This window comes from Simochromis diagramma, unplaced genomic scaffold (assembly GCF_900408965.1).
Source record: "Simochromis diagramma unplaced genomic scaffold, fSimDia1.1 OVJJ01000491.1, whole genome shotgun sequence".
NCBI classification, from domain to species: Eukaryota; Metazoa; Chordata; class Actinopteri; order Cichliformes; family Cichlidae; genus Simochromis; species Simochromis diagramma.
Window position 1 is genome coordinate 204,690 of NW_024387113.1, and position 63,398 is coordinate 268,087.

At 43.0% G+C, this 63,398-nt stretch overlaps 3 protein-coding genes and 2 long non-coding RNA genes across 9 annotated transcripts; 3 read left to right on the forward strand and 2 right to left on the reverse strand.

The window, feature by feature from the left end:
• Nucleotides 1-358: 358 nt before the first annotated feature.
• Nucleotides 359-10,785, forward strand: LOC120743253. Of its 5 annotated transcripts, none has more exons than XR_005698123.1 (4): nt 359-1,611; nt 2,027-2,526; nt 3,083-3,138; nt 10,452-10,785. It is a non-coding gene; the product is annotated as an uncharacterized LOC120743253 (long non-coding RNA). The 5 variants fall into 5 exon arrangements; XR_005698124.1 differs by having other exon boundaries at nt 2,449-2,526; XR_005698126.1 differs by having other exon boundaries at nt 359-828; nt 1,280-2,526.
• Nucleotides 10,786-10,793: 8 nt separating this feature from the next.
• On the forward strand, nt 10,794-20,371 carry LOC120743261 (GTPase IMAP family member 8-like). The gene is made up of 4 exons (XM_040046845.1): nt 10,794-11,612; nt 15,827-16,030; nt 18,318-18,926; nt 19,125-20,371. Exons 1-4 carry the CDS (start codon nt 10,805-10,807, stop codon nt 20,369-20,371), a joined length of 2,868 nt encoding a protein of 955 aa, XP_039902779.1. The 5' UTR covers nt 10,794-10,804.
• On the forward strand, nt 15,871-21,855 carry LOC120743262 (golgin subfamily A member 6-like protein 6; the record flags this gene model as incomplete). The annotated part of the gene is made up of 2 exons (XM_040046847.1): nt 15,871-15,968; nt 20,567-21,855. A coding segment is annotated over exon 2 (1,176 nt), but the record flags the coding sequence as incomplete, so codon positions are not given.
• An 8,190-nt stretch (nt 21,856-30,045) lies between these two features.
• Nucleotides 30,046-30,702, reverse strand: LOC120743257. Its single transcript, XR_005698130.1, has 2 exons — nt 30,477-30,702; nt 30,046-30,152 (listed from the first exon to the last, which is right to left on the reverse strand). It is a non-coding gene; the product is annotated as an uncharacterized LOC120743257 (long non-coding RNA).
• A 943-nt stretch (nt 30,703-31,645) lies between these two features.
• Nucleotides 31,646-48,004, reverse strand: LOC120743245 (protein mono-ADP-ribosyltransferase PARP14-like). The gene is made up of 9 exons (XM_040046819.1): nt 44,793-48,004; nt 44,148-44,223; nt 37,433-37,535; nt 37,122-37,240; nt 33,906-34,141; nt 33,556-33,824; nt 33,104-33,243; nt 32,526-32,700; nt 31,646-31,960 (listed from the first exon to the last, which is right to left on the reverse strand). Exons 1-9 carry the CDS (start codon nt 47,963-47,965, stop codon nt 31,680-31,682), a joined length of 4,572 nt encoding a protein of 1,523 aa, XP_039902753.1. The 5' UTR covers nt 47,966-48,004; the 3' UTR covers nt 31,646-31,679.
• Nucleotides 48,005-63,398: the final 15,394 nt, after the last annotated feature.

The following is a 63,398-nucleotide window of genomic DNA, read 5'->3' on the forward strand; positions in this document are numbered from 1 at the left end:
CAAGCGTGACTTGGAAAGCGTTATTCATGCCTTTATTACCTCACGTTTAGATTATTGTAATTCTCTTTTAACAGGGGTTGGGCAGGGCACTTTGTCACGCTTGCAATTAGTGCAAAATGCTGCGGCACGATTTTTAACTGGTAGAAGAAAATTTGATCACATCACTCCGATTTTGGCCTCTTTACACTGGCTTCCAATTGAATTCAGGATCCGTTTTAAAGTCCTTTTATTGGCTTTTAAATCTCTAAATGGTCTGGCACCTGTTTATTTGTCTGATTTGTTGAAGCCCCACGTCCCCACTCGTTCCCTTCGGTCAGCTGAGCAGTTGCTGCTTTCGGTTTTGTCTGACCTGGTGTTTGGCTGAAGTGAAAATGCAAAAAGCACTGAAAACTGTACCAACCAGGTACAGGTTGGTACAGTTTTGATACAAAACAGGTCAGGCAGGTCTCTCTTTACAGAACTAAACATGCATAACAGACGCCGTGTGAGCTTTTAGGATTGAGAAACATTTAGTGATCTCATATGGGCGATACATTTGTGGCGACAAACAAATTGTGCTTGCTGTAACTCTGGCCTAGTGAGTTACAATGAGTAAATGAAAGAAGAACAGTTTCTTCCAGGTGTTTTTATTTCTTGCTTTCTTCTTTCCAAGATATTTAATTCTTGTAGACTTTAAACCCTGTAATATGTCTGGGGTGGCTGTAGCTCAGGTGGTAGAGCAAGTCACCTACTCAACCGAAATGTTGGTGTTTTGATTCCAGGCTGCTTCAGTCTTCTTGCCAAACATCCTTGGGTAAAATGTCTTGATGCTCAGGCTCAGTCATCCAGGTAAGTAAATCCCAAAAAGTTGATTCTGTTCATCTGGATGTTTTCAGTGGGAGAAACATTTCGTCACTCAGTGACTTCTTCAGTCTCAGCTGACTGCAGGTTTCCTCGACCTTATAAACTGTACATTTGCATAATAACCAACCAAACTAGCACCATTGAATTAACAATGGAACCATTACTGATCAAAGCCCATTGACTCCAAACACCACATCTCAGTAGCTTTTACTCCCCAAAACTCACTAATTTCTTTGTTTCAGTATATTGATTGTTGCAAAACATTTTTTGATGACTTCTTCATGTTTTTTACAAAGAGGACTTTAACCATTAGGGGAAAAAACATTATCAGAGCACAGATATGGTGGGATTTAACATCTTGATGTCTGAGTCCATGTTTCTTAACTGAAAAACAAGCTAGTGTTACCTGACACATTTTTTTCCAAACCACACCCAGGCCACATATTTCACAGGCAGAACAGGAGTTTTATTTACTTTCACTTTAGCCATCTTGGTGTGAGGACACAACTGACTTCAGCAGGTAAGTAATACCTAGATACCTAAATGCCTTCACCGAAAGAAAACAAGGGAAACTACTGATGTAAATACAATTTTCAATGTGAGGGAATAAGTGGTGATTTTTGTTTTGTTTGATCTCAGCTGACACTTCAGATTACTTCTAGCATTTTTGTGAAATTCTTATATGATTATATACTTTTATAGAGAACATGTCATTCCACCTCCAGAACCAGATGCTTCATGACATTCAGTCACTACTGGTTACAACAGGTAACCTTCTGTGTAATCATAAATTATATACTTGTGAGTTTTCAGTTATTTTGTTTGTATTTATTGTCCTGGTCCTGGGTCTGTGACCCAGTGAGTTGCACTGTTTATTATTTATTTCCCTCATGTTATTGCTGTCTGTATTTCTAGGTCCTAGTTTTGATCCCTTTGCTCCTCATGTTATTCTGTGCTCCCTCTGTTCTGTGTCTACTCATCCCTGCCTGTGTGTTCCAGTGTAGTCAGGTCTCTGTGTAAAGCTTGTGTCTCTGAGTCTGTGTGTGTTGAGTTTCCTGTTTTATTGTGAAGGTCTGTGTCTCATGTATTCTGTTTTACTTCCTTGTCTCGTCTTGCCCAATTAGTTCCAGCTGTGTTGCCACCTGTTCCTCATTCCTTCGTGTTTCTGCTTGTGTATTTGTAGTGCAGTCATCTCGTTCTCATCGCTGGTCCGTCTGCGATGTCTCCTGGAGTCTCCCTGTGTTTCCTCTGTTTAGGTTCCCCTTAGTTTCTGTGTATGCCATTCTCTGCTCCTGCTGTATCCTGCGCACCTTAAATAAAGCTCACTTGCATCATAGGCCATGCTTCCATTTTGGGTCCTCGATCATAACTCCACACGTCTGCCGCCGTTACATTTGTATATATGTTTTCTTAAATAGTTTGAATTTTGAATACGTTTTGTAAAATATGTTCAGCAATTGGTAAATATGCAATGGAAATGTGTTTCAAACACAGAAAACAGCTGTAAACACTTTGATCTTTGTAGCACTCACAGTTTGTATTAAAACTTTACATTTGGAGAAATATTACCATGTGAAACACTTTTATCTTATTTTATTAATCCAGGCACAGCTCTACTTTAATTCATACCATTTGAACTGTCAAGTTAATCTTGGTGTAAGGAGACATTGGAGACATCAGCAGGTGAGTGAACTAGAATGAAAGTAAATTCTTCCAAATTAGATGTAAATGAAGCTTGTCGATAATGTATTTAGAAAGTAAATCACTGATCTCACCCACAACTGAAAATTACTTATTGGTAACTGTCAAATTAATTATTATATCAAAATTTTCGATGAAATAATAGTACAAAGTAATACTAAGGGGCAATGCGTAGGTGATTTTTTTTAAACACCAAATCACAGTTATCAGCCATATGAACATTTTCAAGCAACTTAAAGAAGTCCAGACGCTTTTCTTTCCAAGCTCCTTAGACTATGATGACCTGGATGACTGAGAACCTCTTAACTCTGAACTTTTAATATTATGTTAATATCAATGATGATTATGCATAAATTACATGCTTCTGCTTCTTCCATACTTATCACTTAATTTAAATACTAATAATTAAAAATGGCATCATAGTTAAGGTTAAAGATTCTTTTTGGTTAGAAGGATTCATTTTCTACAGTCGCCTTGCTTTTGGAGTGTGTATTTGTCAGTGTTGTGTTTATAGCATCAAACACTTTCCCCTCTACAGGTCAACCAGTCTATGGTGTTTTCAGCAGAGTGACATCATGGCCTTTTCAAAATCTGGTGAGTCCAGTTATCTTCACTGAGATAACACACTGCACTGACACTTTGCAAATATTTCACAAGCACTTAGACAAAAAGAGTTTAAATATCAACATCTTTACGGGCTTGTGCATGCGTAACCACACAAGCTGGGTACAGCTTCAGGGTCAACGAAATGTCTGGGGCCTTGTGACTGAGGGAATTATCTAGAACAGTGGTTCTTAACCTGAGTTCGATCGAACCCTAGGGGTTTGGTGAGTCGTCTCAGGGGTTCGGCAGAGCCTCCGCCGTGACATGCACGGCTCATTTTGTGCACCAGTAAAACAAAATCTATGTCTTGAATTTGGAAAAAAAAATCATATTTTATTTTTCACTAAAGAGGGGTTCAGTGAATGCGCATAGGAAACTGGTGGGGTTCGGTACCTCCAACAAGGTTAAGAACCACTGATCTAGAACCTCCAGACTAGGACGCACTAACCAACCCACAACGTCATTTCCCAATGACACGCAAGGTTAGCAAGGTTGGGCATACTGCAATGGGAAAAACTCCCGCAACAAGTTCTGATTTTATATAAACCCATTGAACTGGTCTCAGAGCCATCTTTATTCCACGCAGTACAACATTAAAACCACATGCAGTCTGCTGAGAAAGGCAAAACACTAGAAAGAATTAATCTGAGCACCTCCAGCGTCTCTCAATATGCGCACTGGTTTCAGGTCAGTGTTTCTATTACTTAGTGAGACCAAACCATCAAAGATGAACGGTTCAATATAAGGTCCCGGCACCTTACCGCCACAACCAAGCAACTCAGGATTGGATGCTACTTTCACAAAGGCAATACCTTTAGTTTGCTGAGAATTTAATGCTTCAGGTCCAAACAGTTCCCAATGACATGTCCCGGTTTATAACAACACGAAATTCATGACTCTTTTGAACCTAAAGTTTTAGCCATGCCTGCCTGCTGCACGGCACTGAGCCATGACTTCTCATTAACTGTGAAAAAGGACTTATGGGTGAGCACATACTCATCAGTGAGAACAGCTGCAGTTGCTAAAGTGTTTACTTTCTGCTCATTCAAGTGTAAAACTAAACTCTCTGGAAGGCCCTTTTTAAAGTCTTCCAGTGGCATCAATTCACGCAGTGATTAATAATCATTGGCTTTTAACGCAGAGTACTACTTGTCAAAAAGGATCCCTTTTTCCCTGGTAAACTCCCCATATGTTTGGGAGGGAAGTTTCCTCTGTTGCCGAAATTTCTGCCTGTATGCTTCAGGGACCAATTCATAGGCCTGAAAAACAGCCGATTTTACACTGGAATAATTCAAATGTCCTGTAAAGGAAGTGTGGCCACCACCTTCTGGGCTTTGCCAGTCAGTTTACACTGCAATAAAAGGGGCCATATATCACTCGGCCACTGCAAAGTCGGGGTAGAACCTGGAAGAACAGCAGAGACAGATGAGGCTTGTGGCTGAGACTCCAGCTTACGCAGCCTCATTCCTTTATCTGCTTCTGTCTCCAAGCAATGGATCTCGAGCTCTAGCTGAGCTCGCCTGACCTGGGCCTTCTCCTCAGCTTCCAAATGGAGCCGTACCAGTCGCACCTTTAACCGGCCCCCAATCCATGCTTCTGAACTTCCAGAGGAGAGGTGATCATAGCCAGGGAGCGTGTGCGGTGTCTTCGCCCGCTCATCTCCCACACCATCCATACTAGAACCATCTTTATGGTCGCCCTCAAACAAGGAAGTTCGTCTTAGCTCACCAGAGCCTTCAGGCAGGTAAGAGGCTTGGATCAAACCAGCCTCCACCAACTTGTCTACTACTAGTTATTTCAGCTTACTCTTACAGAGTGTTTTAAGGACACGAAGCTTAAGGTGACCTGCAATCCGCAGCAATTCACACTTGTGGCAGCTATCAAGGAGCTCAACAGATGGAGCAGCTAAGAACCAATCCAAACAAAATGCAGCCAACATGGTGCTCAACCAGGGAGGAGGGCAGAGGGGAAATAAAGGTAGCAAAACACAGGTTCTCACTTTTTCACAAATGGAATTCTCCTGATGGGGGAAAAGGAGCCCCGGACGAGCCCTTACTTATGTTACGACCCCCCTCTGCTAGGGAACAGGGAGGAGTAACATACATAACCCCTCACACAGGAAACTAAATGAAGAAAATATTTTATTGCAGAGGCACCGTAGGGGTCTGGTGCAGTGTGTCGAGCAGCAGCCAGGAACAAGGCCCTAGCGGACTAATCCCCTGCTACCAAGACAAGAAATTGGGACATGGAATGTTCCTCTCTGGTGAGAAGGAGCCTGAGTTAGTGTGTAAGGTTGAAAAGGCACCGAATAGATATAATTGGCCTCAACACACAGCTTGGGCTCTGGAACCAGTCTCCTGGAGAATGGATGGACTCTGTCTCCAGCTGGAGATGCCCTTGGTGGGAGGTAGCAGGCCGAGGTGCGTATTCTAGTATCCCCTCGACTTGCTGCCTATATGTTGGGGGTTTTTCCCATGGACTAGAGGGTTTGTTCCCTGCGCCTTCGGGTCGGGGAATGGGTCCTGACTGTCATCTGCACATATGCGCTGAATGATGAGTACCCAGCCTTCTTGGAGTCCTTGGGTAAGGTGCTCCACCTGGGGACTCTGTTGTCCTACTGGGAGACTTCAATGGTCATGTGGGCAACGACAATGAGACCTGGAGGGGCGTGATTGGGTAGAGCGGCCTCCCAGATCAAAACCCGAGTGGTGTGTTTGTTTGTTTTTTCTTTCTTTCTTCTTTTAAAAACCTTTATTTAAATGGTAAATGGCCTGTATTTGTATAGTGCTTTACTTAGCCCCTATGCACCCCAAAGTGTTTTACACTACATTCAGTCATCCACAAACTTAACCAGGAAGATCCATTGAGATTAAAAACCTCTTATTCAAGGACGACCTGGCCAAGACAGGCAGCAGGAAGAGTCTCACAGTTACAAAAGTTACTCAATTAAACACAGGCAGCAACAACAGACATGCAGGCCTACAGGCCTTTAAGCTGGCTGTAGTTAAACCTTTACTCAAAAAGCATCTCTAGACCCAGCAGTCTTAGCTAATTATAGGCCAATCTCCAACCTTCCTTTCATATCAAAAATCCTTGAAAGAGTAGTTGTCAAACAGCTAACAGATCATCTGCAGAGGCTTATTTGAAGAGTTTCAGTCAGGTTTCAGAGCTCATCACAGCACAGAAACAGCTTTAGTGAAGGTTACAAATGATCTTCTTATGGCCTCTGACAGTGGACTCATCTCTGTGCTTGTCCTGCTAGACCTCAGTGCAGCGTTCGATACTGTCGACCATAATATCCTATTAGAGCGATTAGAACATGCTGTAGGTATTACAGGTACTGTGCTGCAGTGGTTTGTATCATATCTATCTAATAGACTCCAGTTTGTTCATGTAAATGGAGAGTCCTCTTCACACACTGAGGTTAATTATGGAGTTCCACAGGGTTCAGTGCTAGGACCAATTCTGTTTACATTATACATGCTTCCCTTAGGCAGTATCATTAGAAGACATAGCATACATTTTCACTGCTATGCAGATGACACCCAGCTCTATCTGTCCATGAAGCCAGGTAACACACACCAATGAGTTAAACTGCAGGAATGTCTTAAAGACATAAAGACCTGGATGGCCGCTAACTTTCTGCTTCTTAATTCAGATAAAACTGAGGTTATTGTACTCGGCCCTGAAAAGCCTAGAAATATGGTATCTAAGCAGATTCTTACTCTGGATGGCATTACCTTGGCCTCCAGTAACACTGTGAGGAACCTTGGAGTCATTTTTGACCAGGACATGTCCTTCAATGCACATATTAAACAAATATGTAAGACTGCGTTCTTCCATTTGTGCAACATCTCTAAAATTAGAAATATCCTGTCTCAGAGTGACGCTGAAAAACTAGTTCATGCATTTATTACTTCCAGGCTGGACGACTGTAATTCATTATTATCAGGAAGTCCTAAAAACTCGCTGAAAAGCCTTCAGCTAATCCAAAATGCTGCAGCAAGAGTGCTGACAGGGACTAGAAAGAGAGAGCATATTTCTCCTGTTTTGGCTTCCCTTCATTGGCTTCCTGTTAAATCCAGAATTGAATTCAAAATCCTGCTCCTCACATACAAGGTCTTAAATAATCAGGCCCCATCTTATCTCAATGACCTTGTAGTACCATATCACCCTATTAGAGCACTTCGCTCTTGCTCTGCAGGCCTACTTGTTGTTCCTAGAGTATTTAAAAGTAGAATGGGAGGCAGAGCCTTCAGTTTTCAGGCCCCTCTTCTGTGGAACCAGCTTCCAGTTTGGATTCGGGAGACAGACACTATCTCTACTTTTAAGATTAGGCTTAAAACTTTCCTTTTTGCTAAAGCATATAGTTAGGGCTGGACCAGGTGACCCTGAATCCTCCCTTAGTTATGCTGCAATAGACATAGGCTGCCGGGGGATTCCCATGATGCATTGAGTTTTTCCTTTCCAGTCACCTTTCTCACTCACTATGTATTAACAGACCTCTCTGCACTGAATCATATCTGTTATTAACCTCTGTCTCTCTTCCACAGCATGTCTTTTATCCTGTCTTCCTTCTCTCACCCCAACCGGTCGCAGCAGATGGCCCCGCCCCTCCCTGAGCCTGGTTCTGCTGGAGGTTTCTTCCTGTTAAAAGGGAGTTTTTCCTTCCCACTGTTGCCAAAGTGCTTGCTCATAGGGGGTCATATGATTGTTGGGTTTTTTTCTCTGTATCTATGAAGCGCCTTGAGGTGACTTATGTTGTGATTTGGCGCTATATAAATAAAATTGAATTGAGTTGAATTGAAAAATTCTCAACGAGAAGCCCCGGGTCAGGAGAGCCCGAGTGCTCTGGAAGGACTTTCTCTGCCGGACACACGATGGACGGGTGGCATAACTGGAGGGTTGTGTGCCTGGCGGGACTGTCGATCGAGGACGCTAAAGATATCTATCTATTTGGAACCATGATAACAAGGTTCTTGCTGATCGGAGCTGGCTTGGCCCTGGCTTATCGAAGAATTAAGACAGCGGAACCGGCTGTGCAAACCCCCCCAAGGCTGCCCGCTGGGATTGAAAAGTTGGGACAAGGTGCAACTTCTCAGAATGGGCTCCCTGAGTGCAGCATGGTTAAGATCTTGGAGAAGCTTACGGCTGCCATGAACACTCAGAATAAGACCTCTGAGCGAAAGTTGGATCACATCGTGGAACAGCTCACTGCAGTCGTGAGGTCTCAGAATCTGCTCTCTGAGCACAAGAATGACAACACCACGGAGTGTTTGATAACATCATGGAGAAGCTCGCGGCTCTCCAACGGGAGATTGAGAGACCAGTGTCGGTGTCGGAGTGTTAAAGTACAACTTTGAAATTCTCATGAGTTGTTTGTATAAAAGAAAAAAATACCATCTAATTGCGGCTATCCCTTCGGCGCCAGCTGTGGGCTCAAGGCTGGAGCCGTACAACAACACCCTGATAACGACTGTGTTTAGACTGTTCTTCCCATTCCGTGCAAGGCCACCTGGGTTGGCTGGTAGACTGTTTACTTAGCCTGATAGTGCGAAGGACACTGTCTCAGCTGAACTATGGACATGCACACACATACACTTACACTGATAAGCACTCACTCTCCCCCCTCCCCTTCCAACGCCTTTGATGCTTGACTCCTCTTGGGGAACACGAGGCGGGTCGGGGAACACGAGGCGGGTCGGGGAACACGAGGCAGGTCTGGGCCCGCGCTGGAGAGACGGCGCAGTGGCAGGATGGCTGCTGTGTTGCCTAGGATTACTCCTCACCCCCTACTGTTGCTGGTCACGTGCTCCATATTGTTGTACTGTGGACATTTATGTGCTTTTCTGTGCGGAGGAGTTTTTTTTGTTTCCTGTTCTCATGCTGTCCTCCTATAGCACAGCATGAGCAGAGGTCTCTTTTTTTTCCTCTTGTACTTTCCCATTGTAGTGTACATTTCAGTGTTTTTCTGTAATGCAACCGTTCTTTGACTTGTATCCCCATGTGATGTCTGTGTTGTGTGTGTATGGTCGGGGGGCGGGTTCATTCCACTGCAGGGCAACCTGCCACTGCATGTGGCGAATAAAAGCTTTAGTTTAAGCTAAAGTAATGAGTACTGGACAGGAGAAAATGTTTTCTGCAAGAAGTCAATGGCTTGGACAAGAGTTGAACCACAGCTGTAAATAACTGTGTCATCAGCATAGAAGTGCAATGTTGCATCTAGCACATTTAGACCAAGATTGTTTATGTAAATGATAAATAGAAGGGGACCTAATACAGAGCCCTGTGACACTCCGTTTATTTCTCGGACTTATGGGCAAATCCCATTTTGTCCATAACGAGTACCATGTTCGAACATAGGGGTTTCCATAAGTGCACATGGCACCAGGATGCCCTAGGTCACGGGTCGATGATGGATTTTGTAAATGTATCACTGGACCTGTAGCCATATGTTCTGGACACTCTGGTAAAGAGTTGGGCTGAGATATCAGCTGATCACCACCTGGTGGTGAGTCGAATCACACGGACAGACCAAGCACACCTAAAACTACAGTGAAGGTGCGCTGCGAATGCCTGGCAGAGGCTCCAGTCCACGACATCTTCAACTCACAGCTGTGGCATGTGGAACGTTGGAGGCAATAAGTCAGACTCCTGGTGGGAAATGGCCTCCAGTTTGCCTGTAACAGGCCGTGGCCTAGTGTGAGCAGTGGGGATGAGAATCAACATTTCCAAATTTCCACCATGTTACTCAGTCGGAAAAGTTTGAAGAGCCCACTCTGGGTCATGGATGAGATCCTGTCCCAAGTGGAGGATTTTACGTATTTTTAGGTGTTGTTCACAAGTGACGGGAGAAGGAAGCAGGATATTGAGAGACGGATTGGTGCTGCAGCTGAAGTGATACAGATGCTGTACCAGTCCATCGTGTTGCAGAGACAACAGAGACAAATGTAAAAGGAAACTACCCACACCTAACTGTAACTGGGGACAACATTTAGTAAATACGGTCCATAGTTTCACACACACACACACACACACTGCGACAACATGGTGAGAGATGGATGGATCAGTCGACAGTGAGATAATATTCAAATTTAATGGCAGTTGTTAGGTGTCACTTGAGTCTGTAACATTAAGTTTTCTGTCTGTGCTGATCCACCTGTAACCAACTAAAAGATATAGTCAGAAATATTTTAAAGAACATTTTTCTGGTCTATTTAGTTATTGAAAACTATGTAATGAAATGTGGTAAATGGGAGTGTGATGGAAATACGTGTGTTCTCATTATGAATTTTTTTTTTCAGCACATGAACTCAGAATAATGCTGTTTGGAAAAAATGATGACAAGAAATCCGCCCTGGAAAACATCATCACTGGAAAGAAAAGATCCATTGTGTCTAAAGTCCTCGGAGGAAGGCAATGTCACGCTGCCTCTGGAGAGTGGAACGGGAAACCGTTAACAGTAGTCAAAACTCCCGACATCTTCAGTCTGTCTGTTGATAAATTGTTAGAAGTGATGAAGAGCTGTGTGAGTCTCTGTCCTCCTGGACCAAATGTTCTGCTGCTGTTAGTGAAACCTTCTGATTTCTCTGAAGAGGACAGAAAAGCTCTGAACTTGGTCCTCAGTGTGTTTGGTCAAGGTGCATTTAAGCACTCCATGGTTATCCTGACACATAATGAGAGAAAGAGTAACTCAGTGGAAAGACTCATCAAACACTGTGATCACAGGCAGGAATATATCAGTTTTGACAAAAAAGACATTCCCATATCTTACTCAAAGTTTATGGAAAAAATGAATCAAATAGTGAGTAAAAACTGGGGGGAATATCTCATGTTAAAAGAAGAGGCTAAACCCACAAGAGTGAAGTCCAGTGTGAACCTGGTTCTGTGTGGGAGGAGAGGAGCAGTGAAGACGTCAGCAGCCAAGGCCATTTTAGGTCAGACTGAGCTTCATTCAGTCTCCAACTCATCAGAGTGTGTTAAACATCAGGGAGAGGTGTGTGGACGTTGGGTTTCCCTGGTGGAGCTGCCTGCCTTGTATGGAAAACCTCAGGAGGCAGTGATGGAGGAATCATTCAAGTGTATCTCCCTCTGTCAGGCAATCCATGCCTTCATCCTGGTCCTACCTGTGGCTCCCCTCACGGATGAAGACAAGGGAGAGTTAGAGACCATCCAGAACACATTCAGCTCTCGAGTCAATGACTTCACCATGATTCTGTTCACTGTGGACTCAGATCCTACAGATACAGCTTTTGTTAACTTTGTAAGACAAGACAAGGACATTCAGAAGCTCAGTCAATGTTATGGACAAAGGCATGTTATTGTTAACATCAAGGATAAAGAGCAGATCCCCACGTTGTTGGACACTGTGGAGCAGATGAGATGTACAAACAAACCATGCTGCTACACAGCTGTAACATTTGCTCGAGCCCAGATTGATCTGATAACTAAAAATATGGTCACTCGTAAGTAATTGAATGTTTTTTTTTTTTTTAATCATCAATCATGTTCGACATTATATTCTTACATCTACAGTGGGGCAAAAAAGTATTTAGTCAGCCACCGATTGTGCAAGTTCCCCCACCTAAAATGATGACAGAGGTCAGTAATTTGCACCAGAGGTACACTTCAACTGTGAGAGACAGAATGTGAAAAAAAATCCATGAATCCACATGGTAGGATTTGTAAAGAATTTATTCGTAAATCAGGGTGGAAAATAAGTATTTGGTCAATAACAAAAATACAACTCAATACTTTGTAACATAACCTTTGTTGGCAATAACAGAGGTCAAACGTTTACTATAGGTCTTTACCAGGTTTGCACACACAGTAGCTGGTATTTTGGCCCATTCCTCCATGCAGATCTTCTCGAGAGCAGTGATGTTTTGGGGCTGTCGCCGAGCAACACGGACTTTCAACTCCCGCCACAGATTTTCTATGGGGTTGAGGTCTGGAGACTGGCTAGGCCACTCCAGGACTTTCAAATGCTTCTTACGGAGCCACTCCTTTGTTGCCCGGGCGGTGTGTTTTGGATCATTGTCATGTTGGAAGACCCAGCCTCATTTCATCTTCAAAGTTCTCACTGATGGAAGGAGGTTTTGGCTCAAAATCTCACGATACATGGCCCCATTCATTCTGTCCTTAACACGGATCAGTCGTCCTGTCCCCTTGGCAGAAAAACAGCCCCATAGCATGATGTTTCCACCCCCATGCTTCACAGTAGGTATGGTGTTCTTGGGATGCAACTCAGTATTCTTCTTCCTCCAAACACGACGAGTTGAGTTTATACCAAAAAGTTCTACTTTGGTTTCATCTGACCACATGACATTCTCCCAATCCTCTGCTGTATCATCCATGTGATCTCTGGCAAACTTCAGACGGACCTGGACATGCACTGGCTTCAGCAGCGGAACACGTCTGGCACTGCGGGATTTGATTCCCTGCCATTTTTGTCACGGTCCTTCCTGTTTTACTTTGAAGGTCCGTGTCTTATGTGAATGTGTCCTGCTTTGCTTGTCTCGTCAGTCCTGATTTCTCCCAGCTGTGCCCTCCTTCTGTGTCTCATTCCCCTCATTACTCCCCAGTGTATTTAAACCCTGTGTTTCTCTGAGTCAGTGTCGCGTCGTCCCTCATGCTGTGTGGATCTCCCTGTGTCTCTCTGTGGGTTTAGTTTGTGGGTTTCCAGTTTAGTTTTCTTTGTTTGTCTTTCTCCTGCCAGCGAATAAAGCTGAGTTCTTTGTGTTTAAACTTCGTGCCTGAGTGCCTGCCTTTTGGGTCCAACTCCTGCCTGCTGCACAGCGATTCATGACAGTACGACGCGACCAGACATGGACCCAGCGGCATTCAACCCACCAGAAGAACTGCGTCTGGACATAATCTACTCCGTGGAAAGACTCCTGCATCTGTGGCTCGAACATGAGGGGAAGGAATTTTGCCGTGCTGTGGAAACCAGACTAGAGCGTTTAATCTCTGGTCTTCCTTGGCTACTCAGTGCGCTCCACCCACTCGAACAGGATTTAATGAGCTCCACCTTCATCCCCCAGCTGCTACTGCCCACCTGCCTGAAGGGCCGGATGTGGAGCTGCTCGGCCCGTCAGAGCCATCATCAAAACAGAAACGACGATCACGGCGCCAGCGCCCCACCCCACAGCCGGACGTTCGGACTTGTACATCGCCGGCTGTGGTGAGTAAGGACTCTATTTCTGTGTCGAACCGTGGGACTATTCGTTCTGGGGTTGTTTTGTGCTACGGATGGTAATGTGAACAGTTTATCAGCTGCCCAGCCACCTGAAGCTCTCTTAGCTGCCCAGCTACAAGCTGCGTCTCCTGTGTCCCTGCTAGCACAGCCATTAACTCCACCACAAGCTCCATTTTCACCTCTACCATCGCTTCAGTCATCAGTTCGGTCTGCCACGCAGTCGCCCTTAGTTCCATCATCCACACTACCACCTGTTTCCCTTCCACCACCACCATCACTACACCCAGCCATTCAGGCTGCTACTCAGTCAGACATTCAACCCATAGCCCTGCCGTTAATACACTCTGTAGCTGAGCCACTAGCCGCCCGACCCGCAGCCACTTCAGCCACTCCTCCACCCGTTACACCTCCACTACAACCGTCACGGCAGCCTCCAGTGTCCCCAGTGCAGCCTCCAGTGTCCCCAGTGCAGCCTCCAGTGCAGCCTCCAGTGTCCCCTCCAGTGTCCCCTGCAGTGTCCCCTCCAGTGTCCCCTCCAGTGTCCCCTCCAGTGTCCCCAGTGCAGCCTCCAGTGTCCCCTCCAGTGTCCCCTCCAGTGTCCCCAGTGCAGCCTCCATTGTCCCCAGTGCAGCCTCCAGTGTCCCCTCCAGTGTCCCCTCCAGTGTCACCTCCAGTGTCCCCAGTGCAGCCTCCAGTGTCCCCTCCAGTGTCCCCTCCAGTGTCCCCTCCAGTGTCCCCAGTGCAGCCTCCAGTGTCCCCTCCAGTGTCCCCTCCAGTGTCCCCAGTGTCCCCTCCAGTGTCCCCTCCAGTGTCCCCTCCAGTGTCCCCTCCAGTGTCCCCAATGTCCCCTCCAGTGTCCCCTCCAGTGTCCCCTCCAGTGTCCCCTCCAGTGTCCCCAGTGCAGCCTCCAGTGTCCCCTCCAGTGCAGCCTCCAGTGTCCCCAGTGTCCCCTCCAGTGTCCCCTCCAGTGTCCCCAGTGCAGCCTCCAGTGTCCCCTCCAGTGCAGCCTCCAGTGTCCCCAGTGCAGCCTCCAGTGTCCCCTCCAGTGCAGCCTCCAGTGTCCCCAGTGCAGCCTCCAGTGTCCCCTCCAGTGTCCCCTCCAGTGTCCCCTCCAGTGTCCCCAGTGTCCCCTCCAGTGTCCCCTCCAGTGCAGCCTCCAGTGTCCCCTCCAGTGCAGCCTCCAGTGTCCCCAGTGCAGCCTCCAGTGTCCCCTCCAGTGTCCCCTCCAGTGTCCCCAGTGTCCCCTCCAGTGTCCCCTCCAGTGTCCCCAGTGCAGCCTCCAGTGTCCCCTCCAGTGTCCCCTCCAGTGTCCCCAGTGTCCCCTCCAGTGTCCCCTCCAGTGTCCCCTCCAGTGCAGCCTCCAGTGTCCCCAGTGCAGCCTCCAGTGTCCCCTCCAGTGTCCCCTCCAGTGTCCCCTCCAGTGTCCCCAGTGCACCCTCCAGTGTCCCCTCCAGTGTCCCCTCCAGTGTCCCCTCCAGTGCAGCCTCCAGTGTCCCCAGTGCAGCCTCCAGTGTCCCCTCCAGTGTCCCCTCCAGTGCAGCCTCCAGTGTCCCCAGTGGGGACTAGTTTGTGTGTTTCTAGAGGTGTTTCTAGTTTGTGGGTTTAGTTTGTGGGTTTCCAGTTTAGTTTGCTTTGTTTGTCTTTCTCCTGCCAGCGAATAAAGCTGAGTTCTTTGTGTTTAAACTTCGTGCCTGAGTGCCTGCCTTTTGGGTCCAACTCCTGCCTGCTGCACAGCGATTCATGACAGTTTTAGTGTGTTACTGATGGTGACCTTTGTTACTTTGGTCCCAGCTCTCTGCAGGTCATTCACCAGGTCCCCCCGTGTGGTTCTGGGATCTTTGCTCACCGTTCTCATGATCATTTTGACCCCACGGGATGAGATCTTGCGTGGAGCCCCAGATCGTGGGAGATTATCAGTGGTCTTGTATGTCTTCCATTTTCTGATGATTGCTCCCACAGTTGATTTTTTCACACCAAGCTGCTTGCCTATTGTAGATTCACTCTTCCCAGTCTGGTGCAGGTCTACAATACTTTTCCTGGTGTCCTTTGAAAGCTCTTTGGTCTTGGCCATGGCGGAGTTTGGAGTCTGACTGTTTGAGGCTGTGGACAGGTGTCTTTTATACAGATGATGAGTTCAAACAGGTGCCATTCATACAGGTAACGAGTGGGGGACAGAAAAGCGTCTTACAGAAGACGTTACAGGTCTGTGAGAGCCAGAGATTTTCCATGTTTGAGGTGACCAAATACTTATTTTCCACCCTGATTCACGAATAAATTCTTTACAAATCCTACCATGTGAATTCATGGATTTTTTTTTCACATTCTGTCTCTCACAGTTGAAGTGTACCTCTGGTGCAAATTACTGACCTCTGTCATCATTTTAAGTGGGGGAACTTGCACAATCGGTGGCTGACTAAATACTTTTTTGCCCCACTGTACTTTATAAACTGTTCACATTTAAAGAAAATCATGTGTTTACAGGTGATGAAGAGAAGCAGAACACGGAGCCTCTCAGGATTGTGCTGATAGGAAAGACCGGCAGTGGAAAGAGCTCATCAGGAAACACCATCCTAGGAAGGAGAGAGTTTAAAGCCATGCCAAGTCAAACATCAGTCACCAAACAGTGTCAGAAAGACACTTTTCCCAGACGTCGCAGGAACAGCTTTGGATTTCTGCCCCCCCACAGTGAGTTTTTAAAGAAAAGATTATGTTTAATGCAAATTTTAACTGGGCAATTTAAGGTGGAAGACATTAGCCTGTTTGGAATAATGAAAACGCCTTAGTGCACGTATCCTGCTTTCTCTCTTTACATTTAAAGCTAATATAATGTATAGAAAAGTGAAGAAAACTATTTTATGTAAACTTTTGTCGGTCATATCTGGGAGAGGTTACAGCATATCAAATGTCTCCTTAACTTCATGTTAACAGATCAAACATTCAGGATATCAGTGCTTGTTTATGTAGCTCTATGCCACAGACATGAAGTTGCTGCAATTTATTGAAACTGTGATGTATCCTGTGGTAATGATGATCAAAAGAGAGTGTAGAACGAAAATTGTGCTGAACAAGGGGGAAAAAAAAGTCTTCAGATTCTGATACTGTGGATTTAAAACTGAGCTTTTAACAGAGGTTAATTTTATTTTTCAACTCTCAAACTTTATGTAGTATTCTCACATGTGAATATATATTTATGGCTCAGTAATGATCCATAAATACCAGGAAAAAATAACATGGTCGAATGCCTTCTCCAAGTCCACAAAACACATGTAGACTGGTTGGGCAAACTCCCATGCACCCTCAAGTATCCTCGAGAGGATAAAGAGCTGGTCTAGTGTTCCGCGACCAGGACGAAAACCGCATTGTTCCTCCTGTATCCGAGGTTCGACTAGCGGACGAACTCTCCTCTCCAGCACCCTGGCATAGACTTTCCCAGGGAGGCTGAGGAGTGTGATCCCCCTGTAGTTGGAACACATCCTCCGGTCTCCCTTCTTAAAGATGTGGACCACCACCCCGGTCTGCCAGTCCATGGGCACTGCCCCTGATCTCCACGCAACATTGTAGAGACGTGTCAACCAGGACAGCCCTACAACGTCCAGAGCCTTCAGGAACTCGGGGCAGACCTCATCAACACCAGGGGCTCTGCCACCAAGGAGTTAACTGCCTCAGTGACCTCGCCCCCGGTAATTGGCGGGTCATTCCCCTCATCCCCAGACTCTGCTTCCTCCTCGGAAGACGTGTCAGTGGGATTAAGGAGGTCCTCGAAGTATTCCTTCCACCGCCTGACAATTTTCTCAGTCGACGTCAGCACCGCTTTCCCCTCCTGAGACGCCTGACGGTTTGCCAGAATCTCTTCGAGGCAGTCCGAAAGTCTTTTTCCATGGCCTCTCCGAACTCCTCCCACACCCGAGTTTTTGCTTCAGCCACTGCCCGAGCCACATTCCGCTTGGCCTGTCGGTACCTGTCTGCTGCCTCCGGAGTCCCACAGGCTAACCAAGCCCGATAGGACTCCTCCTTCAGCCTGGTAGCTCCCTTCACCTCTGGTGTCCCCCATTTGGTTCGGGGATTACCACCACGGCAGGCACCAACCACCTTGCGGCCGCAGCTCAATGCAGCAGCTTCGGCAATGGAGATGCTGAACATGGTCCATTCGGACTCAATGTCCCCAGTCTCCCTCGGAATGCTGTTGAAGCTCTGCCGGAGGTGTGCGTTGAAGATCTCGCGGACTGGGGCCTCTGCTAGACGTTCCCAGCACAACCTCACTACATGTTTAGATGCACCGGGTCTGTCCAGCATCCTCCCCCGCCACCTGATCCCACTCACCACCAGGTGGTGATCAGTTGACAGCTCAGCCCCTCTCTTTACCTGAGTGTCCAGACCATATGGTCGCAGGTCTGGTGATACGATTACAAAATCGATCATCGACCTACGGCCTAGAGCGTCCTGGTGCCACGTGCGCTTATGGACACTCTTATGTTCGAACAAGGTGTTCGTTATGGCCAAACTGTGATTTGCACAGAAGTCCAATAACAAAGCACCGCTCGGGTTCAGATCAGGGAGGCCGTTCCTCCCAATCACGCCCCTCCAGGTCTCGCTGTCGTTACCCACGTGAGCATTGAAGTCTCCCAGCAGGACAACAGAGTCTCCAGATGGAGCACCTTCCAGCACCCCCAGAAGGCTGGGTACTCTGAACTGACACTCGGCGCATAAGCGCAGATGACAGTCAGGACCTGTTCCCCGACCCGAAGGCGCAGGGAACAAACCCTCTCGTCCACCGGGGGGAAAAAAAAAAAATAATAACACATATTTAAAGACAATGACAATTTTTGCACATTTATCAATAATTACAACTCAGTGGTTACAAGTGGAAAATGATTAAAATTAGATTAATTGAAACCTATGATATAATGTTGTTGCTGCTTGTATTAACTTTGAAAGATTCTTTGTTCAGTGTTTGTGTTTGCTGTCGTTTCAGTGTCTGAGCTCAGAGCTGTCCTGCTGGGGAACAGCTGGTCTGAGAGGAGCTCAGTGGGAAACTTTATACTGGGAGAGAACAAGTTCAACCCTGAGGAAGAACTGGACCGATGTGTGAGAGTCAGTGGACACACTCAAGGGAAAGAAATATTTCTCATCAACACTCCAGATCTGCTTCATCCAAACATCTCTGAGGACAAATTAAAGGAACATGTGAACAACTGTGTGAGGCTCTCTGATCCTGGACCTCATGTGTTCCTGTTGGTTCTACAGCCTGAAGACTTCAAAGAGCATCAAAAAACGAGACTCTGCAGAGTCCTGAACTCCTTCAGTGATCATTCCTTTGATCATTCACTGGTTCTGATATCACCACCCAGAGAGAGGCGTCAAGGTTCAGGGCATCGTGTCATGTATCATACACCTATACAGGAAATGATCAGACGATGTAAAATCAAGTCACTGCAGCTTGTAAACCTCAACATGCAGGAGTTACTAGAAAACATGGAACGCATTGTAGAAATGAACAATGGAAGACATGTGACCTGTCAGCACACCAGTGCTGAACAAAGAAAAGAAGCTCCTGTTACTCTGAATGATCCTCAGCCTGTTGGTAAGTAAAAACCCCAAACTCTATCTGTAGATATTTTAACATAAAGACACTTTCTAAAGTGCTCAGAAGGAACGATCCACCAAGAACATGAAGCAGCATTTACTGAAGATGGAAAAAGTGAAGAAAGACCAAAAGGCTTTTAGGATCAGTCAGACTGTCTGAGAGTAATTTCCTGTTTGTATCTTTGCTCCTTTACAGGACGTAGACTCTGCATGTTGCTGTTTGGAGGAAACTCAGCAAAGAAGATAGAACTCTGTAACTTTATTGTGAAGAAAAAAACTTCCTATTATTCAAGTTTAATTCAAAACAAGCAAGTTTTTGATGGAGAGTGGAGAGGAAAACCTTTAACAGTAGTGAAAACTCCTGACTTCTTAAGTCTGACACTTAAAAAGGCGAGCGAAGTGATGAAGAGCTGTGTGAGTCTCTGTCCTCCTGGACCAAATGTTCTGCTGCTGATGGTGAAACCTTCTGATTTCACTGAAGAGAAGAGAAAAATTCTTAAATTCATCCTGAGTTTTCTTGGTGAGGATGCCTTTAAACACTCCATGGCGATCATCACAGATAAAGAGGAGACAAATTATTCTGTTACATCACTCCTCAGAGATTGTGAAGGCAGAGACTACAACATGATTGAAAATAATCGGGAACAGTTAATGGAGAAGATTGAGAACATGCAGATTGTCCTCAAAGGAAAATTCCTCACAGTCACTGAAGAGACCATAAAATCAGTGTCTGAGCACAAGAAACAAAATTTAAACCTGGTTCTGTGTGGGAGGAGAGGAGCAGGGAAGACGTCAGCAGCCAAGGCCATTTTAGGTCAGACTGAGCTTCATTCAGTCTCCAACTCATCAGAGTGTGTTAAACATCAGGGAGAGGTGTGTGGACGTTGGGTTTCCCTGGTGGAGCTGCCTGCCTTGTATGGAAAACCTCAGGAGGCAGTGATGGAGGAATCACTCAGGTGTATCTCCCTCTGTGATCCTGAGGGTGTCCATGCCTTCATCCTGGTCCTACCTGTGGCTCCCCTCACGGATGAAGACAAGGGAGAGTTAGAGACCATCCAGGACACATTCAGCTCTCGAGTCAATGACTTCACCATGATTCTGTTCACTGTGGACTCAGATCCTACAGATCCAACTGTTGATAACTTTGTTAAGGAAGACAAGGACATCCAGAAGCTCCTTCAGACTTTCAGACAGAGACATGTGGTTCTCAATATCAAGGCTAAACAGCAGAGGGATAGTTTGGAGACCATGCTTCAGACTGTGGATATAATGAGCCTGTCTGAAAAGAGCATGGGAAAACCACACTGTTATACAGCTATAACCTTGCTACATGCACAAATGGAGAAAGTCTTACAACAAGAGAAAATCATTAAGAGGCAACAAGATGAAGCTAAGAAATTGAAGATGAACATGATCACTGGTAAGCACAAATATTTTTCTTAGTCTGATGTCCTACAGTCTTGATATAACAACCTACAATAATGAATATAAAACTTTATGTTTATGTTTTAGGTGGAGAACAGGACTCAGACTGTCTCAGGATTGTGCTGATTGGGAAGACCGGCTGTGGAAAGAGCTCTACAGGAAACACCATTTTAGGAAGAGATGAGTTTACAGCTGCATCAAGTCAAATATCAGTTACACAACGATGTCAGAAAGTACACGGTGAGGTGAACGGTCGTCCTGTTGTTGTGGTCGACACTCCTGGTCTGTTTGACACAAGTTTGTCCAATGAAGAAATTCAAGAGGAGATGGTGAAATGTGTCAGTCTCCTGGCTCCAGGACCACATGTCTTCTTGGTGGTGATACAGGTCGGCAGATTCACAGCAGAAGAGAAGGAGACACTGAAGCTCATCAAGAAATTCTTTAGGAAGGATTCAGAAAAGTTCATCATTGTTCTTTTAACCAGAGGTGATGAACTGGAGCGTCAGGGAGAGTCTGTTGATGATTACATCAAGAACAAATGTCATGATTCCTTTAAGAAGCTGATCTCTGACTGTGGAGGAAGATACCATGTGTTCAATAACTCTGAGAAACAAAACCGCACACAAGTCAGTGAGCTGATAACAAAGATTGACACCATGGTGAAGGACAATGGAGGAAGCTTCTATACCAATCAGATGCTGCAAGACGCTGAAGTAGCGATACAGATGAAAATGGAGAGCATTCTAAAGAAGAAGGAAGAAGAGATTCAGAGAAAATACAATCAAGAAATGGAAACCATTAAGGACACAATGGAAAAAGAGAGAAAACAAATGGAACAGGAGAGACAAGAAAAAGCCAAAGAACTGCAGGAAATGGAGGAGAAAATTAGGCTCGAACAAGAGAGGATAAGAAAAGAAGAACAAATTAGAAATGAAGAAGAAATCAATAAGAAAAAGGAAGTAGAAAGATATCGGGAGAATTTTAACAAACAGATTGAAATTGTGGATAAACAAATTCAGTCAGAAAAAGAGGAAAAGAAAAATGTCGACAGAAAGCTGGAAGAAAGCAGAGAACAGCTGAGAAAACAACAAGAAGAGTGGGAGAAAGAACAGAAAGAATGGTGGGAGAAACAACGACAAGAAGAAGAGACGAGACGAGAGGAAGAGCAAAAAATCAAAGAGCTTGAAGAAAAGTACAAACAAGAAAAGCAAATATATGAAAACAAACTTAAGGAGGATCACCTCAGAAGAGAACAGGAGGAAAAGGAGAAGAAAGAACTGGAGGAGAAACATAAGAAAACCCTGGAGGAGATGAAGAAAAAACATGAAGAAGAAGCCAGAAAGCAAGCTGAAAATGCCAATGAATCCCAAAAGAAACTTGTGGAGGAATTAGCTTATCAGAAGAAAGAATATCAGAAGGAAATGAATGAGTTACTGAAACATGTCATCAAAAGGAATTCCAGTTATTACAGGATCAAGAGATTACTGGTGTTAAATTATATTTATATATATATATATATATATAAATATATATATAAAGAATAAAGTTACGTTGAAACCAAGCACACCATTGTTTTTCTTGTGACATTACCAATAAGTGTGATGTGTCACATGGCCCTCTTCCTATTGAAAAAACAAAAGTTGTATCCAAGATGGCCGACTTCTAAATGGCCACCATGGTCACCACCCATCTTGAGGAGTTTGCCCCCTCACATATACTAATGTGCCACAAACAGGACTTTAATATCACCAACCATTCCTATGTTATTATGGTGTATCCATATAAATGGCCACCCTGTATATTGTTGACCCAGCAAATGTGATCACATTTTTCTGTTAATCCATAATAAAGTCATAAAAGAACCAAACTTCATGAATGTTTTTTTGTGACAAAGAAGTATTTGTTCTAATCACTCTATCAGAGAAAAATCCGACTTTTAGAAGAGTTTTTATTATGTTCTTTACAAGTGTATGTAAACTTTTGACCACAACTGTAATTACTTAACTGTGGGGAAGCAGAGGTGAGAAGGGCAACAGGAAGATAATGCTGCGGGCTTACTGTCTGAGCCAGACTGCGGAGCTTTGAGGGGCAGAACACGTCTGTGAGAGGATATGGAGAGGTGTAGTTACGGAGTTAGTTATCCAGTGAGCGGGGCAAACAGGAGGACAGGCAGGTGGTGTTTTAGGAAGCCAGACAGGGACCTGGGCTCAAGAGAGCGGAATTAACACAAGCAAAACTAGGTGAGTACAAATCTCAAACAAGCGTTGGTTACCACTAAAGTGACTGAACGAACTATTGTGGAGCAGCAGACCGCACTGCCAGAAGTAGTCCTCCTGTGATTGCCTGTGAATGGAATTCAGGTGCTACGCTGGTGGCCTTGCGCGAGGGCGTAGCCGTGGGACACTCCCACATAACTGCTCCCACGGACCATGACACTTTGATTTAATATGGCTCGGTTTCCTGTGCCTTCTAGTTTAGTTGCTCTCGTTCCCGTGTTCTGTGTTCACTCCGTCTCACCAGTAGATTGTGTTTACAAGTCAGACTCAAGTCTACGTTTTAGTCTGTGTCTCATGTTTCCTGTTTTATTTTGATAGTCCCTCATCTGGTGCTCAGTGTGTTCAGTTCTGCTTCCTCCCTGTCTTGTGCAGTGTTGGTCAAGTTACTTGAAAAAAGTAATCAGTAACTAATTACTGATTACTTCCCCAAAAAAGTAATCCCGTTACTTTACTGATTACTTATTTTCAAAAGTAATTAATTACTTAGTTACTTTTTAAAAACACGATTTACAACCTGAAGAGGTGATAAAGCGATAGATCTTTCAGCCCAATTCTACTTTTTCTGCATAATCCATCATACAAAATGTAATCAGATGGAAAAGTCTCTTTTTAAACTTGTTTTATCAGTTTTAATCTTTTAACTTTATGCATCAAGCAAAAATTTAATTATCTGCAACATTCTCTGACTGGAAGAAATTAGTTTAACATTTAAACCTATTTTCTGCACATTCCAGCACATAAAATAAAATATTTTTTGTGTTTACACTCACTCTTTCAAATAGATGCAAGTAAAACACAGCAGAAAATAAATAAAGTCAAAGACTCAGCGGTCCTGTTGCTCTATTTTCACCTGTAAAGCAGGAGTGGGGTAGGCGGAGGGTTACCCTGGTGCAGGTGTGCCGCGGTCAGTTGAAGAATCCGCGAGTTTCTCTGTGAGTTTCCCATTACGTCGTAGCTACTCGGTGCTTGTTTGGAAGTTTAGGGTTTTTTCGCTGTAAAAAGAAGTTTTCTTCCCACGCACAGCGGACACTAATGTTTTTGTCACTTTTTATGGAATCAAACTCAAAGTAAGGTCAGTACTTCCACGCTTTAAACGCTGCACGCTCACACTCTCTCCTGCACTTCATATGTGATCCATTGTTGATCTGCACACAGCTGTTGTCACTAACGGCGCACTCGCTTACGTCACTGTCCTGAGACATTCTCGCAAAAAAATCACGGTTTTAGTAACGCAGGAACGCAGCGTTCCTACGGGAAAGTAACGGTAATCTAATTACCGTTTTTGCAATAGTAATCCCTTACTTTACTCGTTACTCGAAAAAAGTAATCAGATTACAGTAACGCGTTACAAGTAACGCGTTACTGCCCATCTCTGGTCTTGTGTGTGTTTGGTTACTCCCACCTGTGTTTGCATTCCCTGGTTATTCCTCTGTGTATTTAAGCCCTTCTGCCACACATAAAGGCACACTTTCAGTTTAAGTCTGTTCCCAGTATATCCATTTGGGTCCACACTGTCTCTCCACTCTACACATCTGCTAGCACTTCACTTTATCCTCGATCCCCTACTCTTCCATAATTTTATCCTCTACCTAAGCTAAACTGTCGGATGGATGACTCATACATACACAACTAGTAATATGGTATTTAGGGTGTCCTCCTCTGTGATCTTGATTTCTTACCTTCCCTGCCTGAGATCTTCACTCCATTCGTTGATCATTTCCACGACTCCTTGTGCCATGGTGTGCTCTGCACCCTGCGGACTCCTGGTTGGTCCTTGTTGTCGGATCTATCAAGAGTAGCCTTCTTCAGTCCTTCCCTCTTTTTTTCATGGATTGGATTTCCTCTGTCTGACTGAAAAATGGACTCCATCAGGTGAGTTGCACGCTTTTTCTGAACTACTACTTGGTGACTGTGCTTATTTTAGTGCTCTGAGATCTTCTGGTCACAGCGGGAGGGTTAACTGTTGTTTTTAAAGCACACTTTGACAGCCATCCTCATCGACACGCTACTCCAGCTTTGAACTTTGTTTGTGTGAACTGGGCCACTTGCCTTCTCTGCTGTGTGCAGTATGTTACCGGCCTCCTAGATATAATAAGGATTTTTTGAGTTTTCTGACTTTCTTGCTGACCGTGCATCACGTTACGACCAGATCCTGCTGCTCGGTGATTTTAATATTCACATCTGTTGCCCAGGGAAGCCCCTGGCTAAGGACTTAGTGAACTCTTTTAATTTTGTTCAAAAGAGGGCAGTAAAGACTGCCAAGAACTGGCACATATCCCTCGTGTTTTCTATAAAACCATAAATTCTGTGTTAGATGCAGAAGATCATGTTCCCTTGCAGTCTTCTGAGGCTATGTGTAATTCATTTCCTACTTTATTATTCTTATTTTTTGTGTGTAAGATTGTCAGTTTAAAATCTTCTAAATTATCCTCTGTTGATCCAGCTGTGCATGTTTCTTGTTCAAGTTTGCTTATTTCTTATCAACAAACTGCTCTACCTGAACTAGAGAAGCTTGTGTCAAAGGCTAAACCATGTGGTTCTCAGAATGATGTCATTCCTCCCCATTTTCTTAAAGAGGTGTTTCTTACCGTTGGACCACATATTCTGAACTTAATCAATACCAGTTGTCAGGTCGAGTACCGAGGAGTTTCAGCATGCGGTTATCCATCCTTTACTTGATGTGCTATCCAAACCAGAAACCTTGGCTGGATGCAGAAGTCTGTTCCCTGCTGAAACCCAGGGAGACTGTCTTCAGGTCTGGTGATGCAGAGAAACTCAGAAGGGCTAGGAAAGAAGTGACTGCAGGCGTCAAGAGAACCAAAGCCACTTACGCATGGAAGATTCAGGGTCATTTTGGACTCTACAATCCTTCTTCCATTGCACTTGGGGCTTGTGTGGGGGTGATGACATCTTCCCCCTGACCTGTTTTCTGTGTGTGTGTTGTGCCTTGTCAATCTCTAGCTGTAAGAGCAGTTCCTTCTTCTAAATGTTGGAACACTGAGCCAGTGGCGTGTCTAGAAAATTTTTGTTGGGGGGGCCGGGTAGGGGCACAGATTTGGAGAGGGGTGGCAGATAATGTTTAAAAAAAAATTCTACCAACCGTTAACCATAATTCAATAACCCTATAAACCTAATAACTGAATACGCTTTTAACTCTTATTAGAATGAGATTTTAACCACTACGGTGCAAGTTTTTAGATACTGCGTTGATAAAGTACAAGAGATACAATCAGTGCTTTGTCAGTGTTTACTCAGCATTCAAGGACAGCAACATTTGCATAGTATTTTTACTGACATATAGTGCACATATGTTTTGGGCAAAAACATTTTTTAATATTAAAATACGAACATTTGTAACAAACAATTGACAAATTAGCCAGTTCCAATGTAAAACTTTATCTGCCTGTTAAAAAAAGAAGATAATCTTCTCACAAACTGGTGTTTGATTTTGAAACAGGAAAAAAGTGGAGAAACAAATGAAAAGACTAACATTTGAATAAAACCTGAAAGCAACTAATTACTTTCTATGCTGCCTTATGGTAAACTTTGGTAATATTGATAAAGAACAACACTGGCTGATGATGAAATACAGTCAGCTGGCACGGTGACACTGCCAGTATTAACCTGCAGGGCTGGACTGGGACAGAAAATCGGGCATTTTCACTACAGACCGGCCCACCAGGTATTAAAGCCATAAAGCCTTTGAATGGAAACAAACGCTGTTGTGACAGTGATGTACAGTCTTGTTGGTATATGTATGATTTCTATACATTTTATGTCAGATAAAAACTTTGGTTGTAAGATTTAGATAATTATTTAATAAAAGCAAAATATTTTAAATGAGAATAAGAAAGAAAAGTATTTCTTTGTGCCCCCCTCTCCCTGTTAATGCCCTACCTGCCCCCTGGCAACACTTTGCTAGACCCGCCCCTGCACAGTTACCAGCCGTCAGCTACTTAGAAAAGGATCCTGGTGTTATTTGTCTCTCAGAAACAGTTCATAACTTCAACTCATTCATGTCACCTAAAAGGTAAACCTGTTTCTCCATCACCTGTTCAGCTCTGATGATCCAGTAAGGACATCTCCTGGTTTCATCTTCATGTTTCCCTCTCACCACATATCCAAACCGACATCATGACCAGCAGCTTTACAGCTGTGGCTCCAGCAAACATCAGCTGATACTAGAAATTAATATTAAATAAATTCTAACAACAGCTGATCAAGCTTAAACGTGCAGCTGTTGTTTAGCGCGACATCTGCTGGTTTCTTCTTTCTGACGCAAAGTGGGCGATAAACAAACGAGAGAGAAAAGCTGATCAGCTGATCATTGATCAGTTTCATGATTGAAGTAGAAACAGGAGAGGGAGGGGGAGAGAATGAGAGAAGAAGAGGCAGCTGTGCGGCGTAAAGACAGAGTAACTCCAGCTTTGTGTCTTTTTTTCATTATAGCGAAAGTCTGGGACAAACTGCGTCTCTTCTCAGCTCAATACGAAACGTGTAATATTTTCTCTGAATGAGGGACCATTCCATTTTTTTAAGTAGCCGTTGGCAACTCTACTAACTGACCTTATGAATAAAATAAAGTAACATCACTATCAGTAACATCATAGCACCACCCAGCTGTATAAAAACTCCGTCAAGCTGGCTAGAACGCAGTACGAGTTATTGCAACTGACGGTAAAAAGTCAGCACAACGAAAATAAACTCCACCTGAACTTGGTTCATATCTGACCCAGATAGACTGCAGGTCATAACTTCTTACCTGAAGTTCAGTTCACCTGACACTCGGACTGGTGGCTGCCTCGGGTCTCTCCTCCTGCCTCACCTTCCCTCATCCACCTGCTGGCCTCTGTGGAAGCTCCGCCATAGCCACCACCAAACAACTGAGTTATTTTTACACATCGACCTGCATCTGGCCAATCCACCACCTCTCATTGTTCATGCCCTTACAAAAATAAATAAAAAATAAGTCACCGGGCATATGCCCAGTATGCCCAATGGCCAGTCCAGCTATGTTAACCTGCAACCAAATCTGCAGCTCCATACAGCAATGTTATGACTTAGATTATATCTTATAACTCATAACTCTTATGCTAGCTCCCCTCAGTAGCCTACTGTCTGATATATTCGACGGCTGCAATAATTCTTTAAGTGTTAATTTTTCCTTGGTATTCTAATTTCACCGAAGTTTACTAAACTCAACAAACTTAATATTACTTACCGGGACATTTATTCTGTCCTCATTTTCTTTCACCGAAAAATTGTTTCCTGCGGTGCCGTCTTTCGTGCTTGGCTCTCCTACCTTTGCTAACGTGATGCGCATAGCGCAGAAGCCGATGCTGCATTCACTTACACTCGGATATCTGACTTCACCGTGAAAACATAATCGTACATTTGATTGAATTTTATTGTTTTGCCTTTGGGGTGGCACCTGGGGTGGCCAGTCTGGTTGGGGGGGTGGCCTGTGCCCCCCCAGGCCACCCTGCTGGACACGCCACTGACAGCCACGAGAAGCCGACGGGTAAAGAGATCGTTTTTTTTTTTTATCGGATTACGTCGTTGAAGAGAAATTTTTTAAGCCATGTTTCCGAAGTAAGAGCCGACGGATGGTCTGGATATACCAAATATAACGTCCCAGAACACTCCAGCTCACATGTTAGTCTGCTCCAAGCATTCCCACAAAGGTCAGAGTTTTGTAGTAGTTAATACGTCATTTTTCTTAACATAACTGGTGATACAGGTTACAAGCAAGTCTGGCGCTGAACAGAAATTGCCGCGCTATGCTCCTTTATTTATTGTGCATAAATAGTGAATTGTCCTGATACAATATTGTGTTTCGCTTCTGTTGTTATGGTACATTGACAAAAACATATACTTTTATTCACAGGATAAAACAGTTGTTTTGTATCACTAATTGTCCAGTACGATTACAGCATACAATATTATTGTCACTGCTACATTTCTGTGATGAACCAGAAATTATTTCCACTACTAATTAATTACCGTTGAGCTCAAAGGTTATATTAATAAACGGTTAACGAATGTGTATTTATGACGACGATTTGTGAGACTGGTAAACTTACCTTTGTTCGTACGATGGTCTTTCGTTCTACACGGTGCGTTTCAAGGTCCTGTACCCATCCGTCGGTAAACTGTACCTGGGCTTGTTGCAGTGACCTGAAGTTACTAAACTTCACGAGTGTATGCACTCACTCCAAGAACCGTGTAATTATAAATATGAGCGCGGTGAAGTTGGGCAGCACGCTGACGTCTTTTGTCCCTCTGTGTGCTTGTAAGGGTCTGACCCTTTCACTCCTTTGATTTTTTCCTCGTATTTTTCTTTGTCTTTTCGTCGAGTCTGTCTTTTTACGGACCGGCAGTGTTCTCCTTTTGTTTTGTACATTCCTTTTTTGTGTGGCAAAGAAAAAACAAGAAGCTATTGGAACCGGAGAATGAACGTTTTGCAGTGCTGCAAACGCTTGCATTTGATGCAGGTACTTGGATTGTTTTGCCACGAGTTCCCGGCATGTAATGCGCGAAAATCACGTGATTGCTAAACAAGGGGGAGGGTACATCCAGCCTCCTCGGCTGTAATTGGTCCAGCCCAGAGTCGATCATGACCAATTGGCCAATCCAACACCTTTCATTATATATACCCTTCCTAAAAAAAAAAAAAAAATCCATCGGCCCATAAAAACAAAAAATCGCCAGCGGCCCACCGGGCAAATGCCCGGTATGCCCGATGGCCAGTCCAGCTATGCCTGGGGCGGTCTGCTTGCTTCCACCCCGGGGGAAAGGGTAACATCTCCTGGGTGTAGGTGCCGTTTCCCCCTCCAGGGGCGAGGGTACCTGGACCCGGGGTATAGAGTTTGTTTAGGGAGTGTGATTGTGTGTACATGTCCATTTATGTCTATCCTTACGTTGGGTGAGTGCTTAGTATTTATATATGTGCGCATGAGGGTGGGAATGCATGTTTGTGTCTGTGTGTGCCTGTTTGTCTGTGTCTATATGTCAGGTCGGGTCTTACGCTCCACCTCTCTGGGAACTCCCAGGCCCTCCAAGGCCTATCTCCCCTCACCACACTCCCTGCCGGTAACTGATGCCCTCAGACGTTGGTGTGTTGGTGGTTCTTGGTGTCCGGGGCTGGGGGCTCAGGTATGTACCAGCTCACTCCCGGTGACTACTTGGCGGGGCCTGGTGCCTGTTGCTCGGTGAGGCCTCTTCCGGGGCAAAGGGGGCCCTTGGGCCTCCGGTCTCTGGGCCTGCGGCTCGGTTCACTCTGGCACAGCTGGCTGCCGGCAGAGCCGGCGGGCACGCCGGTGCAGCCCCCTCTAGCTTCTGCTTGGTAGCTCCTGGGTGACGCCTCGTCTGGGGATCCTCAGCCCTTCCCATGAGGGTGGCACGGATGCCCCTCCGGTGGTCCTCCTTGGGCTCTCGCACTCTGAGGCCTCTGGATGTCTGGGGCCTGGATCTCCTCCATGCCTGCTTCATGCCCTGGGAGACGGGGCTATGGCCCCCTACACCTGCGGTCCCCAACCCCCAGGCCTGGGACCGGTACCGGTCCGTGAGTCGTTCGGTACCGGGCCGCGAGAGTTGAGGCTCAGGTGTGAAATGTGTGGTTTTCAGGGTTTTATCGGTTTTCAGCGTTATTTTGTTATCGTTTTTATTGTTAACTCAGTTTTCCTGGGTCTTTTCACCTGTGTTACGAATAAATCTTTTTTTCGGTACCGGTACTAGTTTTATTTTGTTGTATTTATCCGCGACACCTTAAAGGCCGGTCCATGAAAATATTGTCGGGCATAAACCGGTCCGTGGCCCAAAAAAGTTTGGGGACCGCTGATCTACACCCTCTTGCAGACCATTACATGGGGAAACCTTTGAATACAAGCGCGCTGATCCACACGGGTGTTCACTGCTCGTAGACTTAAATTACACCTTTCTTGGCTACTACTTCAAAGTACATTGTGCACTGTCGGTCCTTCGTGCTGCACAACAACATTCAATATTTAGTATTTACTGCTGTTTACACTTAGCTAGATTAATGCGATGGTGTTGTGTTTAGTATGTTGCTTTGTTTTTTTGCTTGTTTTCTATTCTTCTTCTCTCAACAGGTGATCCAGGAGATTTTTTTTTCTCCCCCTTTCTCACTGTCCCTCTCCCCTTCTGTTTTTCTTTTCCTTCCTCTTTCTCTCTCCCTTTCCTATCCCTCACTCATGTCTGTCCCGTCTGTAACAACTGAAAATAAAATAAAATAAATAATAACAACAAAGGTCGATCAAATGGACCAATACGGCAAGGCCACGATGATCCATTTGGCAAAGTAAATCCATTGGGTCTCCTTGTTGGTCTTCAGACAACAATTCTGACGGCTAAAGAACCAAATGGGACAGGAAAAGAAAAAAAAGAAAGAGGCAGAAAATAGATGGATGGATATGTTTGCAAAGAGCGGCACCCCCTGCTGGCCATTAATAAACAATACAGGCTTGTGTCATCAGCACCATCTCAACTTCCTTTTCCTAACATGACATCATCGTATTATAAAGTTTGTTTTTATTTAATTTTTTTTCCAATGAACCCAGACTTCAGCAATAATTTAACTCTAAATGATTAGCTGACCACAAAAATCCATTTACATTAGCTGATTGCAACTATATGGATACCAGCGGACATGTCAGTTGATAAACTGCAGCTTAAAAAATCTCAAAGATGTATTTTTAATCAAATGTACTTTTTTAGCTGTAAAATGTCTTTATCAATACATTTCTCAGTTACAGTGGTTATAAAAAATTAAACTTTAACTGAAAAATATATCAGCAAAAAATAAGATTTTATAAAACGTAAATATCAGTATTGTGGTCTGTGTTTTTTGTGTTCATGAAAGTTATTAAACCACAAGGACATGGCACTTTAAAACAAACCAAAGATAATTCTTTCAGTTTCCTGTTTTAAAGCTTAAATTAAATGACACACACTACTTTGAAACCAGAACAAACATGACACATCTGTGGCACATCTGTCTCAGATGTGTTGGACAGCAGGAGCGTGGCAGTTCATGTAAATGTGATGAGGTATTCTGGGTAGGCCTGGATATCATTGAAGACCACAAACATGGTTGGATAAGTAGCGTCATCTGTGACGCTGTCATACAGGTCTGAGGCACTCCCAGATTTGGGAGGAGGGGTGATCATGCCTTTTCGTCCTTGGGTGTAGTCTCCAACTAGAACTCTGGCCTGGTACATGTGTTTGTGCCCCCTGGTGTCAGGTCTGGCATATTGACGTGTTGCATAGTGGGGGTTCACAGCAAAATAAGAACCATTGCCGTACATCGCACCTGCAGGAAAAAAAAAAAAAAGAGACTGAGCAAAGCTCTACACAGGTGACAATACTCAACCAGATAGCATAGCAGAGGTAGGGAGATAAAGACAGGAAGTAACATTTCCTAAAGACGAGAAATGGTCATTTCAAAACAAAACAGGAAGTAACACACAGAAACCAGAGGAAGTCACAGACAGAGGGTCACAGGAGGGATAAAGAAACAACATTTAGAGATAAGTAAAAGCTAAAAGGTAACTGCAGACTAGATCACAGGCAGCTGTGGACTTCCAGCCATTTTTTGTATCGTAGTGTGCAGCTTATGAAAATGACTTATTATTAAATAGTTTATCCTGGAACTTTGTCAAACCCCTCAAATTGAAGCTCAAATTCTGCATTTCAATCACTTCACGATCGTTTGATTTAAAATCCATGGTGGTGGTGTACAGAGGCAAAATTACCAAATGATTTGTCCCATAAATACTTGTGGACCCAACTGTATACTGTAGCTATTTGCTGTATCATTAGTGGACGTTTTATAAATGATCTTACTGGACAGGTGTAATGTGAGGCTCTGGCTTTACCATGTTTTTCTGCGAAGCTGCGGTTGAAGCCTTTGCTGTTGATCAGATGGATGGAGGTGTCAGTGGTGCCGTGAAACAGAAGCAGTTCATTGTTTGTGTGTTTATTCTTCACCTCCATTTGTTTCTTCATGATCTGGTAGCTCTGCCACAGTGACAGATTTTGGACTCGTTCGATCTGCCGACGTAATCCAAACACATCATGTTGTTATTTCTCTCAGAAGTGCAATAATTCTCCTTCCTGCCTCTGTTCTTTTTCTCTCATGACTTTTTAAAATCATGCTAACTGGACTAACAGACCTTCAGACATGTCTGTGCTCTGATTTTAGTGATTTAAATTCTAGAATTTTATTTCGATCTAACTTATCACTATTTAACATTAGCTGATAATTTAGTACACCACCATCTCATAACGTATCAGTTTCAGAATAGAACTTTACAAACACCTCAAATTAGAGTTGAATTTCAGTTGAATTTTAAATTTCATTTTAAAGAAAGTTTTGTAAAATTTTAAATCATTGAGTCATTTTAAAAAAATGTAAATCATACAGTCTTCTCTGTGTATTTGTGACTGAACATACACTGATGATGTTAAGATAAAGTCCGGTCTTTGTCAGTTCCTGCTCCACGTCGTTGTATTCCTGAGCTCCTGGAGTCAGAGCAAACAACTTCACAACGTCTCCTTTCATGTCCTCCCAACAAGAAGGCAGAGCGCTGTCATCTGTGAAAATCATTAGAAGAGCTCAGTTTAAATAATGTTGTGCTACACCAACCGTGTACGTGTGCATAGGCTGTGCCTAGAGCTTCAGTGAAAAATGTCAAATATGTTAGTTTAGGACTGGGATTACTTGTTGTTGGGATATTTATAAGTGACCTTTTTTTATTAGTTTTTCAAGGTTTTTTTTTTTTTTTGCATTCTAATATTTATAAAAAAGGGAAAAAGTCAGTGCTCATTTAACCTGTTGCATTTTTCTGAGGTAAAACCTCAATAAAAGACTAAGTGGTGAGTTCTAAGTGCACATAAGTGACTCACCTTTAAGGTCTTTCCGAAGAAGCTCTACATCACACCTCTTTGCTGAAACTGCTTTTCTAAGTCCTGGATCAGCGGTGTACGTTTCATCATTGATCTTGATCTTCACCTTTTTTTTCTTCTCTAGCGCCTCCTCCAGTCTGAGGTTGGTGTAAATATCAAAGGCCACCATTGAGCCACTGCGGTCTGGATACTGCCACTCTACCAGGCTACTCACTAACAAGGCCTGTCTCTTTGAGTTCTCCGCCCTCTCCACCTTTCGGATGATGTCCCTGATGGTCATCAAATAGAAAAAGCAGTTAGGACCTTGCACTGAACATTCTTGAAAAACATTTACGTCTCTGTTTGCTGACCTGACTGCACACTCAGCAGTGAACACGTCTCTGGTCAGACCCTCCAGGTGGATCTCCGGGTCCTGGTCCTCTGCTCCTTTGTCCAGACGGATGCTGACCGTCAGTTTCCTCTGCAGAGCCTTCAGCTCCTCCATGTCAGCCTGTGACAGCTGACTAATGAACGGGTCAGAGATGGTTTTCTGTGCCTGCTCAGCAACAATCAGGTCATTAATCCTTTTCTTGGCCTGACTCAGAGCCTGCAGGGTTGGAGAAATCGTGGTACATTTTACTTACAAACAGGCATATTTGCCCCAATAGAGGCACATTCAGTACATTTTGATAAAATCATAGAAGGACAACATATCTATTTCATATTGTGAAACCATTTAATGTTTCTTCTACATAGGGTCTCTGACAGCTGGTCTCAAAGCGTGCAGTGTTGGACAAATGTGTGTTAATAACAGAGACTGACATTTATGTATTTTTCCAGCACTGTAACAATCAGAATTACTGTCTGAAGGCCAAGAGAAATGCCCAACAGATTTACTTTCCCAAGTGGACCTTCTACTCTACTGGTCCACTGGATTGTCATAGTTTATTCGATCTTTATTATTTATTTTTATTTTAAGTTATTACAATCAGACCAGACAGGACTTGAGGATGGGAAGGAGAAATAAGAAGAGAAGACACTGCAGAGACCAGACAGAGCAGAGACCTCCTGCAAACAACATGTCCGTCAGCTGAAGTTCCAGCTGAGTGCCCTGGTGCACTCCGCACCAGGGCTGGGCCCCCGTGCATGCCCCCATGCCCCCCCAAGCCCCAGCCAGAGGCCTAGCCTGGAAGTCCCCAAGTCGACCCCGGACCCACCCAGGGGCAGCTAGGCTACCAGGCCGGCAACCCAAGTCCGCCATCACAGACCCTCCCCCCAGCCCTGCTGCAGGCAGCCGGAAGTAAAACACCACCCAAGAGCCACCAGAGCCCCATCCAGGTCACGACCACAGCCCCTGGGTTGAGCCCCCCAAGAAACCCGTCCCTAGGTTAGCAAGCAGACAAGGTCCAGTGAGTTATCATCATACCAGAGTAGTTTCCTCTTGCTAATGACCTTTGCAAGTAGAAACTCATCACCATGTTTGATGTAGAGAACATGGAAAGTGAAAAAGATGTAAATGACTCCTTTAGTGCATGATCTCCTTTATGAAAGCTAATGAGGAGGGGACAGAAGCTAAACATTACAGGTTGGGCACCCTGATCATTTATTAGCATTTGTTACTTAACTGGGAGGCTGCAAAGCATCCAGTGTCACCATTTATTGATTTAGGCAGTATCAAAGAAAATACTACACTTTAAAAAGGATTTATTGTTTAGTGGTGATGGGAGATAAATATGTAAATACCAAGCAAAACTCATCATGTCTTGACTCCAGGTACTAAACAGAGATTCAAGCTTATCAAACACATAATTTAATGTTTGTCGATACACCAGAGGTGGAAAGAGTACTAATATATTTTACTCAAGTAAAAGTACTATTACTTTGCTGAAATTTTACTCAAGTACAAGTAAAATTACCTGTCTAAAAGTGTACTCAAGTCAAAGTAAAAAGTAGCTCATTTAAAATGTACTCAGAGTAAAAGTTACATAGTTACTTTTCTGTCAGCAGGAGGACAGCCGCTTCTGAGTAGTGCAAAAAAAGACAGTGGGATATAAATCTCAAAGTAGTTCTTTTTTAGTGAAAAGAAAAACTTTACAAATTAAAGTGCAGTGGCAGTTAAACTGCAAGTCTATACATGAAAATGGATAATGGTCACCAAACCAATCAACCAAACTGTCAGGTATTACAGTGTTTTCAATACAAAACCATATCATTCTTTCACATGAGAATGTGTTCTAAACTGTCAAATAAGAGAACAAGTCCTGAACTGAATGGCAGCTGCTTTAAAAATGTTTTTTTTAATTTTTTAAACATGGCCCTGCCCTACTGTACCTCTAGATTAAAGTTCCTGTATCCATCCTAGAGTATTACTCTCTGAACTTCCTGTTAATTTTGAGGAGCAGTTGATTTTCAAAGTTAGTAGAGTTCATCCTTGCTCACTTTGCAGTGAACAGTAGTCCAGCACAGCTAAAGAGACGCTCGAAGGCAGCTGAGGCAGGCAAGCCAGTGTTAAGTTTGAGAGAAAGTTTTTTGACGTCCCTAATAAGACATCAATGCATTACATAGCTACCGCTGGTAAATTACACCATTATACCTCGTGGTTTTTTTATTGGATAGTAACAGGCTAGTTAACGGGAGGTTGCAAGTGCTAATTAACAAGTAACAGAAGTCAGCTGTCTTTGACTAATCTAAGGTAAGTGAGCGCTCTGTTATTCCTTTGCCTGCAGTGTGAACATATGTGGGTTAAGTAAGAAAGTAGCCGCTTCTGTCTTTAATTTAACTATTTTTTAAAATAAATTATTATTAACAAACAGGAAAAACGTAGGTAAACACATTTTCTTTTGGCAATTTACCAACCCAGTAAAAAAAAAATGTAAGTTGCGTGGACAACAACGTGCCCGATTACAGCAAGTTGCTAGTACCAACCAACGTTATCTGTGTTCTTCACAGATGTCTTAACTTAATGTGATTAATTTGAACACAGCCTTTTTGCTACCATAAGGGTACGAGTTGTATTTAACTTACCTCTACATGCTTGCGCAGGTTAATGTGGAATTTTTAAAAGCTGCTAACTCGGTCTCTCTGGGCAAACACAGCTTACACTGCATAATAAAGCTCCGTAACACCGATGTCAGACTCCATCTTTAACGTGACCTTAGCGCCAATTTGTTCTACTACCCATTGTTCCCTGCAGTATTTCCAAAGCGCAATGTTTTTTTTTATTTTTAATTTACTCAGTAACGGGTATGATTGAAAACGTAGCGAACTACAATACTTTTTAAAAATATACTTAAGTAAAAGTAAAATTACAGATTTGAAAAATGACTTTAAAAAGTACAAATACACAAAAAAAACTACTCAATTACAGTAACGCAAGTAAATGTAATTCGTTACTTTCCACCTCTGCGATACACATATACATTTTTGTGATCAATGATTTGTTATTCATAATTTTTTTAAAAAGAAAAAAAGACATAAAAGACGAAATTATTCATGTTCAGAGTAGATACTGATGTACTCAGTAGAAAGTGTCCAGAAAACAGATTTCCTTTGAAAGCTGAGACAGAGGGAATGAATGTAATGTTTACCTTGCTGTTGTCAGCACACAGCTGAAACACTACATGCTCAAACTTCTCCTCCTCCAGGAATAATTCAGCAGTCCTGCGCTGCTCCACCCATCCACATGAAGCAGCAGAATTTAAGGAGCCTGAAGTAAAACAAACCAATCGTGGGTTGTATTACTGCATTTCTTCAGCTTCGTAAACTTAAGAGACCAAATGTGTTATTAATCACCACAGGTGGTCATAGGTGTTCTCTCTGTATATAAAGGTGATTACAACTGTCCTGGTTATACATGAAAGTGTAGATGTAAAAATTCATTAAATTAAAAGCTTCTTACCTAACGAGTGGCCGAGGGTTTGCCAGTCTCGATGCCTGACACTCCATATTCTCTGTCGGTGTCTCATCAGAGCACCCACCCACCCTGAACTGCCAAACGTACTCTGTATTCGGCCACACATTAAAATGTTTTTTATTCATAGTTTGCACACCCAGTGTCTCAATAATCACAACAAACTGTAGTTGGTGAGATGTTTTAGGTGGTGATTAAAAGGAGAGAAAAAGAGTCAAAGGAGCTTGGAAAGAAAAGCGTCTGGACTTCTTTAAGTTGCTTGAAGACGTTTCACCTCTCACCAGAGAAGCTTCTTCAGTTCTAAGGTCAAATGGTGGAGAGTCCCAGATATAAACCTAGTGGGAGTTTCCCCCCACAGAGGGACAAAAGGACCCCCTGATGATCGTCTAATCGCCTGAGTCAAGGTGTGAAACTGGGTGTGGGTCCCAATCAGCCAGAGTTTCGGGTGTGTTCATTGTGAAACCTGGCCCCACCTTATCATGTGATTTCCTGAGGTCAGATGGCCCAGGATGTGAGTGGGCGTTAAGGCGTCTGGGGAGGGATCTCAAAACTGGATTATAGATGGCAGAGAGTTGGTGTCGTAAGCCCCGCCTCTGTTCAAAGATGGTCGCTCACAGTGGACATAGATGGCTTCTTTCACTCCTCTTTCAAACCATCTGTCCTCTGTCCAAAATGTGAACATTGGCATCAGCAAAAGAGTGACCTTTGACCTTTAGATGCAGATGGACTGCTGAGTCTTGTCCTGTGGAGGTGGCTCTTCTGTGTTGTGCCATGTGCTTGTGAAGTGGCTGTTTGGTCTCTCCAATGTAGAGTTCTGGGCATTCCTCGCTGCACTGCACAGCAAACACCACGTTGTTAAGTCTGTGTTTTGGCGTTTTGTCTTTGTGATGAACCAGTTTTTGTCTGAGTGTGTTGCTGGGTCTGAAATGCACCGGGATGTCATGCTTGGAGAAAACTCTCCTGAGTTTTTCTGATACACCGGCTACATGAGGGATGACAATGTTGTTGCGTCTGTCCTTCTTATCCTCCCTCGCTGGTGTCTGGTCTTCTTTTCTCTGCCTCTTTGCTGACTTTAAGAACGCCCATTTAGGATAGCCGCACGTTTTGAGTGCTTCCTTTACATGTGTGTGTTCCTTCTTTTTTCCTTCAGGCTTAGAGGGAACATGCTCTGCCCGGTGGTGTAGGGTCCTAATTACTCCAAGTTTGTGTTCCAGAGGGTGATGGGAGTCAAAGAGGAGGTACTGGTCCGTGTGTGTGGGCTTCTGGTAAACTTCGATGTTGAAGTCCAGACACTTTTCTTTGCAAGCTCCTTTGACTACGATGACCTGGATGACTGAGAACCTTCACAGACATGAGAGAAAAATACTTTTCCTTCTTCCTTACTGTTAAGTTGAAATGTTAAATGTTTGTTATTTTTATGTTTACCATTTGTACATAGTATTAAAGAATTCTTTCTTTCCTCCCCTCCCCAGATCCTTAAGATTCTGGGAGGAGTGGTGGTAGTGTTTTTATCACAGGAACACCCTTGTTTGATGTTGGCAAACTTCCTCCCCTTTGTATGGCTTCACTGTGTTATCTAGGGTGAACCATCTAGGGTGTGGGGGAGACTACCCTCTTTATGACCAAGGATGTTCCTACTGTGCTTTTATGTTATATGCAGCAGGATCACACACACACACACACACACACACACACACACACACACACACACACACACACAGTGTCTTGTCTTTGTAACCAATGGGGGTTACGGGGGAAGGTATGTGTTGTAAACTATTGTTTATTGTGTGAACGTTGTCAATAAAAGGGAGCGGGAGGGGGCCGTCGTGGAGGTCATTTGTGATGAGCTGAGATACCGACAAGGCCTCCCTTGCAAGTAAAACGATCGATCGCTGTTGCCTTGTTTTTCTTTCACGGGAATAAGTTCTGGGATCAGCGGGGTCTGACTTTAGACCAGACACTTACAGTCACACAAGACAAAATCTTTATGATTACCATATGTGACAAAACGTGACGTGACTTGATTTTGTTTTTTAAACAGCATCCCAGAATTAGTAAAGAGCAAGTGTTAGAGTTTATACAGCAAATATGATGCAGGGCACTGTAATGGTTCTTAACCATGCAGCCAACTCTCCATTTTGTGTTTAGCTTTATCTTAAGTTTCTCAAGATATAACAACTCGTGTTTTAATAAAACTGAAAATACAACTGAATATTTTGACTTGGTACCTACAATTAAATCAAAACCTCACATATTTATATTAAACTATAAAGGATGAGTTCACTTGACTAAATCCCTGAATGATTTTACAGTGTGAAAACAAATGACCACAATCAAGGATTAATAACTCTTAAATTATCATCTTGTGCCTATTGAACAATTCTGAGAGCCAGACCCTACACCCAAGTGTAATTGATGACCTCTGCACTACTGAATATATACAAAGTCTCGTAATGTTCCCCATCTTGTATGGAAAGCCAAGCAAATGTAGTCTGGCACAACAACAACATCACTGAAGTATGTTAGAGTAGAATAAGAAAAGTTTGAGGGTCTTCACATACCTTATTAGAGCATGTGACGACACGAAGCATATATACGTACAGTGATGTGAAAATCACTTTTTCACACAGGGCGGTGTAGGTTCAGATTAGTTTTCCCCTCAATAATAAACACCTTTATTTAGAACCTGCATTTTGTGTTGACTTGTGTTGTGTATTGATCTTTGTCTAACATTTAAGTTTGTTTGATGATCGGAAACATTTAGGTGTTACAAACATATAAAAAAATAAGGAAGGGGGCCAACACTTTTTCACACTGTAGGGCTGCCACGATTCATCGACTAGTCACAATTACGTCGACAATCAAAATCGTCGACGTCAAATTTAATAGTTGATGCGTCGTTTGAAGCTTTGTAAGATCCTGAAAGACGCAGGAATAAGTAGTAGGATTTAAGAGTGTAATAACGGACTGAAACAGAAGATGGCAGCACTGCATGTACAAGGATGCCAGCTGCCGTTAAACCCCAAAGAAGAAGAAACTGTCTCCGGTATCGTAGCTGTGTCCAAATTCAGGGGACAATTCAGAGGCCGCATTTGTAGGCCGATTACGTTACAGCAACGGGACAGGGCTGTCCAATTTCGAAGACGCCTCCAAATGAGTCCTCCTTTTCCCCAGATTTGAAGGATGGGTCGGGTGTATCCTTCGCGGCCCAGCCTATCCCAGGATTCATAGCGCGGCCCAGCCAATTCCAGTTTGCAACAATGGCGGCAGCTACTTAGTTTTAATATTACTCTTATTATTCTTTCTGGGTCACAAAATAAACTTTTAACATATTTTCAGGCGAGAGTGTAGCTGTGTAAACTTCAAATATCTGCTCAATTTATCAAGACATCACATATTTGCAAAAGTGCTCCGACGTTTTCGGAGACGTCTGTTACCCACTAGCTCAATAGCTAGCCGGGGTTCAAGGCTCACTAGATCCGGCAAGAACACCGAACTCCTGGCACATCGTTTTCAACCCCCCGCGATCTTTCGCTACTGAGGTTAAACATGATATATGAGTCACTTAGATAACTTAAAAATGTAATTGTTTGGCTTTTTTCAGTATTTTATTTGTTCCTGAGTAAATCGGTTTGGCTGAGATTAAAGTTATAGTTTTTACACAGCTGAGTAAACGTCAAGCAGACAGCTGATTAAACAGAAGTGTGAGATGCTCGAGAGTTTACGCCAATGTCCTGTTAAATTTTAGGGAGCAAAGAGCAGACAAGTGACTTTATTAAACCACTGAGACAATCTGCAAATTTCATTAAAAGTTTAATAAACTGTCATCTTGTCTTTATTTTTAGTTAGCACATACCTTGTCTGTGAAGGTTCTCAGTCATCCAGGTCATCGTAGTCAAAGGAGCTTGCAAAGAAAAGCGTCTGGACTTCTTTAAGTTACTTGAAGACGTTTCACCTCTCATCTGAGAAGCTTCTTCAGTTCTAAGGTCAAATGGTGGAGAGTCCCAGATATGGATGGATTATGGATAAAGGACACTCTTTTGAGGATGCCAATGTTCACATTTTGGACAGAGAGGACAGATGGTTTGAAAGAGGAGTGAAAAAAGCCATCTATGTCCACTGTGAGCGACCATCTTTGAACAGAGGCGGGGCTTACGACACCAACTCTCTGCCATCTATAATCCAGTTTTGAGATCCTTCCCAGACGCCTTAACGCCCACTCACATCCTGGGCCATCTGACCTCAGGAATTCGCATGATAAGGTAGGGCCAGGTTTCACAATGAACTCACCCGAAACTCTGGCTGATTGGGACCCACACCCAGTTTCACACCTTGACTCAGGCGATTAGAGGATCATCAGGGGGTCCTTTTGTCCCTCTGTGGGGGGAAACTCCCACTAGGTTTATATCTGGGACTCTCCACCATTTGACCTTAGAACTGAAGAAAAATTGCACCTTAAAACACACATGCATCAACACTACAATGAGCGGGTGGAGGGAGGTTTGGAGTCTTCTCTCACCCCCGTTCTCTGCGCCCTGCTGGAGCGGGGGGGCTAGGAGGAGGAGTTAGCCGTCCGACTGCGGTCTGGGGTGTGGGGCCTCCCTGCTGCTGCGGAGTCGGGGCGGTCTGCCTCTCCCCACCGCAGGGAAAAGGGTAACACCACCTGGGTCTGGGTGCACTTCCCCCCTCCAGGGGCAAGGGTACCTAGACCCGGTTTGTAGAGTACGCTTGGGGAGTGTGATCGTGTGTACAGCGTCTCTTTATGTCTGTCTCCACGTTGGTTGAGTGTGGAGTAAGTGCATATGAGAGCATGAGGGTGGGAATGGATGTTTGTGTCTGTGTGTGCCTGTATGTCTGTGTCTATATGTCAGGTTGGGTATCAGACGCCACCTCTCTGGGGACATCTCAGGCCCTCCAAGGTTTGGAGGCCTATCTCCACCCACCACCACTTCCCCTGCCGGTGGCGGACTCCCTCAGGTGTCGGTGCGTTGGTGGTTCTTTGTGTCTGGGGGTGGGCGTCCGGGTACACACCGGCTCACCCTTTGGCGGCCGCTTATTGGGGCTCGCTTGGGCCACTTCGGAGGTGGGGTGCCCCCGGCCTCTCGGCCTGGGGCTCGGTCACTCAGGCACAGCTGGCTGCTGGAGGAGCTCACGGGCGCGTCACTGCAACCCCCCCTGGCTTCTGCTCCGCGGCTGCTGAGTGAGCCCTCATCTGGGACTCTCCTCAGCTCTTACTGGGACAGTGGCGCGGCTGCCCCTCTGTTGGTCTTCCTTGGTCTCTTGTGTTCTGGGGGCCTCTGGATGTCTGGAGTTTTGATCTCCTCCATACCTGCTTCATACCATAGAGGACAGGGCTGTGGCTCCCCACACTCCCTAGCAGATCGTTACATGGAGAAACCTTTGGAATACAAGCATGCTGATCCACACAGGTATGCACACAGGTGTACACACGGGTGTTCACAGACGCGGACTACAGCTTTCTTCGCTGCTGCCTCAAAGCACATTGTGCGCTGTCTATCTTGCGTGCTGCACAATATCGTTTATTATTTAGTAACTATTGATATCTACTGCTAGCTAGTTTATTGTGATGGTGTTTTTTTTTCTTACTATGTTGCTCTTTGTTGTTTGGTTTCTCTTCTGTTTTTTTTTCTCCATACAGGTGACCCAGGTGTTTTGTTTTTTGTTTGTTTGTTTTTTTTTTCTCTCTTCTCCCCCTTCTCACCGTCTCTTCTCCCCTTTGGTTTTCTTTCTCTCCCTCTCTTTCTTTCATTCTTTCCCCCGTCCTATCCCACAGTCATGTCTGTCCCGTTTGTAGCAACTGAAAATAAAATAAATTCATAATTATAATAAAGGTCAATCAAATGGACCAACATGGCAAGGCCATGATGATCCACTTGGTAAAATAAATCTGCTTGGCATCTTTCTTGGCCTTAAGACAACAATTCTGATGGCTAAAGATCCAAACGGGACAAAAAAAAAAAAAAAAAAAAAAAAAAGAACTGAAGAAGCTTCTCGGATGAGAGGTGAAACGTCTTCAAGCAACTTAAAGAAGTCCAGACGCTTTTCTTTGCAAACTCCTTTGACTAGCACATACCTTAAACACTTCAAGCTGTAAGCTAATTATAGTTATATAAGAGCAGATGCTGCTGGTGCAATAAGCTGTACGTTTTACGTCCAATGGATGATGATCTGATTAGTCGACTAATCGCAAAAATAATTGGTGACTAATCGACTATCAAAATAATAATTTGTGGCAGCCCCACACCACTGTTGCCTCTTTACATTATGCAAATCATTGGGTTTTATTGAAGACAGAACTGTGTGTTAAGTTTTGTGTAAAATTCTTTGGAAGCTCAATAATCACAGTAATTAAGATTTTGATCAGGCATTGGAGTAATATTAATGACAAAACGGTATCAGAACTGCTGTCTCCCTCTGAGGTAAAGGGGAAAATAGATTGTGGCACAGCAACATTACCAACAGTTTAAAAATTAAAAAGTTATTTTCATTTGAGTTTTTGTCACCATATGTAGAGATACATTTATTGAATGCCTGCCAGTCAAATAAAGACTAAAAACTTTCCAGCTGGAAGTACTGATCAACTGAAGTATAACTTGGATTGTTTCATCAAAACCTGGGGTCACTTTGAAACAATTTGGTTTCCGAATGATGATTCACAAGACAATAAATGGTTGGTACTTACGGTGTGGTCTTGAATGTTTCTTGTATCATGAGCAATCGTCATCCCCTCAGCTGTGGTCTGCTTCATTTTCCTGAGCCTACAGTCAATCAAACAACAGGATGGATGCTATCACAAAAATCAAAACTTTGTTTGTATTTCTATTGATCTTTTCATCTTGCTCTGTGGCAACACATTTTTTAAAAAGTTTTTCTTCCTTAATCTTCTGTAATAGCAAGCTACAAAACATTAATAAATCTTCGTCTGAAGTTTCCTTCTAGTTTATTCTGCTCTCAAAGAAAATTACAAATGCAGTGAGTCACAAAACAGAGACTGCACCTTTTTAGTAAAAACAAAAACCAAAACAAAAAAAACATACACTACTTTTTCTTAAGCCAAAAGAGGATTTTTTTTTTTTTACTGGTGCAGTCTGTCAATTAATCTGGCCCTATGTCTTGATTTTAATCTGTACAAAAACCAAACTCTAAGGTTACTGTTGACTTTTTGTACAAGTAGATGCATGTTATCTTTGAACAGAGCTAGGACAGCTGTTTGCCCTGTTTGCAGCATTTCTGTTTAACGTCTTCGTTAACTGCAAATTCAAAAAAGTAAAAAATAAAAAAAAAAATGTGAAAGAATGTTTTCTTTTGTTTTTTTTCTTTTTTTCACCCTGAAGCTCCTGTTCGTTTCCCGCCTGCTTGCTGTGGGATGGTCATGGTAGGTCCGAGGTCTGAGAACTCCTTGCTCACAGCTGTAGCCATGACTCTGACGGTCGTATCGTTGTTGTCCACCAGGTGAATCTCAGTTAATGATCTCAGACCTTGTGGGCTGTCACAGTGCTCCCGAACTGCCTGGGCTATGGTCTCAGCACAGAGGTCAACAGGGAAACCAAAGATGCCCGAGCTGATCGCTGGCAGTGCAATGCTGGAGCAGTTGGCCATCTCTGCTTGTCTCAGACTTTCTCTAACTGCAGTCTTCAGGCGTGACACTGACGTCTTCCTGTCAAAGTCAGAGAATTGTGGACCAACTGCATGGACAACATGTTTGCAAGGCAGGTTATATGCATCTGTTATGATGGCGTCACCTGGACGTAGACGTCCATTTTTAGCGACGTAGTCGCTGCTTTCTCTCTGCAGCTGTGGTCCTGCAGCCTTTAGCAGTGCCAAAGCCAGGCCACCAATGTGGTCTAAGTCCTCATTAGCTGCATTGACCACAGCGTCCACACCAAAGCTGCAGATGTCCACCTTACTGACAGAAATCAGAACTCCACTGATGGTCTGCACTTTACAATAACAAAGCTTAGTTTCTTCTTCATAATTCTCTTCTTCTCCTTCATCTTCAATCTCTGGACGAAGGAGAATAACACATCTTAACTCATTCATTATTGTAGGAAGGAAAATGCTTCCTTGGGTTTGGAAGTATTTCTTTGCTCCGGGCTTGTCCACAGTTAAGGTGTCAGTGAAGAGAGCACTGGCCAGTTCCATAAAGCAGGATTTGGCTTTCTGGACATGAAGACGAGCACCAAGGATGCTGATGCTCTGCTTCTGTACATAAAAATTAACTGACACATTATTATTTTTGGCAATACTGGACCATTCCTCTATTCTTTTCTTTTCAATAAACTGAACAGCAGCACAGGATTGAACACGAAGGGTTTCTTGAACTCGTGAGTAATTCTCAATTCTCAACTCCCTCAGACTATGACTGACCTCTTTCACTGGATCCACAAAACCAGCCACTGTTATTTTATCTCTTCTTTGTGGATGCATCTCAATGGCCACAGTCTTTTTCTTCTTTGATAAGTTGTAGGTGTCCAGCAACTTTTGCTTCAGTTCCATCCAGTTAGGAAGTTTTAGAACTTCCACATCAACAATCTGGTGGGTCAAAGCAGCCATCATCTGACTTTCTGCATCAGCTAGGGCTCTTTCAGAACTCCCCAACAGCAGAAGTCCTTTGTTTTCAATGGTGTAGGTTGCATTGATGCCTTGAGATGTGAACAGATCCTGGGACAAATCGACAGGATCCAATGTTCTGAGAAAGTCTAGAAGACATGGGGGCACATTCTGATGTTTTTTACTCATATTCACATTCCTCTCCAAGATCCATGACTTAGTCTTGAAGACCTCTGCAGTGAGTCCTGTAATGGTTAACTTCTGGGTGCCTTCATCATAAGAGAGTTTCATCTCAGGAGAAATGTCCAGAGCAGCTTTGTGGAGCCCTTCCTGCTTCAGGATGTAGAACCATGCAGGGGACAAAATCATTTCCTCAGAGATGCTGTTTGTCTGTCGTTCAATGTGACTCATGGCTTTAAGAAGAATGTTCTCTACAGGAGCCCTGATTCGTTTTATATCATCAGCTCGGCCAGCAACAGTCAGAACCCCTTTGGATGCATCCAGCACCAAGATGGCATCTTCCTTCACAACTGAATGGACATCTTTTTCTGCAGCTTTCCATCCCAGTGCATTTGCTTGAAATTCAAAAGAGAAGAGTTCACTGAGCAGTTCCATAAAGCAGAATTTGGTTTTTTGGACATGAAGACGAGCTCCTGCAATGCTGATTCTTGGATGCTTTACATCAAAATTTACTGACACATCATTGTCTTTGGCAATACTGGACCATTCCTCTGTCTGTTTCCCTTCAATAAACTTAACAGCAGCACTGGATTGAACATCAATAAATTCTTGAACTCGTGAGTAGTTCTCAATGAACTCCCTCAGACTATGACTGACCTCTTTCACTGGATTAACAAAACCAGCCACTGTTATTTTGCGTCCTCTCTCTGGATGGATCTCAATGGCCACTGTTCTTTTCTTCTTTGATAGGTTGTAGGTGTCCAACAGTTGTTGCTTCAGGTCCATCCAGTTTGGAAGTTTTAAAACTTCCTGATCTTCCACATTCACAATCTGATGAGCCAAAGCAGCCATCATCTTACTTTCTGCATCAGCAAGGATTAAGTCAGAATTTCCCAACAGCAGAAGTCCTTTGTTGTCAATGGTGTAGATTGCATTGATGCCTTGAGATGCGAACAGATCCTGGGACATGTCCATGGGATCCAATGTTCTGAGAAAGTCTAGAAGACATGGGGGGACATTCTGGTATTTTTTACTCAAATTCACATTCCTCTCCAAGATCCACGCCTTAGTCTTGAAGACCTCTGCAGGAAGTCCTGTAATGGTTAACTTCTGGGTGCCTTCATCATAAGAGAGTTTCATCTCAGGAGAAATGTCCAGAGCAGTTTTCTGGAGCCCTTCCTGCTTCAGGACGTAGAAGATTGCGGGGGACAAAATCATTTCCTCAGAGATGCTGTTTGTCTGTCGTTCAATGAGACTCATGGCTTTAAGAAGAATGTTCTCCACAGGAGCCCTGATTCGTTTTATATCATCAGCTCGGCCAGCAACAGTCAGAAACCCTTTGGATGTATCCAGCACCAGGATGGCATCTTCCTTCACAACTGAACGGACATCTTTCTCTGCAGCTGTCCATCCCAGTGCATTTGCTTGACATTCAAATGATGTGTACTGAGACATCAGGCGACGGAAGGCCTCTTGGGCCTTATTCATCCAGTTATTTACATGTTCTGCAGTCAGACCTTGCTGCCTCAAAAACTCAGGCAAAGGGCTGAGTTTCACGTCGGGGCCATTCAAATCCACTCTGCAGAAATGTGGACGCATCTGATCATTGATGTGTTCTGATAGTTTCTTCTCCACAAGGAATTTCCAGATAACGTGGAGAACAGGCTCTGTGAAGGGCTCGGGCATCTTCCATGTTGGTCGTTCTTTGCCATACAAGGCGGTTCCCAGTGACTCATAGTATGGATATACCTTCATAGTTATAGACTTCATCTTGAGGTCTTTTTTTATGCAAATCTCTTCCACAACTGCAGCAAAAGTCAACTTCTGCAAAACTCAGCTTTGTGTGTTAATCTCTTGTGGCACCTTAACAGGTGCCAAAACCCTCAGAATCTGAGTTGTTTTGCCAGATATAAAATATTTATTCAGCAGAATGAAAATATGTAAAGAAGTGAAGAAAGATTGAGAAAACTAGATTAGGAAAGAGACTGAAAAGAAAATTAAGAATTATGTTTTTATATTTATCAGGATTTGCAGAAGTCTGGTAGGATTTGTTTCCTGCAACTTAAATCCAAATGGCTCTTACTTAAAATATTACATGTTTGCAGAAAGGTGTGTTCATAGCTCTGTGTGAATGCTTTGTGTGATTTCAGAGAGAGAAAGAGTCCTCGCAAGGAAGAACCATGAAATCATCCTGGACAGTAAAACCATTAGGTTACAGCTGAGTTTAGAACCAGTAAGTCCAGTTTTAAATGTTTAAAACTGATTATTTTCACCATCAACATGTCAGAGTGAAATCCATATCAGCCCCACCTGATCTTAATGACCTTGTAGTACCATATCACCCTATTAGAGCACTTCGCTCTCGCTCTGCAGGCCTACTTGTTGTTCCTAGAGTATTTAAAAGTAGAATGGGAGGCAGAGCCTTCAGTTTTCAGGCCCCTCTTCTGTGGAACCAGCTTCCAGTTTGGATTCAGGAGACAGACACTATCTCTACTTTCAAGATTAGGCTTCAAACTTTCCTTTTTGCTAAAGCATATAGTTAGTGCTGGACCAGGTGACCCTGAATCCTCCCTTAGTTATGCTGCAATAGATGTAGGCTGCTGGGGGATTCCCATGATGCACTGGGTTTTTCTTCTTCACTCACTATGTGTTCATAGACTCTTCCACAGCATGTCTTTATCCTGTTTTTCTTCTCTCTCCCCAACCGATCGCAGCAGATGGCCCCGCCCCTCCCTATATATAAAAAATATATATAAAAATTCCCCTCTCTTCAAGCTTGTAGTAATAATAGGAGCACTCGAGCTGTAGACCTGAAACTGGAAGAGTGACTTAAGCAGATTCCAGGCACAACTTCAAAGGTCTGTGTCCAGTCATGGGAAGAACTAAGCGACAGCAGAGCAGAACTTTCAGACTCTCAGCCCTCTGGTGGAGGACCCGAGCTTAAGCATGACACACATACCACCCCCCAGGGGGTAAGAGGGAGATCCCCTTACTCTACGTGGATCAGTGGTACTGAATAGTGCAGTGAATAGTTACACCTCCCAAATTCTGCAAGGAAGAAAAGAACAAACTTTTTGGTTTTGTTTTTTGTGCATCTGTTTTATAAACTCGCACACATCTTCACAACAGTTTTACTTGCTGTGAATTTTTTTTTGAAATGTGACATAGGACACTTTCCTTCCACTCAGAAGATCTGCAGGTAAAATGGTACCATAATCCATAAACTGCTTTCATTCCCACTGAGCTAAATGTCTACAGTATGTCGACAAAAGCAAATGAATCTGATGTAAATCTAATTTCACACTCTACTATTTTTGTATTTTTATTTTATTGTGTGTAATTAAATCCTTATTTTTGTTTTTCTGTTCAGAACTCATCAAGAAGTGTTGATGTTTCAGGTAAAACCTCCTCTCTCTCCTTAGCTGTTTAAGTTTTTATTGTCAGTTATTTATTAACATCTTATTGATATCAAAAAACAAAACAGCCACAAGAACAAAAAAATCACCTTCTTTATGTCCACTCCATGACACCTGTCACCATGTGGTGTAGGGAAAAATGCCAAGTCTTGTTCATTGACAATTCAGTTCAATTCAATTTTATTTATTTAGCGCCAAATCACAACAGTCTCCTCAAGGCGCTTTATATTGTACAGTAGACAAGGCACATCCACTCTAGCATTGTTCATCCCGAAGGTTCCTGCTTCATCAGTATATTTGAGGTTAAATTACTGAAAATTTGTCCTTTTCTCTCAGACTCAGAGTCTCCTCAGAGCACTGCAGTGGTGTTGGAAAACGTCACAGACAACATGTCCACAGAGTTGTTGACCATGCTGGTGGAGATCATCTCTGGGCTGGACGAGAACAGCTTCAGTCTGGAGATCATCAGAGAATCCAACAGAGCTGTGATCACCTTCAACAACTCTGCAGGTAGAAAACAAACACCAAGACTTTCACTCAAACACAAACCCAGTGAGCTGTATTCAAAAGGAACATCATGAAGCCACACTCTGAACTCAGCTTCCATTAACAAGTTTAAACTTTCACTAAACCGTCATGTAAGTTTGAAATGTGGTCGTGGCATTTAGATATCAAGGACTCCATCAGGGTTTCCCTTTGTCACTAATTCTGTTTATAAAATATATGAACACAATTTCTAGTCCTTATGCCCTCCTTGGACATTTCTTCACATTTTTTGAACATTTCTTTTGATATCGTGATCGTTTTGGCTGTGTTCTAGCTTGTTGCATGGATTTTTGCAGGAAGTCTTTTTTTTTTTAGTTAAATTTTTGAAATCGAGTTTCTTTTACTTTAACATGTCTTCCATACACCACTGATGTACAAAATCTACCATAAAATTCTCATATAGTCTTTTGTGCTTGTTTTTCACATACACATCCATACAAATCACTTTTAGGGCTCCTAACCTGGAAAAAACAGATAAATGATGAGATGGACGACAGGTAGTGTACTGTCTCACTTCTGCCAGATCTGAAGACAAGCCATCTCACTAGGGTGGAAGTGCCCCCTTGTGGCGTAACTAGGGATCACACCACATGTTGTCTCCAACAAAATCACAAAATTAAGGCCCTTCTTTAACAAAACTACACCTAAAGACTTATACAATGTACAAAAATTAAATCACATAATGTGACCACACATTACAGTTTGTCACAGAAGGGTGCAAAATTTGAGCAGGGCACAAGAGCTAGGCACCAACAAAAAAGGGTTTCTGGTTTGGGACCTTAAGATCACCTTTGTAGTTTATAGTTTCTAAAGTTTGTTTATTGTTTCAGACTTTATAAGGAAGTATTAGAAACTTAGAAAGTATTTTCTGTGCATAGTTGTGGACTAAATGGGAGTGGAGCCTCTATTTTGTTGTATTTAATACCAGTTTTCAAAGTGTTACATTTAGCGGTCGTCAAGAAGGCCCAACAGTGGCTGTACTTCCTGAGGGTCCTCAGGAAGTACAAGCTGAACTCCAACCTGCTGCTGACCTTCTACCGCTCGTCTATTGAGAGCCTGCTAACCTACTGCATCACAGTATGGTACGGCAGCTGCACCAAGGCGGATAGAGTGAGGCTTCAGAGTGTAATCAAGACAGCACAAAAGATCATCGGCTGCCCTCTCCCCTCCCTGATGGACATGTTGTTGATGTTTGCTGCTCTGCTGCTGCCTCAGCAGAGCAGCAAACATCAACAAGGACAGTTCCCCTGGTTTCAACATGTTCAGTCTGCTTTTACAGGTGCATCAACACAAAGACCCACAGACTCAAAAACAGTCGTTCCCCCCCCACTTCCCTCTATGAACCATCACTGTGCAATACCAAGTTCCATGTGCAATAACCCAACTGTATATACACAACACTATTTATTACATATTGCTTTTTAAAACTGGGTTGTATATTTGTACATTTTATATATTTTTTCTCTGTTAATACTGTTGAATGCATTTATTTATTTATTAATAATGTATTCATCATTCTTAATTTATTCCTGACATTTAGTTTGTTATTTTGTAGTCCAGGCCTTCTTTCTTGTGCCCTGATGAATCAGTGTTTTACAGATGTGCAGAGATTCCTCACTGACAGTAAGACCAGCACAAAGTTTCAGAAACATGGACTGAGCGCTCGGCCGCTGGAGGCAGCAACAAGCGTCCGAGTGGAGAGTTTTCCTCCAACTGTGGTTAAAGGTACTAAAAAACATTTTTTCACCATGATATTGTTAAAGTACGCCTACTTTGCAGATTCTTTTGATAGTAGAGCTTGGGCGGAGACTCAACTCTACAATTCACAAGTTTTATTTTCCATACAGCAAACAGATATATCTGGAGAGGGAAGGGAAGCAAAACTAGAAACACTAACATGAGGAACAAACCTTCAAAGGAAAACACGAAATGCATCAACAGAACTCTAGACATGTAAACTTGACAAAGACTAGGAGACAGAACATAGGAACCCAAAGTTTGGGACAGAGAAGCACAGAGTAGACACAACGGGAACACAGGGAAGCCAAATAACAAAATCTAAGAACTAAAACCATAGCAGCCATAACCGAACCTAGGGTAATAATAATAACCACAATAATCAAAACAGCACAAAGGACTGAGAACATAAATCATAATATTAAATACTAAAACACAAGAAACTCAAAATGCTGGGTCACCTTTCAACAAAATCAGAGAAACTCACTGCTCTGGGCTCTTGACCTTTAGAATTTAGAGAATTCAACTTTGCTGGGCCTCTAACCCTTTCCAAATGATTTTAGAGATTATTATTTCTCATGGCTCTTCACCTTAAAGAATTTAGGGAGCACTTCTCAGGGCCTCTAACCCTTTTAGTAGAATTTGGGGATCCTGATCTCCGCAGGCCTCAAACCCAGCTCACCGGAGCTCTAATCCGGTGTTCTAGAGTATAGGGTTTGCTGCGGCCCCTACTCACAGGAAGTTACCCTCCTACCTATAAACATTCTCCTCTTCCGGGAGGAGCAATGAGTGAATCGCTCCCAGCTGGCAGTGGAAACTTACTGTTTGTACTCTCTAATCTTGCCCTACCGTCGCCCCAGCCAATTGTCGTCACATGCAGAACATCTTATCTTCTGTGCGAGGACTGTCTATCCCTTTTCTCTGTTATTCTAAGCAGTCTATCACTCTTCTACTTCTAACAATTACACAAGCGTGGCCTACAGGAAAGCGGGGAGTTTGGTTTATCACTTGAGAGATTCTGTCCCCAGCCTCCTATGGACATGGTTATAGGATTCTGAGACGGGTTAAAATCCCTGTGGACTTTAAATTTGGACCACATCATTGCATAAGGCTCTCTCATGGGATGTGGAGACCAATATTGCACCACGTTTCCCCAGTCGGAGCAAAGATGATTAAATGGTGTGCTCCCCCCGTTTAAACACTCACTGTTGACCGCAGGCGAGTAGCATGCCCAAACATTAAATCCTCGCCACAAACTATCCTGGCCTTTACAATTTATTACTTCACAGAGATCAAATGTGAAGCCCGTGGTGGAGCCTTTAACGTACTCCACCTCAATCCTGCCATAATAAGATAAACAGTCATCTTTCTTTCTCACTTCTCTATACTTCTTACTCATGTATTTCTGTGTGATGCTTAATCCTCCACAAAGACCTTAAGAAAAAAATATTAGCCAGTTTGTGCCCTTTAGATCAGGTCTGGACAAACCTCTTCTAGAAACGGCTGCAACAAGATCTTGTGATTAACCATCCGCTGCTGTGAAATAAGTGATACTGGGTCTAACACAGCACATTCTTCAACTGTGACATTTGGTGTTTTCAACAATACCATGTGGCATCATAAGCAACAAATACCTTGCAAATACATTGTTTTTTTCCTACAAGAATCAGTAGCACAGAAAGTGGCAGCTGAAGGGTTAGGTCTGCACAGCCCACAAGTCCTCCCATCTCTGGTCACTGTTATTCCCCTGCTCCTATAAAAATACATAACAAAACACATATAATAATAATAATAATGGACTGCATTTATATAGCGCTTTTCTAGACACTCAAAGCGCTTTACAATTCCACTATTCATTCACTCTCACATTCACCCACTGGTGGAGGCAGCTACAGTTGTAGCCACAGCTGCCCTGGGGCAGACTGACAGAAGCGAGGCTGCCATATTGCCCCTCTGACCATCACCAAGGCAAGGCAAGTTTATTTGTATAGCACAATTCAACAACAAGTTGATTCAAAGTGCTTTACAGAGACATTAGAAACAAAAACGAATAAAAAGCATGATTTAAAATTGATTAAAACAAACAAACAAACAAACAAACAAAACAGTATATAAAATCAAAACAGATAAAATCAGTAGTTAAATGTAAGTTTTGGAATTTAAGCTTAAAAGTGTGGATTTGGTGCTTTATTCAAATGCAGCTGAGAACAGGTGAGTCTTCAACCTGGATTTAAATAAACTGAGTGTTTCAGCTGATCTGAGGCTTTCTGGGAGTTTGTTCCAGATATAAGGAGCATAAAAGCTGAATGCAGCTTCTCCGTGTCTGGTTCTGACTCTGGGAACTGATAAAAGACCGGATCCAGATGACCTGAGGGATCTGGAAGGTTCATACTGGGTCAGGAGGTCATTGATGTATTTTGGTCCTAAACCATTCAGAGCTTTATAGACCAGCATCAGAAAGGGTCCCAAGATGGAACCTTGGGGAACTCCACATGTGATACTTGTCTGCTCAGATGTGAAGTTACCTATTGATACAAAGTATTTCCTGTTTTCTAAGTATGTTTTGAACCAGTTTAGTACAGTTCCTGAAAGACCTGTCCAGTTCTCCAGTCGTTTGAGTAATATGTTGTGGTCAACTGTATCAAATGCTGCACTGAGATCCAGTAAAACTAAGACTGACATTTTTCCACTGTCTGTATTCAGACATATGTCATTGAACACTTTGGTCAGAGCGGTTTCAGTGCTGTGGTTCTGTCTAAAACCTGACTGGAAGGCATCATAGCAGTTATTCTGTTTTAAGAAGTAATTGAGCTGTTGAGAAACTGATTTTTCAATGATCTTACTTAAAAATGGGAGATTTGAGATCGGCCTGTAGTTGTTCATTTGTGTCTTGTCAAGATTGTCCTTTTTCATTATAGGTTTTATTACAGCAGTTTTTAGTGGTTCAGGAAACACACCTGACATTAAAGAAAAGTTGATGATCTGTAACAGGTCTAACTCCAAAGTCTTTGGAGTCACACAGCGGTAGGTGAAGTGTCTTGCCCAAGGACACAATGACCAGGACAGACAGTGCTGGGGATCGAACCAGCAACCTTCCAGTTACAAGATGAGCTTCCCAACCCCCTGAACCACAGGCGCCCCATACATGTCCACACTTTTCCCCACCAATGGAGTGAATTGTTTATCAGCATTTGCTAATCCTTAAGTTGGTGATGTCTTTAGTCTCAGTTTCAAGGTGTGTGTGGTCTGAACTCAGACATTTATTTCCCCCACATCATATTTACTGGTTGCCCACAAGTGCTCAGAGATATCACGCAGTTCTGGAGAGTCTGGGGTCAACTGGCATAGTTCCTCCTGCTAAATACACAGAAAAAGTTTTTTGTTGTTAACAACTGCACAGTTCACACAGCACTAATGCTTGTTGCCACATGTTTCCCAAACATCTCATTGTAATGTTTTATCCCTGGAATAAAACATTACAATTTATCCTTCTCTCTTGTGAGTTTGTACTGTTGCACTCACTTTAGACCCAATCACTTTATTTAACTTTTAAAATAAAACCTTTGAGATGCTGTCATGTATTTGACAAAGCAAATCAAAGGTGTGTTTGTCTAGGTCGGGGTCAGCAACACCCAAAGAGCCATTTGGACCCGGTTTCTACAGAAAAGTCAAAGGAGCTTGCAAAGAAAAGCATGTGGACTTCTTTAAGTTACTTGAAGACGTTTCACCTCTCATCCGAGAAGCTTCTTCAGTTCTAAGGTCAAATGGTGGAGAGTTTTTCTACAGAAAAGAAAACACTGGGAGCCGCAAATACTTTTTGGCATCTAAAATGTGTCATGGTTTGACAGGCAGACCGTGGGGGTGTAGGGAAGGAGGACCCAGGCGCGGTGCTCTATGTACAAGCAGTGCGTTTATTTACAGTGTATGAAACTAAACAACAATAAATCCCCGTGCTTTCCCCAGACTCCCGTGTCGTGTCTTCTCCCAGTGTTTGAGCTCTCCGCTCCCGTGTCTCAGCACTCCCCCGTGCTGGCTGCTGTCTGGCACTCCACCCCTCTCCTGGGGACACAATAGAAGCAGCCGTCAGGACACATACAACCGCGGGCATACATACACTAACCAAGCACAACTGGGTGACTAACGTGGAGTCTCATGGAATGATCCCGCGTCGGTGGGAGCTCCAAGACTCTCCTAAGTAGCTCCCCCGATGAGGCCTGATCAGCAGCAGGTGTGTGGCTTCGGGTGTGGCCGTCAGCAGGGCCACACCCACCAGGCCTGAAGGCGCCCGCCGAAACACATACATATACACACACACGCAAACAGGGAGAAGGACAGCAACACCAAATATACATACAATAATAATAATAATAATATAATTCATAACTGCTCAGGGATCCTGGGTCGCTCAGACCCAGGACCCTGACAAAATGAAGATAACACTGTTGTTGTTTTTTACCTTTATGCTTTGTATAAACAACTATAGTGTGTTGCTTATGAAATCCATGAAGTGCTAAAGAGAAAATTAAATGTTATTTATGTAATGAATACATTTTCAACTCTTATAAAATAATAACAAAAAAGAAAGTCCACCAGTTGAAGGTCTCTTTTAAAAAGCTGAATTTGAATTATCCATATAGCAAACAAAAACTGTTTTGAGCCGTCATCCTTATATCGCCAGCTACTCAATTAACCCTCTGCTACATTCTATTAAGTCATCTGTCCTTAGTAACAATCAACTACTTTGCATATCAACTCAAAACCCACTAAGCTGACAGGACAACAGAAATTTATGTTTAAAATATTATCACAAAAGAGAATTTCCTTCATACAGTAAATCACTTGTGTTGCTCAATCAGCAAAACACATCTCACCGTTTGACTATACGACTAAATTTGTTGTCTGATCACTGTTTAGTCATAAGTTTCCCTTAGTCCCACTATCTTATATATATATATATATATATATATATATATATATATATATATATATAATTTAGCTCTGTAATTTATATTTATTACAGAGAAATGACTCGGGTAAAGTTTGTAGCATGTGTGCTTGTTGTTTTTGTCTGCTTCCACTTGTCTTTGCACTAGGATGATGTCGGCGTAAATGTGCAGTCATATTCGTTGTGTTCCCACTAGTGCTGTCAGCGTTAATCTCGTTAAAATGACATTAACGCCATAATGCGGCAAATCTCCATTAACGACTTATCGCGGATCGCCCCGTGCGTGGGGCTGGACGGCGTCAACACGTTAACAAGCTAACTGCGCTAACGCACTCGTTCCCACCAATGTAATTGAGCATTGCGTGGCACATCCGACACACTGTTTTACTTTTGTCCATGACGCGCTTACCTTCAGGGTCATGCTTCACATGAAAACCAAGATAGTTCCAAAGGCCAGATCTGAATGAAGGTGGGGGAGGTTCAATTTGCCATGTTGCAACGAGCTTAGCTGTCTTGCTAGCTTGTGTTGCGCTCAGTGGATCTGCGCTCGACAGTGCAGCCTAGGCGGAGTAGTCGAACGCAGATCCACTGAGCGCTCAACACAGACAGCATCGTCAGAAGGAAAGTTGATAAAATAAATTAAAAATTTTGTATTGTTCGATACATATGCGTACCAAACCGAAAGCACTGTATCGAACGATTCAATACCGATACGAGTATTGTTGCACCCCATCTATCTATCTATCTATCTTGTAAACCTTAAATCTGTAGAAATTGTAAAATTGAATTTTAAATATAATAAAATATTAATGACTGTATTAAAATTGATTAGTATTTGTACTCCCAAAATTTGTATCCTCACAATATGAAACACGGAGCTGTTGACATGGTAAATGTATACATGAGAGTTAGTTTTCTTTATGTATTTTTTAGTATTGTTCCTTTTTTGTTCAGGATTTCACTGATTCCTTATTTTGTTTCAGGTTTCTGTTTTGACCCTACATATTTTAGACTGTATTTAATGCTTGGGATGCAAAGTGTTGGGAAATCAGTTTTACCCCGGTTCTTTTATTCCTCGAGCATCCAGAGATGGCACCGGACTCAGTAGTCATTTTCACAAAATCTTTATTCATCTTTACTCATCTTCATTTACTCATCTTCATTTATCTTTACTCTTCTTCATTTATCCTCATTTATGCATGCACTTCTAGAAGGGAAGACGAGGCCGGTGTCCCCCTCCAAATCTTCACCCCTTTGTTAGTTAGAGCCAGCTTTATAGAAGTGACCCCATCATAAAACCCCCCACGGTGTGCTGCAAACTCTGTGTGTGTCTATGTGCACGAGCACATGAATGCCTACATGTGCGCGTTCCCGCATGTCTATGTGAGTGCTCGTGTGTGACTGTGTACGCATACCTGTGTGTATGTGTGAGTGCACATGAATGAGTGTGCGTGTGGATGTGTGTGCGTGACAGTTAAAACACTGTGGGTGTAGGTAATTCCCTAGAGGTCATAAAACCCATCTCCCTTCCAGACCACAGTTATAAATGTTGAGATCCCCACCCATACATCCTCTGGGGAATTTCCACTCAGTGGGGGAGGTCTCCTACACTCTACTCCTAAGTTCACGACACAGTCAGCCTTTATTACTTTAAGGGCAGTGTCTCTACAATAGTTCTACATTATATTTTAACACATTTCTAAACTCTAAAATCAGCTAAACATTCTACAAAAGCCCCAAGATTTGCATATATCCCTGCATCAATAGTCAGAATTTTTAATTAAGTTTATTTCCGTATGCTCCGAATTTAAATAGAATTTCTTTATTTGTAGATTATTTTATTACATCAGTCACAACAGATATGGGTCTAATAGCAACTGTACAAGAGCATACAGCTGTTTTGTGTGTTTTGGGGCAACTTTAGAAAAAAAGAATCCAATAAAATGGGTTAAAAACTCAAACGACGCAGTTGCAGAGGAACAGCGTGGCGCAGTTTAAAATATTACTCTTTCTGGATCACAAAGTAAACTTTTAAGATATTTTCAGGTGAGAATGGTGCCGTGTAAACTTCAAATATCTGCTTGGTTTATCAAGACATCACATATTTGCATAAGTGCTCTAATGTTTTGGAGATGCCTGTTACCCACCAGCTGACCGGACTGGCCATTGGGCATATCGGGTATTTGCCCAGTGGGCTGATGGTGATTTTTCATTTTTATGTTTGTTTGTTTTTGTAACGGTATAAACAATGAAATGTGGTGGATTAGCCGATTGGTCACGATCAACTCTGGGCTGGACCAATTACAATGCATCCGTATTGAGGGGAAAAGGAACGCGATTTGTCCCGTACTTCAGCTACAATGAAAAAGACACAAAGGTGGAGTTATTCTGTGTCTTTACGCTGCACAGCTGCCTCTTCTCCTCTCATTCTCTCCTCCCTCTCCTGTTGCTACTTCAATCATGAAACTGATCAATGATCAATGATCGGCTTTTCTCTCTTGTTTGTTTATCGCCCACTTTGCGACAGCTTGATCAGCTGTTGTTAGAATTTATTTGATATTAATTTCTAGTATCAGCTGATGTTTGCTGGAGCCACAGCTGTAAAGCTGCTGGTCATGATGTCGGTTTGGATATGTGGTGAGAGGGAAACATGAAGACGATACACTGTATACACATCATACATATATACCAACAAGACAGTGTACACCACTGTCACAACAGGGTTTGTTTTAGTTCAAAGGCTTTATGGTTTTTCCTGTAACACCTGGTGGTATAGTCGGCCGATTTTTTTTGTCCCAGTCCAGCCCTGGCTGATCGGTGGTCAAGGCGCGGACTCCCGGCACATCGTTTTCAAACCCCCCACGGTCTTTTGCTACTTGGGTTAAACATGATATATAAGTCACTTAGATAACTTCTAAATGTTAATGTTTGGTTTATTTTAGTGTTTTATTTGTTCCTGAGTGAATCGGTTTGGCTGAGATTAAAGTTCAGCTTCATAACTGGACCGTTTTATTTAATACGGAAGTCTTACTTGGAGAGCTGTCAGTATATTTTGAATTTCACCCGTTATTATGAAAATGTTTCCTCCTGAATTTATTATTATTTTTTTAATGTTAGATTTAATTCAGAGTCAGCTGTTTAAATAAGAACAGAACATTTTACTTCAAGGAATATGATAGGTTCATAGCATAAACCTATTCGCTGGAACGAATCTTTTTTGCGTGCACTCAAATTTTTTACATGCGCTCAGAATAGTGGCACAAAAATAACGCCATATGGTTTTGGGTTCTGTTCTTCCACGGTTTAGTGTCTAGTCTCCCTGCCCGTGTGTTCCCTCTGTTCTTTGTCTGTACGTGTCTCTGAGCCCAGCCTGTATTTCCTGTTTTACTTTGAAGGTCTTTGTCTCATGTTAGTGTATTCTGTTTTACTTACCTTGCCTCGTCCTGCCCAAGTAGTTCCAGCTGCATTTCCACCTGTTCCTCATTTCGTCATGTTGCTGCCTGTGTATTTTAGTGCCTTGACAGTCAGTACTTGTTATCTTGTCGTTAACGTTGGTCCACCCTCATCTTGCGCTGTGTGTTCTGTCTGCCTGCCTGCGAAAGTTTATTTTTTAATCTTTAGTTTTGTTACTTTAGAGTTCAGCATTAAAGCAGTTTTGACTTCACGTTTGTCTCTACGAGTCCTGCGTTTGAGTCCTCGTCTCCTGCCTGCACACAGTGACAGCTGCTGGCTGAATTCCAGAGATTCCCTCAGGGATTTAATTTCCCGGTGTAAAATCTCCACCAGGAACAACCTTCCATTGTAGCTGGATGTCTGAAAAGTCTTTGCCAGATGGCGATATTGTACCGGGGAAGTGTGCTGGGCGACTTCTTTTAGAGGATGGCATCTGATTCTTGGTTGGAAAGATGCGCTCTGGGCCTTCAAGCATCCAAATTCACCCTGATGTCCTCCAGAGTGCTGGAGACGATTAAGCAGATATGGTTGGATATGAACCAGATATGATTAGTCATTTGTCAATTGTTTTTAATTTGGTTGTTGTTTTGATCTGTGTTGTTCAGCACTTTGGTCTGCCTGGTGTGTTCTTAAAGTGCTATACAAATAAACGATGATGATGATGAATTGTTTGATATAACTGAAGCTTAAAAAATATTTGTTTAATTTTGAGCTAGGATTTTTTTTTTTTTTTTTTCCACCAAGTCTCCGGTGTGTGACACCATTCTCTGTTACTTACCTTTTCTGTCAATTCCATCGCTTACCTACTGCATCTGTGTCTTGCCTACTCTTGGCATTCCATGTTCCAATTGCTGCGTATTGGTCTGCCAGTGTCTCCGCCCCTGGCGGCCGTCCACCAAACACCTCACCTGACCCCTAAAGCTGAGTGGACCCATGCCCCTTTTTCGGCTGGTGGAAGAAAATCCAAACTTACATAGCCCTGTGTGAAAAAGAGACTGCCCTCTTAGTAATAAACACCTTCATTTAGAAACTGCATTTTGCCTTTACTTCTTTATCTAATATTTAAATTTGTTTGATGATCTGAAACATTTAAATGTGACAAATTTACAAAAAAAAAGCAATCAGGAAGGGGACAAATACCTTTTTACAACACTGTATGAATAATCCCATCACATATGAATTTTCTTTGCAACATAACTTTAACTGATTTAAATAAAGTTCCAATATAAATTTTTGATAAAATGCTGAAAAAAAATTGTCGTAAAAAAATATTTAACTTAAAGTCTGATGGTATTCTGAGATTAACAGCAAAGCTATTTTTTTCTTTTTTGGTATTGTTTGTTTTATATTTAATCTAATTTTTCATTTTTCATTTTTTTTTAGACATGTTGGAGCTATATTTTGACAAGACTTGGACTCTTCCAGACAATATCACAATGAACCCAGCTGAAAAAGCTGCAATCATCACCTTCAGCGACACTAAAGGTTTATACCAGTCAAAAGTTTGGATGCACTTTCACATTTAATGGTTTTTTCTTTATTTTCATGTCTATTTACATTGTAGATTCTCACTGAAGGCATCAAAACTATGAATGAACACATATGGAACTATGTAGTGAACACAAAAGTGTGAAATAACTCAAAACATGTTTTATATTTTAGATTCTTCAAAATAGCCACCCTTTGCTTTGATTACTGCTTTGCACACTCTTGGCATTCTCTCGATGAGCTTCATGAGGTCGTCACCTGAAATGGTTTCCAACAGTCTTGAAGGAGTTCCCAGAGATGCTGAGTACTTGTTGGTCCTTTGCCTTCACTCTGCGCTCCATCTCATCCCAAAGCATCTCCATTAGGTTTAGCTCAGGTGACTGTGGAGGCCAGGTCATCTGGTGCAGCACTCCATCACTCTCCTTCTTGGTCAAATAGCCCTCACACAGCCTGGAGGTGAGTTTGGGTTTATTGTCCTGTTGAAGAATAAGTGATGGTCCAACTAAACGCAAACTGAATGGGATGGCATGTTGCTGCAGGATGCTGTAGTAGCCGTGCTGGTTCAGTGTGCCTCCAATTTTGAATAAATCCCAAACAGTGTCACCAGTAAAGCTCCCCCACACCATCACACCTCCTCCTCCATGCTTCACAGCGGGAACCATTTATGTAGAAACCATCTGTTCACCTTTTCTGCGTCATACAAAGAACCAAAGATCTCAAATTTGGACTCATAAGACCAAAGCACAGATTTCCACTCGTCTAATGTCCATTTCTTGTGCTCCTTGGCCCAAACAAATCTCTTCTTCTTGTTTCTTTTCCTTAGTTGTGGTTTCTTAAAAGCTATTTGTCCATAAAGGCCTGATTCACACAGTCTCCTCTGAACATGTAGGGATGTGTCTGCTACTGGAACTCTGCGTGGCATTTATCTGGGCTCTGATCTGAGGTGCTGTTAACTTGTGATTTCTGAGGCTGGTGACTCGGATGAATGTATCCTCAGCAGCAGAGGGGACTCTTGGTCTTCCTTTCTTCATGTCAGCCAGTTTCGTCTTAGCGCTTGATGGTTTTTGCGACTGCACTTGGGGACACATTCAAAGTTTTAGCAGTTTTCTGGACTGACTGACCTTCAGTTCTTAAATTAATGATGGGCTGTCATTTCTCTTTACTTAGCTGATTGGTTCTTGCCATAATATGGATGCTAACAGTTGTCAAATAGGGCTGTCAGCTGTGTACCAACCTGACTTCTGCACAACACAACTGATGGTCCCAACCCCATTAAGAAGTCATGAAATCCCACAAATGAACCCTGACAAGGCACCCCTGAGAAGTAAAACCATTTCAGATGACTACATCATGAAGCTCATTGAGAGAAGGCTGAGGGTTTGCAGCGCTGTCAACAAAGCAAAGAGCGGCTACTTTGAGGAATCTAAAATATAAAACATTTTTAGAGTTATTGATCATTTTTTTTCTGTGGATTATGACAGATGAAAAGGTTTGGAATGGGTGATACAGTGTATACTGTAACCTAGATAAATCGTTCTAGAATAATGAATACAAAAATAGTTGTATATAATTCCTTGTAGAGTAACGACTTATCTAACCTTTGCATTTCTGCTCCTTG

Bases quoted from the DNA above. Each gene is read 5' to 3' on its own strand.
- LOC120743261 (XM_040046845.1), top strand. From the start codon at position 10,805: ATGGTTATCCTGACACATAATGAGAGAAAGAGTAACTCAGTGGAAAGA. The intron at 11,613-15,826 runs GTAAGTAATTGA...ATGTGTTTACAG, and splicing joins AACTAAAAATATGGTCACTC to GTGATGAAGAGAAGCAGAAC. The intron at 18,927-19,124 runs GTAAGTAAAAAC...GCTCCTTTACAG, and splicing joins GAATGATCCTCAGCCTGTTG to GACGTAGACTCTGCATGTTG.
- LOC120743245 (XM_040046819.1), bottom strand. From the start codon at position 47,965: ATGAAGTCTATAACTATGAAGGTATATCCATACTATGAGTCACTGGGA. The intron at 33,244-33,555 runs GTGAGTCACTTA...TGATTTTCACAG, and splicing joins TCTTCGGAAAGACCTTAAAG to ATGACAGCGCTCTGCCTTCT. The intron at 31,961-32,525 runs GTAAAGCCAGAG...TTTTTCCTGCAG, and splicing joins CAGCTTCGCAGAAAAACATG to GTGCGATGTACGGCAATGGT.